At 35.3% G+C, this 72089-nt stretch overlaps 3 protein-coding genes across 8 annotated transcripts in view; all 3 read left to right on the forward strand.

The window, feature by feature from the left end:
• LOC144440216 (out at first protein-like) overlaps positions 1-636 on the forward strand; it is a 14204-nt gene extending 13568 nt beyond the window's left edge. For both annotated transcript variants that reach the window (XM_078129523.1, XM_078129524.1), the window contains one exon: positions 1-636. This exon is cut by the window's left edge and continues 2818 nt beyond it. The gene's annotated coding sequence lies outside the window, so the exon portion shown is untranslated.
• Positions 637-3924: 3288 nt separating this feature from the next.
• LOC144440070 (uncharacterized) lies at positions 3925-52791 on the forward strand. Of its 4 annotated transcripts, none has more exons than XM_078129312.1 (13): positions 3925-4047; positions 8335-8522; positions 16861-19087; positions 19540-19977; positions 20473-20565; positions 20988-21236; positions 21675-22217; positions 22884-23093; positions 23319-23507; positions 30065-30262; positions 31844-32056; positions 32173-32502; positions 49857-52791. In XM_078129312.1, exons 3-13 carry the CDS (start codon positions 17521-17523, stop codon positions 50645-50647), a joined length of 4821 nt encoding a protein of 1606 aa, XP_077985438.1. In that variant the 5' UTR covers positions 3925-4047; positions 8335-8522; positions 16861-17520; the 3' UTR covers positions 50648-52791. The 4 variants fall into 4 exon arrangements, with proteins under 4 accessions (XP_077985438.1, XP_077985440.1, XP_077985441.1 ...); XM_078129314.1 differs by having other exon boundaries at positions 8335-8518; XM_078129315.1 differs by having other exon boundaries at positions 3931-4043.
• Positions 52792-55330: 2539 nt separating this feature from the next.
• LOC144440249 (hypoxia up-regulated protein 1-like) overlaps positions 55331-72089 on the forward strand; it is a 16902-nt gene continuing 143 nt past the window's right edge. The window contains exons 1-5 of one of the 2 annotated variants that reach the window (XM_078129577.1): positions 55331-55416; positions 61553-61706; positions 62319-62350; positions 62962-63041; positions 69217-72089. The exon at positions 69217-72089 is cut by the window's right edge and continues 143 nt beyond it. In XM_078129577.1, the coding sequence (XP_077985703.1) occupies positions 61584-61706; positions 62319-62350; positions 62962-62974 (168 nt within the window). In that variant the 5' untranslated portion in view covers positions 55331-55416; positions 61553-61583 and the 3' untranslated portion in view covers positions 62975-63041; positions 69217-72089. Of the gene's footprint in view, positions 55417-61552; positions 61707-62318; positions 62351-62961; positions 63042-68178; positions 68371-69216 lie in introns of those variants that run through there. The other variant, XM_078129578.1, reaches the window with a different exon arrangement.

The raw sequence follows: 72089 nt of genomic DNA on the forward strand, positions 1-72089 counted from the left end.
TTTGTGACGTCGTCACTGTACATTATTACTGATAATGTACGCCGTTATTGGGCATCTGGAACGAGCATAACAATACAAGTTTATGTCTGTAAGGCAATAAAGGTGTGGGTATTTTAAAACAGGGAAATTATGGGGTAAACACCATAAGAATTTTTTTTAAAAGATTGAAATTAAAATGAAACAAATTTGTGTTCACAGCAGTTCATTGAAGTGTATATGTGTGTGTGTACATGTACGTATGTGTGTCGCTATGATTAGTATTCAGCTTCCGGGCCGAACATGGCAGACGATGTTCAGCACTGTGTATATTATTCACTGTGTACAAATTCACTGGAATTGGCAAAACTATAAAATAATAACAATAATGTACGCCCTCCCAGTCCATAATGGACTTGGAAAGCGTACATTATTGTTTAATTAATAGTAGTATACCTTTATCACAATGCATATTTTATGACATGATTATTATTTCATATTATACACTCAGCTTCACATATGTATAACTTTGCTTTAATTATAAATTTATTACCAATTTTGTGATTGTGTGCAAATTATGGTGTGGTGAGGGTGTTTTGATTTCTTGTGGTTATATTTACAGTTACATAGCACTGTACTTTATAATTACTGACAGCTACAAAGTGCTGTGATGACTTTTTAAAACTTATATTTATATACATGTCTATTGTAATAAAGTTTCTAAGAAAAACAACAGCATGTAGTCATCTGACAATATTTATTTTAAACCAAATGTATAAATTTTTTAAAATTTAAGTAAAAAAATAAATAAAAGAAATTAAACAATTGAAAAAATTAAAGTTAAAAAAAGTGTATAAAGCCAATATTTTTCACGAATACAGTCCCAAAACACAACTATTTTCATAAATACAGTGACAGATTTCTTCCTGTATATTCATAATACCATTGTCCAACATTAGGAGATTAAAAAATCTGTAATACTCTAAGATAACAATTTGATAGATGCTCTATGAGCTCTGTGATGTGAAGCGTGCTGTATGGTCAGAGTACGGCAACTGAAAAGGCTCGTGATATCACAAATCAATTTTGATTTTTAAAAAATTGAAAAATAAGAAAAAAGTTTATTTCAAAAACTTATCTCACAAAGTACTTGGGCAATGAGACTGAAACTTGGTGAGATATTTCTAGAAGTGTTATTTTGCAGATTTTCTTCACAATATTTTTACACAATTGGCCCTAGCAATTAATGTAGGAAGAGTTGTTTTGTGTTTCCCTTGGATCTGCAGTTTACATTGGCTGGACAAACACAAGAAAAAAGAAGATCAAAGAGGGGTATTTAAGTGATGCACACTGACCAAAAACAATTCTTTGTCTTAAAAACTCCTACCCTGAGATCTATGCTACAACGTTCTATAAAAGCTTCACATTATTACATGTTGTGTTTGCCCGTAAGATTGCATCTGTAGGCAATCATGCCAGAGAATTCACCCTCATGACTTCATACGATCTCTTCACTATTTCAAAATTGAAAATCTTGTTTTTACTTCGTTCAATAAGGCGTAAAAAAAATTGTGTGGTTCTGATTACATTCAGTTATAGAATAGGTGGGGTACTTAGATTTAAAAAAAAAAAAATTAAGGTTTCACTGTATTAAAGTTATTGAACTGTTACGATGCTTACCATAAAGTATGTAAACTTTCACTGCAACTTGAAAATTCACAGATATAAAAAAAAAAGTTTGCAAAACCTGTAGATAATAAAGTCTCTAAATATTTTGTCTAGAATCTCCCACGTTTTGTATATAGTTCTCTAACAACAACTACAGTAAGATATTAGTGAATAATCAATAGTTTCTTGCAATAGTTTAGCCTTTATGTAGGTACTATCCATAGATATGTTGGGGATGGGGGTGGGAATGCTGTAACCCCCTCCCTTAATAGTTTAGTCTATATGTATGTATTGTCCATAGATATGTTGTGGATGGAGCTGGGAATGATGTAACCCCCTCCCTTAATAGTTTAGTCTATATGTAGGTACTATCCATAGATGTGTTGGGGATGGGGTGGGAATGCTGTACCCCCCTCCCTTAATAGTTTAGTCTATATGTATGTATTGTCCATAGATATGTTGTGGATGGAGCTGGAAATGATGTAACCCCCTCCCTTAATAGTTTAGCCTATATGTAGGTACTATCCATAGATGTGTTGGGGATGGGGTGGGAATGCTGTAACCCCCTCCCTTAATAGTTTAGTCTATATGTATGTATTGTCCATAGATATGTTGTGGATGGAGCTGGGAATGATGTAACCCCCTCCCTTAATAGTTTAGTCTATATGTATGTACTGTCCATAGATATGTTGGGGATAGAGCTGGGAATGATGTAACCCCCTCCCTTAATAGTTTAGCGTATATGTAGTTTATATACATAGATATGTTGGGAATGGGGTGGGAATGGTATAACCCCCTCCATCAATAGTTTAGCCTATATGTAGGGACTATCTTAGATATGTTGGGGATAGAGCAACCTGACTAAAATCTGATATAGGGAAAGCGGCTAGATGCTTTTATTGACCTCTATTTCCAAGTTTTGCATCGGTTGTTTTGTTCCAGTTTATCGCGCATGGGAAGGTGGCGATCACTTCGAACAAAACAAACGACATGAAACATGGAAATGGAGGTAAATACCATCTAGCCGCTTTCATTAAATCAGATTTTAATCAGATTGGGGATGGGGTGAGAATTGTGTAACCACCTCTCTTATTAGTACATGGCACTATTTTTTAAATAGAATTTACAACAAAATAACACTACTTCAGGTGATGTTTGTTCAAGACAGTCTTCAACAGCACCCCAACATGAATATATACACGCAAACAAAAAAATTCAATTCTATTTATTATTTATAAAAATACAGTTAATTCTGAAACTTGTTTAGATTTTATTTGGTTTCTGAAAATATTGACAATGACTTTGTATTAAAGAGTAAAGCGGCAACAACTAGATTAAAAATCACCAATGTGATCGACCTCCGTAGTGTCTGCATACGTACGTACGATCCCGATCGAAGTAAAGTAAACATACCACTTTTACCTGGCATATCGCCAATTACATTGTTGTATACCTCACCTTAATTTACACTCCATACTGTTGTCAACGATCAGATATTTGTGGTTGTTGTCATTTAAAATAATTAAAACTAATCGTCTTTCGTTCAACGTTGCCAGTTTGAGAAAATTATAACTATCCAATATTTTAGATAAATGTGACAACAATCGTCACAAAATCAAAAGACAGACTGTCAAACCATTACGTTACACAATGACGGTTGGACCTAAGTTAAACAATATAAAGTCAGTATAAGTTTATATTTGTTAATATGAAATCAGTCTATCTATTAGTATTACTCGATTTGATAGCTGTAAACCTTTGTATATTGTGAAATCAGTTTATCACTTTGAAAGCTGAGACCCACCCCATGCCAAGCCGCTCTGCTAGGAATAGCGAGTTCTGAAACACACTGTCCCACCCATCTCTGCTAAGAAATGTGTGAGTTCCGATACACTCAGTTCCACCCCTCTCTGCTAGGAATTGTCTGAGTTCTGAAACACACAGTAACAGGGTGATTTACTTGATTGCACACACCACAGGCGATCAAACTCATAGAATGCATATACTGATGACCTGATTTGACCTTAGCCTACCTGTAGACTTCAAGAACTGCCCCTACTTACACTATTTCGCTATCCTATTAACTGATATTTTTATTCTTTTAATTCATCTTTCGGATCTTAATTTTAAAAAAAATGACAATTTCATTAAGGATAGCGTAACAGTGTAAGTAGTGATAGTTCTTGAAGTCTACATGCAGGCTAGTTTGACCTTTGACACAGCAATACAACAAACTTAAGATCCCACGTATGTGTATATCTGTATAAAGCGTTGTTTCCGCATACTTCGATGCATCGCCGCCATATTTATCAGCGTTCTTCAAGACATGGACGAACTTTTCGTTACTTTCTGACTGACCTAGTACAGCTGACAGAGAAAAGAATGATTGAACTTTAAGTGTAGGTAAGTAAATTCTTGTTTATGTCTCATTCATTAAAAGTTAACTCTAAATTTGAATTCACGTCGTCAACACTGTAACCACAGTATTACTCGCTGTGCCGATTAACAAGTGTGTGTGTACACACCCTACTCAACAAAGAATGAAATATCACGGTTTTTAAAATGTACAGCTGTTAAATAAAACTTGTGTTGCTATGTGATATAATTTATATCATAACAAAGGTTTATAGCTATCAAAGTAAATGACGTAGTTAGACTGATTTCACGTCAAGAAATACAAACTTGTACCGACTTTATTGTTTATATATATTAGTTCCAACCGTCATTGTGTTATGGGATTGTGACAGACCGCGTTTTGATTTTGTGACGATTGTTGTCACATATATTCATCTAAAATATTGGATAGTTATAATTTTCTCTAACTGGCAACGTTGAAATTTAACGACGAAAGACGATTAGCTTTCATTATTTTAAATGACAACAACCACAAATGTCTGATCGTTGACAACAGTATGGAGTGTAAATTAAGGTGAGGTATACAACAATAGAATTGGCGATATGCCAGGTAAAAGTGGTATGTTGATTTCACTTCGATCGGGAACGTACGTACGTATGCAGACACTACCGAGGTCGATGACGGTGTCCTAACTAATATTGTTAATTTTTTGAAATTAAGATCCGAAAGATAAATTAAAAGAATAAAAATATCAGTTAATAGGACAGCGAAATAGTGTAAGTAGGGGCAGTTCTTGAAGTCTACAGGTAGGCTAAGGTCAAATCAGGTCATCAGTATATGCATTCTATGAGTTTGATCACCTGTGGTGTGTGCTTTTAAGTCATCCTGCTAATGTGTGTATCAGAACTCACAGAATTCCTAGCAGAGAGGCGTGGGACAGTGTGTATCTAAACTCACACACTTCTTAGTAGAGAGGGTTGGAACTGTATGTATCAGAACTCGCAATTCCTAGCAGAGCGGCTTGGCATGGGGTGGTTTTTAGCTATTAAAGTGAGTAACAGATAGACTGATTTCACGTTAACAAAGGAATACAGCTACCAAAGTGAGTAACAGATAGACTGATTTCACATTAACAAAGGTTTACAGCTATCAAAGTGAGTAACAGATAGACTGATTTCACATTAACAAAGGTTTACAGCTACCAAAGTGAGTAACAGATAGACTGATTTCACGTTAAGGGGGAGTTGTCAAATTCGAATTACGTCAACGACGCAACTTTCGGCGCAGACTGAAACGTGCGCTCTTGCAAGCTTGTCAACATTCGAACGCGAAACAAACCCGTGTTTGGAAGTGAAGTGAAGTGTTATATGTTTTTTTTCGATCGCTGTACGTTATCATGAATTGAAGATTTAGGGTGAACGGAAGGTAATTTCGTATGAGTTTCAGAAGTCCTTGCGTTGAAAATTAGCTTTACTACCATGCCTTAAAGAGGAACTGTCTTATAAATTTTAGACTTGATGAAATGTATCAACAACCACACTCCCTATATTGCCGGTCAAGGAAAAACATTGACGTGAGAAACAGAAAAGTTGGAGTCGGCCATATCAAAAAGATAACACCACGCCTAGTGTCTGACGCTAGAATTTCATTTCTCAATCTACTAAATGTCATTGTTTAAGGGGGGTTGATGTAGCATGGTGGCATGCTAAGGAGTTACCAGACTAGAACACCAACAAGGGAAAAAACATTTAAAACATTGATTCGACATTCTAAACTACAACGAGGCCATACAAAAGGCTGCTTACACGAGTTTGCGAACTATTGCACAATTAACCGTAACGTCTAAATACATCCGAGATTTTCTACCTGAGATACCCCCAGGTCATGAATGTCTGCTTCTAGTAGCGGAAGACAAGTCATCCAAGTTGAGTACCCCACAAGCAAAAACATTTTCTTTCAATTTTCTCCTTAATAGTTGCTTTGATTTCGACTGCTCGAAATGAAACTGACATGACACTTGGAAACTTTAATTGCACTATTTCAAACAATGGCTTGTATGGTATGGTACGTGAAATTTACATACTGACCATAATTCCATATAGCCATTAAATGAAGTACGTTGTTTGGGTTTTTGCTTTGTTACTATGGTAACCAGATTTTCTATACAGATTGATTTTATGTCATTTTGGAAGCATATCGCTCGATAGGTCAGCAGTGTCACCAGAGCTAGAGGGTGATTGATGGGGTCAAATCACTAGGTCAATCATTTGATTGTTTGTGCACGTTTTCTCAAACCATTGATGTCTCATCGATGCTAAAACCATGTTTGTCATTACAATAAAAACAACAATGATAATTATTGGAAACCGTACGACCGATCGTGGAGAAAAAAAAGTGAAAAAGCTACTTCTCGTATTTAAAAATGGGGTTTCGATTGTATGGCCAGTTGTGGAGAATCGACAGTGAAAAAAAAATACTTCTTCTTCACTGGGCCATGACCATGCGACTGGTCGTAGACAATAGACAGTGAAAAAAAATTGGTCGTGGACAATAGACAGTGAAACAATACTACTTCTTCAATGGGCTACGACCGTATGTTGTATAAAGCTATCCGTGACTGTCTCCCCATGAAAGAAGTATCCATGGTGACATTAATAAGATTTCAATGAGGGGTTCTAATATTGAACCCAAAGTCAATAAATACATCTAGTTGAGCATAGCTTTTGGGCCTCACATTGTGTGCAATGCCACTTTATCATGTGGCTAGGTACGTATACTGCATGTCGTGTTCAGTGTATCAACAGGTACTGATATGAGTTTCACAGTGACCACACTCAGCAATACAACACTAGCAATTTCCTTACATGAAATCAATATTTAACTGTTTCAACAATGCGAGAATGAGATATAAGGTGCGAGACCAATATATATTTCAAATCAATGTAGGATGAAAAATTAAATTCTTTTACTTATGGGGTGAATTTATTTGTCTAGTTCTCATCCTAGAGAAACGATTTTACTTTTTAATGGATCTGTTTGTACCCCTAAACATGCAATTATAATTTTCTTTTTAAAATTGAGAAATGGAAGAATTTTCACAATAGCACAGCACTAAAATAAAGTGTCAACAAAAGAACTATTTTTCCTCACTACATACTAGCTTTGTATTCATAGTAAATACTACATACTGATTTGAAATTGGATGGACATTTAAATTTTGACCATTAAGTTAGGGGGGGGGAACTAAATGTTTTAGCTTTTTATCCTACATTGAACTATTGACCTCTTCCCTAATGTGTTGATTTATCATACATAATTATGTACTGACAGAACTATCCCTTGGTGCCCATGTGTTCCAATATTAGGAAATTTCATGTGAATTTTGTCCAAAAATGTTGAAATTTGAAAGGGGGGTGTCATAATTATGAATATTATGACCACTTTGGCTTTGGGAGAAATACATAAACTCTACACATGATCATGAATAGTGCGGTTGATTTCTCATACATGTGAACTGACAGAAATATACCTTGGTGCCTGTGTGTTCCAATATTATACAATGTCAAGTGATTTTTGTTCAAAATGTTGAAATTTTGATGGGATGGGGGTCACATTTTTATTGGCATTTTAAAGTAAGCATACACAGAATGATCTTTGTTGTATGATTATGAAGAGGCATTGGCACATTATACATATGTGCAAAGTTAAACAAGCTCATCTTAATTTTTGTCATTCAACAAAATTTCGTAATAAATGTCTGTTAAAAATGTCAAAATTTAGATAGGGTGTGTGGTGACAATATCAATTCTAGAATTTTAACGGACGTAGTGATCCACTATTATTTTGTCATTGATAAATAGCTGGAATAATACATTGTACACATACAGCATATAAAAATAATCTATCACAGACCTTTATCCCTTTTTTTTATTTTTTTATTTTTAAATTTTCTTACATTTTTCTTTAAAAATCATAAAGCAGCTGGGTATAAAATAACATAGCATTTTATGAAATAATGAAAAGAAATTACAAACAAATATATCTGGACATAATATACAATGCACTAAAATATGTAAGTTCATTAAGTGCTCCAGGGATAATCTTTAACAGTCAAAAATTGTGATGTAGTTAATTAATGTAATCTGCTTATTTTGATCGAAAAAAATATGTGTAGACACAAGTAATGGTCATTATCTTGAAAACAAAGGTGGTGACATAGTATTTACTTTGCATTGTTTACATATTCAGATATCACTGCTTAGGTATGCAAAGTATAAGTATAAAATCTATCGACTTTTTTTTAATTTGACACCTTTGTTTGACCTTTGACACAGCAACACAACAAGCTTAAGATCCCACGTATGTGTATATCTGTATAAAGTGTTGTTTCCGCATACTTCAATATGCAATGCATCGCCGCCATATTTATCAGCGTTCTTCAAGACGTGAACGAACTTTTCGTTACTTTCTGTTTGACCTAGTACAGCTGACAGAGAAAAGAATGATTGAACTTTAAGTGTAGGTAAGTAAATTCTTGTTTATGTCTCATTCATTAAAAGTTAACTCTAAATTTTAATTCACGTAGTCAACACCGTAACCACAGTATTACTGTGCCGATTAACAAGTGTGTGTGTACACACCCTACTCAACAAAGAATGAAATATCACAGTTTTTAAACTGTACAGCTCTTAAATAAAACTTGTGTTGCTATTTGATATAATTTATATCATAACAAAGGTTTATAGCTATCAAAGTAAATGACGCAGTTAGACTGATTTCACGTCAACAAATACAAACTTATTTTGACTTTATTGTTTAACTCAGGTCCAACTGTCAACGTGTAACATAATGGTATTTTGACAGACTGTGTTTTGATTTTGTGACGATTGGTTTTCATTATTTTAAATGACAACAACCACAAATGTCTGATCGTTGACAACAGTATGGAGTGTAAATTAAGGTGAGGTATACAACAATGTAATTGGCGATATGCCAGGTAAAAGTGGTATGTTGATTTCACTTCGATCGGGAACGTACGTACGTATGCAGACACTGCGGAGGTCGATGACGGTGTCCTAACTAATATTGTTACTTTTTGAAATTAAGATCCGAAAGATAACATAAAAGAATAAAAAATATCAGTTAATAGGACAGCGAAATAATGTAAGTAGGGGCAGTTCTTGAAGTCTACAGGTAGGCTAAGGTCAAATCAGGTCATTCGCCTATGCATTCTATGAGTATCATCGCCTGTGGTGTGTGCGATTAAGTTAAGTCATCCTGCTATTGTGTGTACCAGAACTCACAGAATTCCTAGCAGAGAAGGGTGGGACAGTGTGTATCTAAACTCACACACTTCTTAGCAGAGAGGGTTGGAACTGTATGTATCAGAACTCGCAATTCCTAGCAGAGCTACTTGGCATGTGGTGGTTTTTAGCTATCAAAGTGAGTAACAGATAGACTGATTTCACATTAACAAAGGTGTACAGCTATCAAAGTGAGTAACAGATAGACTGATTTCGCATTAACAAAGGTTTACAGCTATCAAAGTGAGTAACAGATAGACTGATTTCACATTAACAAAGGTTTACAGCTATCAAAGTGAGTAGCAGATAGACTGATTTCACGTTAACAAAGGTTTACAGCTATCAAAGTGAGTAACAGATAGACTGATTTGACATTAACAAAGGTTTACAGCTACCAAAGTGAGTAACAGATAGACTGATTTCACATTAGCAAAGGTTAACATCTATCAAAGTGAGTAACAGATAGACTGATTTCACGTTAACAAAGGTTTACAGCTATCAAAGTGAGTAACAGATAGACTGATTTCACATTAACAAAGGTTTACAGCTATCAAAGTGAGTAGCAGATAGACTGATTTCACATTAACAGAGGTTTACAGCTATCAAAGTGAGTAACAGATAGACTGATTTCACATTAACAAAGATTTACAGCTACCAAAGTGAGTAACAGAGAGACTGATTTCACATTAACAAAGGTTTACAGCTATCAAAGTGAGTACCAGATAGACTGATTTCACATTAACAGAGGTTTACAGCTATCAAAGTGAGTAATAGATAGACTGATTTGACATTAACAAAGGTTTACAGCTATCAAAGTGAGTAACAGATAGACTGATTTCACATTAACAAAGATTTACAGCTACCAAAGTGAGTAACAGATAGACTGATTTCACATTAACAAAGATTTACAGCTACCAAAGTGAGTAACAGATAGACTGATTTCACATTAACAAAGGTTTACAGCTATCAAAGTGAGTAACAGATAGACTGATTTCACGTTAACAAAGGTTTACAGCTATCAAAGTGAGTAACAGATAGACTGATTTCACATTAACAAAGGTTTACAGCCATCAAAGTGAGTAACAGATAGACTAATTTCATATTAACAAAGGTGTACAGCTATCAAAGTGAGTAACAGATAGACTGATTTCACATTAACAAAGGTTTACAGCTATCAAAGTGAGTAACAGATAGACTGATTTCACATTAACAAAGGTTTACAGCTATCAAAGTGAGTAACAGATAGACTGATTTCACATTAACAAAGGTTTACAGCTATCAAAGTGAGTAACAGATAGACTGATTTCACGTTAACAAAGGTTTACAGCTATCAAAGTGAGTAACAGATAGACTGATTTCACATTAACAAAGGTTTACAGCTATCAAAGTGAGTAACAGATAGACTGATTTCACATTAACAAAGGTTTACATCTATCAAAGTGAGTAACAGATCAACTGATTTCACATTAACAAAGGTTTACATCTATCAAAGTGAGTAACAGATAGACTGATTTCACATTAACAAAGGTTTACATCTATCAAAGTGAGTAACATAGACTGATTTCACATTAACAAAGGTTTACAGCTATCAAAGTGAGTAACAGATAGACTGATTTCACATTAACAAAGGTTTACAGCTATCAAAGTGAGTAACATATAGACTGATTTCACATTAACAAAGGTTTACAGCTATCAAAGTGAGTAACAGATAGACTGATTTCACATTAACAAAGGTTTACAGCTACCAAAGTGAGTAACAGATAGACTGATTTCACATTAACAAAGGTGTACAGCTATCAAAGTGAGTAACAGATAGACTGATTTCACGTCAACAAATACAAATTTATACTGACTTTATTGTTTATATTAGGTCCAACCGTCAAAGTTTAATGAGATTTTGACAGATTGTGTTTTTATTTTGTGACGATTGTTGTCTTATTCATGTAACCAATTTCCTATTGCCCAGCTATGAACAAGTACCAGTTGCATATAATAATTTATATTGGGGCCTGAGGTGTCGCCGTCGTCTTTGTTTGTGATGCAAGTGTTAAGTGTACAGTTATGAAGAAACAACAACCACACACAGTCTGAATTTTCAATGTTCACATCTATATTTACAATCGGCACAAGAGATACGAATACATACAAAAAATACCCAATACATACATACATTTACATACGCATACATCAAACATCTAAATAATCCAATATGTGTCATCAATTAATTATAATCCAACTGGACAGTATGCTGTGATGGATTAATGACTTATGCCAAGTATATAAATAGTTCAATATTCAAATACTTCAGTCAAACACAATAAATTCTAACATATACTTCAATCAACTTCCAATGAATTCTGAGTCTCGTCGAGATAGGATACTGGCTTCTCCAAATTTCAATTTAGAATGCAATGCTTTAATGAAATACTTAGTAGTTGTAGGAAACTCGGGATATTCCCACGTAACACACTATAAATTCAATCTATTCTATTATTGTTCTAATGTCTTCATTCACCAATCAAGGTACTCAAATCAGAGGTTAAGTATCAATGTATCCCAATAATTTAAAGTCAGTAACTTGTACGATTCAATCTGGAATTACAAAAACAATAAAGTTACTCAATTATTCAATGGGATTAATGTATTCAGTGGCAGTATAATTAATCCATAGTTCAGATCAACTGTATCAAGAATCAAATACAAACTAATTAATTATACAATGGAATTAATGTATTCAATGACAATATAATTAATCCATAGTTCCGTTCCACTGTATCATGAATCAAATACAAACTAATTAATTATACAATGGAATTAATGTATTCAATGACAGTATAATTAATCCTTCGTTCAGATCAACTGTGTCAGGATTCAAAGACAAACTAATTAATTATACAATGGAATTAATGTATTCAATGACAATATAATTAATTCATCGTTCAAATCAACTGTGTCAGGAATCAAAGACAAACTAATTAATTATACAATGGAATTAATGTATTCATTGACAGTATAATTAATTCATCGTTCAGATCAACTGTGTCAGGAATCAAATATAAACTAAATAATTATACAATGAAATTAATGTATTCAATGACAGTATAATTAATTCATCGTTCAGATCAACTGTGTCAGGAATCAAATACAAACTAATTAATTATACAATGAAATTAATGTATTCAATGACAGTATAATTAATTCATCGTTCAGATCAACTGTGTCAGGAATCAAATACAAACTAAATAATTATACAATGGAATTAATGTATTCAGTGACAGTATAATTAATTCATAGTTAAGATCAACTGTAGGAAGAATCAAATACAGACGAATAAATCATTCAATGAACAATAACAACATCATTAGATTTACAGGCAAAATAAGTAATTTACTGAACACTGTGCACTCCACACGCGTAGAAATACGTGTACTTGCAGACGAGTAGCTCTCTGTACCATTCAACTTCATAATTCAGCTCAGTAGTTTCAGCAACGCGTCTTTTCTTCTCAGCTCCAATTCTCTCTCTCCTGACATTTTTATCTTCGTCCTCGGCTCTCAAGCACACTTCTTCTACAGACCAGGGTCTACAAACGCTGCGTTCGTAGTGCTGAGGTATAAATAGAAACGTCCAAAACACAGGCAAATAAGTGAGTTACTGAACACTGTATGCTCCACATACGTAGAAACACGTGTTAATTGCCGACGACGAGTGGTCCTCAGCTAGCTTCTACTTCATACATTTTGCTGTTTGTATTCTTCCAGTATATGGGAGTAAGACCACAGGGGGCAGCGAGCATGTAACTGATTGATTGATCGATCGATTGGTTGATTTATTGATTGATTGATTTATTATTTGGTTGAATGATTGATCGATTGAATGATCAATTTTTGTGGTGCAATATAACTTATTTTGTGTGTGATATTGATCAATTCACTCATTGAGTTTTAAAACTATCTATTTTTCCTTCCCTGGTTACTTTGCTCTCAGTTATATCTCAGACCACTAATGATTAGTTTTCATTATTTTAAATGACAACAACCACGAATGTCTGATCGTTGACAAGAGTAAGCGTATGGAGTGTAAATTAAGATGAGGTATACAACAATGTAATTGGCGATATGCCAGGTAAAAGTGGTATGTTTAATTCACTTCGATCGGGATCACACGTACGTATGCAGACACTAAGGAGGTCGATGAGGGCGTTCACATTTGTGATTTTTAATCTAGTTGTTGCCGCTTTACTCTTTAATACAAAGTCATTGTCAATGTTTTCATAAACCAAGTAAAATGTAAACAAGTTTATGAATTAACTGTAAATAACTAAATAATAAGTAGAATTTATTTTTTTGTTTGCATATATATATATATATATATATTCATTCATGTTGGGGTGCTGATGAAGTCTGTCTTGAACAAATATCACCTGAAGTATTGTCATTTTGCTGTAAATTCTATTAAAAAAAAGGTGCCATGTACTAATAAGAGAGGTGGTTACACAATTCTCATCCCCATCCCAAATCTCATTAAAATCTGATGTAGTGAAAACGGATAGATGGTATTTACTTCTATTTCCATGTTTTATGTCGCTTGTTTTGTTCCGAGGATCGCCGCTTTCCGACGCATGATAACTTGGAACAAAACAACCGACGTAAAACATGGAAATTAAGGTAAATAAAAGCATCTAGCGCTTTCAATACATCAGATTTTTATCAGATTACTTCATCATATCCCCAGCATATCTATGGATGGAACCTACATATAGGCTAACGTATTAACGGGGGGGGGGGGGAGTTCACACCATTCCCACCCCCATCCCCAACATATCCATGGATAGTACCTACATACATATGTATAGGCTAAGGGACTGGTCAGTTTCTTCTTCTTGGGGGAGGACAATAAATACATACTTATACGTTTACAGCCCTTGTACTCATTTATTGTCGATGTTAGTACAACCTGTATCATTTGTATCTGGCGTTAAGTCACCTTTACATATTCATAAATTCATGGCTGTTTATTTTATATTTGTAAGCTCTATTTGTTTCGTTTGGATGTCTCATCTGACCTTTGGCTTTTGATAGGTTTAGGAACTCTAGCTCGTAAATGTCCATGACTGACAGTAAATAATATTGAATTAATTGACTAAAGAGGGGGATACACTATCCAAAAAATCCTAATTAAACTGTTTAAATCATATCAGTTCACATTGCGTGGTTCGTCCTTTGTAACTGTTGGAACAGCATCATGCCACATGGGCTCGAAATTGGCCATATTTGTCTACAAATAGTTGTTTTTGTTTATTGTTTACTTTCTCTCTTTACAGAAAAATAGTTATTATTTATTGTTTGTTTACTTTTTTTTGCTCTTTAACAATATCCTTTCCGTACATGGTGACATATAAAATCTAGTGTGTGCTTTTCTAAATATATTTTAACTTGTTCTTTTGTTGGTTTAATAAACCAGCTTTACGACTACCTTATCAATTATTTATATTAGGTTAGTTCTACTGAGTGCCCTCAACCGTTGACCTTTCCTCGTCTCACTCACCATGTTTCTCTGTGTGGAACAAAACAAGTAAGCAAAAAAAACAACAATTTTTTTGTAAAGAAAGAAAGTAAACAAAAAACAAAAAACTACCATTTGTAAACATTTGAAATATAGTCAATTTAGAATCCCCTGTGATTGTGCAAGATGATAGGGTTAGGTGTTTGATCAAAGTAAGACAGTTTAAAGACGTAAATGTAAACTGTGACAGAGACTGTGAACACTCAAGTATACAAACACAGACGTCAAGGCAAAGAGGTGATCATCTACATATCTTTTCATGGTTAGCTGTTCACTGCAATAGTTGGTTTATTCCTTACAGGTTGTGGTTGGAGTTATAGGATAGGTGGTTGCAGCAAGCTGGATGGCATCGTCTTGTTCATTTATCCAGACTCTTAAGTCATCATTTTCCGAAGCCTATTTGGCGATGGCTAATTGATAATTTATTTACTTCTACACTTCTAAAAGGATACAAATAAAACAAAAATCAATACACAGTATCAATCAGAGTAAAATAGACAGAATCGATTAAACGCGTGCTGTATACAACTATATAGTACAGTGGTATTGAAATGTGCTGTATACAACTATAGTACAGTGGTATTGAAACGTGCTGTATACAACTATAGTACAGTGGTATTGAAACGTGCTGTATACAACTATAGTACAGTGGTATTGAAACGTGCTGTATACAACTATAGTACAGTGGTATTGAAACGTGCTGTTCACAACTATAGTACAGTTGTATGGAAACGTGCTGTATACAACTATAGTACAGTAACATTGAAACGTGCTGTATACAACTATAGTACAGTGGTAAGGAAACATGCTGTATACCATTATAGTACAGTTGTATTGAAACGTGCTGTACACAACTATAGTAGAGTGGTATTGAAACGCGCTGTATACCATTATAGTACAGTGGTATTGAAACGTGCTGTATACTATTATAGTACAGTGGTATTGAAACGTGCTGTACACAACTATAGTAGAGTGGTATTGAAACGCGCTGTATACCATTATAGTACAGTGGTATTGAAACGTGCTGTATACCATTATAGTACAGTGGTATTGAAACGTGCTGTATACTATTATAGTACAGTGGTATTGAAACGTGCTGTATACTATTATAGTACAGTTGTATTGAAACGTGCTGTACACAACTATAGTAGAGTGGTATTGAAACGCGCTGTATACCATTATAGTACAGTGGTATTGAAACGTGCTGTATACTATTATAGTACAGTGGTATTGAAACGTGCTGTATACAACTATAGTACAGTGGTATTGAAACGTGCTGTATACTGTTATAGTACAGTGGTATTGAAACGTGCTGTATACTATTATAGTACAGTGGTATTGAAACGTGCTGTACACAACTATAGTACAGTGGTATTGAAACGTGCTGTATACAACTATAGTACAGTGGTATTGAAACGTGCTGTATACAACTATAGTACAGTGACATTGAAACGTGCTGTATACAACTATAGTACAGTTGTAATGAAACATGCTGTATACCATTATAGTACAGTTGTATTGAAACGTGCTGTATACTATTATAGTACAGTGGTATTGAAACGTGCTGTATACAACTATAGTACAGTGGTATTGAAACGTGCTGTATACTATTATAGTACAGTGGTATTGAAACGTGCTGTATACAACTATAGTAGAGTGGTATTGAAACGTGCTGTATACAACTATAGTACAGTGGTATTGAAACGTGCTGTATACTATTATAGTACAGTGGTATTGAAACGTGCTGTATACAACTATAGTAGAGTGGTATTGAAACGTGCTGTATACAACTATAGTACAGTGGTATTGAAACGTGCTGTATACAACTATAGTACAGTGGTATTGAAACGTGCTGTATACTATTATAGTACAGTGGTATTACAAAGTCAGTTCAGTAGTAGAGTGACATCCTACCAATCGAATAATACGATTTAATACACATTAACGCACACTATTTCTTAACACAATTCTTGCTTATACAACACGTCTCAGGTCTAGTGATAACCATGCGCACGAAGCCATTAACAACCTGATATGTTGACGTCCATACAAGATGATCGCATGGGGTCTAAACTCATTGATAGTTGTACATCTTTACCAAAGCAGTTACATTGTATTGCATGTGGTTATCTGTCGCTATATAAAACATAACCATCGTCATCAAAGTGAAGTTGATTGGTTGACTATATGTACCATTATCACTACTGACATCAACCAACCAACATGAAGAGAAATGACATGATAACGTCTACACTAGCTAAATATAACATTAATTGACACGTCTTAAGAACCTGAAACTGACATCTATTAGATGAAGAGATCGTTGCAGGCTATAATTGACCTGTCGAATCCTACATATACCAAATAAACTCAACCACATGTGACACAATTCTACTTATTTGATATCCACTGCCGCTACTCCAATCAGCTTGAATTTCATTGCAACCAATTAATGTATACATGTATATTGAAGACACCAAGCCCGAATCTGATTAAATCAACCAATACTTATCAAAGCTTGAAGGATTTTCCCTTTTTATCAAATTTCATTCATTATCCTGGAACACAATCATACCTCACTGAAGCTATTCTCAGCTGGGGTTCCAGTGACATTATCAATTGACGTTAAAAAGTATAATACATGGTCATCAGATGGCGACGAAGGCAAAGAAAGAGGAAGAATTCCTTGAGTGGATTGGGAAGTACGATTTGATTACAGCTGAGACAAAACAATGTCTGATTGATAATGAATGTAATTATCTAGAAATTCTGTCAGATTTTACCAGTGAAGATCTCATACCATTTGACATAAGCTATGGTCAACGGAAAGTATTGGAGAAAGCCATTACTGAGCTACAAGGTCGGAGGTCAGTGTCAACACCAGATCGAGCTGAACCACACCAACTCCATCAAAGAAAGAAAGGGAAAAATGGCACCACGATACCAAAACTGGATACCAGTGATGCACATGTCTCACCTGGGGCTATCTTTCTCTTTGAGTCGTGGAATAAAGAACAGTGTCGTCTACCAGGATTTCACAGACGTCTGATACAACATTTCTGTGAACGTCACCCTGAAGTTGTTAATGTCTACTCCACGGTGATTGGTGTTCATGTCAGTGAAGAACAGATGAAAGATGCAAAAGATACTGGCGTCACCTTGCTTCTTGCTAAGAAAAGTGAGTTTTATGAGTATCCAGAAGACTCTCCTAAGTTACAATGGCTGAAATATCATCAAACTTACTATCCCCATCTGTCAGATCTGCACAACATCAAGCATGTTGTTGGATATAATCCCAAAACCGCGGCTGCTGCGGCTGATTTACGCAAGAATATCTATCCAGAAGCTGAGTTAACTTTAATCAACCATGAACATCCAGCACAGGAATGTCTTTCAGCACCAACAGATATTGCAGAGCTTGACAAATTTGAAGACGCCATGCTTAAAATGTCAAGCGTAGCTCATAAACTGTTTTCTATTGGTCCGAGTATATACCACTATTTTGACAATGCGTATAGAGCAGAGTATGATGGCAAGAAACTGTCGTCAATACCTCATAAGCTGATATTACCAGAGCCAGGAAAGGGATTTTGCACAGAGAATGTGGCAACAAATAAAAACACACACAAAAAGGTGATATTTACGTATGGCAACTTCGATAATCAGAGAGCTGTCGAAAGTTTAGATGAAATAGCAGCAGCAATTGGTAGAGTTGGTGACATGATGAAAGACATCTACAAGCCAGTCCCTGATTGGGTGATTGCTGGAGTACCTAAACGTAACCGTCTGCGTGTACTGAAGTACTTGAGAACAAATCTTAAATGTTCCCATATTGAAGTAAAGTTGAACCCACCATGCAATGCTGGGAAATTATTACGCTATCTTCGCCAGAGTCATCTCTGCATAGTTGCCCCATGCTATAAAGATTACAGTTTTGATGGTTTGGAAGCTGTAGCACTTGGAGTACCTATTGCAACTAAACAGGAGTCTCATGTCGGTGAACTTATCACTCAATATTTCAAGAAATTCAAACAAGACTGTATTCTCGGATATCTTGGATCAAAGTGGTCCGCTACAATATATGAGAAATTGGATGACACAGAGTTATCCTTTACACAAGCCAAAGAGCTGAGAGAAGAATTCCTGAAATGTAAAGACATAGCAGATACCTATGACAAATTTGCTGCTGACTTAACAACAAAGATAACGTCATCCCCAGGTAGGGAGCTGAGATTTTTATAAAAAAATTAATGGCATCATTCTAGTCCAACAGAATATAAAGTAATCATTACAAATGTAGTAAAATCCTCTTGTAAAAACAAGATTATTACTCTACAAACTAATTTTGTTCATAATCATTATGTCACTAGGGGGAACATAAGTACAATCAGTTCTTATAATTTGTCACTTAGAAATTGCAAAGACTAAAATGTATTATCCGACAGAATTCGATAGTTTTCATTTTATTCGTGATCAGCCATAATGAGCCCTTTATTTAGGTTAGATTGCAACCAGGCCAGTTACAGATATGCACTTTTTAACACCGCCATAATATTCTTGAGAGATGGTTGACAAAATATCTCTCAAGTACTCATACAAGACAGTTTTGATATTTTTTATATTCAAATATCAAATGCTAACCTCACTTATGTTTCTCTCTTATAAAAACAGCTCCTAATGGATTACCAGTCGATGTCCATTTGGAAAGTATAAAGAAATCAAGTGGAAATAAAGCTGAGCAAGATGATGAACTTCAAGGAACATTTGACAAGTGTGAAGGTCTTCTAAACAGAAAGTCATCAGATGTGGCTAATGATCAAGACAGCTGTGATAGGGTGAAAAGAAGTTGTCAAGACAACAGTGGAGAGGGTACTAGTGTATCTGATATTGGAGAGGGATCACTAGGACTAACACTTCACTTTCCATATATCTCCAATCTCTATAGATTTGAGGCAAACTGTAACTCTGGCATCTTTGCTAAATCATTAGAATCACTGCTGATTACTGATGAAATGAGACAAGAGGCTGCCAAAGTGAAAATGCCACTGAAACTAGAGGCTAGCTATGACATGGAAAAATTTAAAGAGATTGAAGATTTCTTTACTCAACGTAAGTAAACAATATGTACCCACAATACCATTCCTTGACTGTCACAAAGCTATATCAAAAAGGTTGGCTTTACCAAAAAAATACATGTAATAATTTTAATATGCATACATGATTTGTATAAATGTCACTGTTGACTACGTGACAAAGATCTGGTTATTATCATTAGTTATCTCATCAATGTATTAGTATTATTAACCTACATGCATACAATTGAACAGTGTAGCGAATGTTTATACCAGGGTACAATGACATTTATTCAACTTTATGATAACCATTTATTCATTTGAAAACATATTATAGTATTTAGAAAAAAGGATACCCCAAACAATAGTGTACTGGGAGCTTGTTTTCTCCAGAAACAAATATATCAAGTTGATGTTTGATGTTTAGTAAATCTTGGTTTTGTAACAGCAATACAATACAATTACAACAAACGTAAACTTATTTTGTGATCTGTAATGTCTAATACTAACTTTATGTTATTTATTTATCTAGGTGATGGCAGACCCAAGAAAGATATGACAGAATGTATTGATGACACCATAGAGGAAGAGAGTGATGAAGAATTATTGCCTATTGAAGAATATGGTGAGATAATCTCTGTCTATATTGCACACATTTTGGTGAGATAGTCTCAGACTATATCTTTGTCTATATTGTAGACATTTTGGTGAGATAATTTGTCTATATCTCTGTCTATATTGTAGACATTTTGGAGAGATGGGTTATTCGGAGAATATATGGATGTAATTTATGTGGATACTTATGTTAATATGCTTCAGGTTATTTAGTATGTACTTAGTATTTTTTAAAGAAAACAACCACACGTGGGTGCTACAGGAAGGTGTTGGAGATATGCAATAAATTGTAATACATTCACAGTATTTATTCGTATCATTGCAAAATCTTTCCTTCTGTTCTTAGCAAATGTTTTATCATCTAGAAATTGTTGACTGACGTTACATGTAATTTCCCTTTTCTGTCATCTCATTTTATATATTTCAATACAGAGGTCATATTCCTTGAGATGGAGCAACAATTTGACAAGAGTACATTTCCTAAGAAGTACTTACCCATGATATTTGACTCAAAAGAGTGTAGAAGACACAAAGGAATACAGTCTGACATCTTACGAGTAGTGGTACAGATGACAGAGAGGAATCGACATATTCTTCACTCTAAACAGGAAATCTTAGCATTACTTGGTGTAAGGAAATACCTAGTAACAGATGTAAAAAAGATGGACTTGACTGGAACAGGTAGAATACAATACTCTACAGTTAATAATTGTTATTTTCATTTCTGTGAAATACCACATACATATAAAGTGCTTGATCACACTCACTGTCCTTATACTATAGTGTTCATGTTAAATAATTACATGATGTGAACACCTCCTATATTCTAACTTTCTATTTTTACACATGTAAATAGTTATTAGCCTCTAAGACCTTTAGTGAATGTTTAAATTTAGGGAATAAACAACTAGCTTTATGAAATAATTAATTGGTGTCACTTGTCTAAATTAACTGTTCCAGAAAGGTGATATTTCACGTATGAACAAAGTCCATTCAAATAATAATAATTAATTTAATCTTTTCATCACATGGAGGTGTTTGTAGCGTAGAATATAATATTTCGAAGAAATACTGTAGCAAGAAGTTTTATGATGACATTTTTCGTTTCTTCTGTTTTAGAACTAGAAGACCTCATTGCAAGAGAAGCTGAAGAGGTTGTGCCTGTAGCTGTAAAGAAAACACCAAGTCAGCATTTACACAGTTTGCTACCAGAGCACCCTTCAGACTTATCACATTCTATTGGGCATATCATTAATATGTCACAGGATGAAAGACAGTCCTTGGAATCCAAAAATAAGAAACTTCTCCTTGACAAACTTATCATACAAGGTCAGCTCAGTGCAGCAAAACAGGAAGTGTCACTGTTAAGTATTAAACAACAACAGTTACTGGCTGAGAAAGAAATAGCTGAACAAGCCGCAGTCAAACTGAAGTTACAAGCAGATAAAGTGAAGAGTGCAGATGCTACACCAAAGTTAGTGGATCTTGAAAACCAACTGAAACAAAAACAGCAGGTTGTAGGTGACCTTCAGGCAAAACTGTCAGAAGTAGAACATTTCATCTTTATTGAACATCCTAAGGGGTTGTCATATGAAGCAATTCAAGACCTTGAGGAAAGAATGCAACCAAGCATTCCATCCATGCATATGACCAGTGAGAAAGGTAAACACACAATAAATTAATTGTTTATTACACAGTTCTTTACTTCATTGGTAAGACACACAATAGCAAAATTTCATCGCTACAATATCAACACTTTCGTATTGTACTGTGTGATGCCATAAACCAAACATCTGTGCATTTTACATCATTTGCATTAAATATCTACATGACTCTGATCAGTACATGGGGTTTGTCCAAAGACTTTTTCCCATATATTTCCATATTTCCTAACATTATGTAACTAATTTTTGTCTGACTAGAAAGTATTTTGCATATACCTTGTTGCATTACGAATTATCTTGTAAGTGAAGACTCAGGTTGTGTGGGAAGTGTCACCAAATATACAAGATCAGGGGTGCAGGAATCCATGGTGTTAGGAGACGATATAAAGAAAGGGTCTGCAAACATTGCCAGCAACGCAAAAGGTCTATATCATTAGCAATCATTATGAAAAGTAACTTTGTGTATAACGACAGCTTCTGTACTCTCGGTCTTATATTTCACAGTCACTATTAATCTCCAGGAATTCATTAAATTCAATTATTTTTTGATAATTGACTATAGACTTTAACAAACTAATCAGTAAACACAAATACCCAAGTTAAGACATTATCAATACTGTTGTTTGTTTTCTTTTTTAATTTAATGTCACCTATATTACTATAGAACTCCATACTGACCAATCACAACAAACACCAATAGACAGTCAAAGTATGGATCCAAAGGATGTCTTAAAGCAATCTCTACAAACACCAACAGACAGTGAAAGTATGGATCCAAAGGATGTCTTAAAGCAATCTCGACACTTACCTATAGACAGTCAAAGTATGGGTCCAAAGGAAGTCTTAAAGCAAAGAAGTGGAAAATCATCTCAAGGTCAGTATACATAAAGTTTCCACAACTGTGAATTCTTCACGATAGCCACCATTTCTGTATATCTTCTTTTGAACAGTTAAAGTGAAGAACACCATACCTATCCAGGTAGCCATTATATATGGTGATTGGTAAGGCCAAGAAAAAAAGTTGTTTGATTCCGGCACCCAACCCCACATAGTTTTTTTACTGCCAACCCTAAACTTGCAAATCAATTGATATTTACAGGAGAAGAAACAGTTCCTAGGAAACGAATCAAACGTGAAATTGTGAAGGATGAGCATTTAGAAAGAACCATAGAAATGGTACCTCAAGATGAAACACAAGTTCAAGAGGAACGTTATAAAATAAACAGACAAAAACTCATATCTGATATTAAACCAGATGGTGATTCCACTATGGTGAAAATAGAACAAGGTAAAGTTGAATTATAATACATGCCAGTGAAGTTAATGTGACAATTTAATACCACCCTAGGTTTGGCACTCTTTACCAAAATTTTGCGAAAGGTAAAGGCATCATCAACATTTTGGTAAAGAGTGCCAGCCTGAGGGCAGGCATTAAACTTAGATATTGACTGAAGGCATGCATGTCTTCCTAATATTCTGGCTATGCATCATCTCAGACTGATTCGATTTCATCTCACATCAACAAGACAATAGCAGCTACATATACATCAACAAATACTTCCAAACACAACAATAGACACCATAAGTCCTAATGACATAACAGAACAACCATCATTGTTCTTGTTGACTACAAAGTCCACGAGCTGAAGCAGATAGAGGTTGTTAATTTACAAACCATTTTTTAAATATACAGCTTTTATCACCTTACCTATATCAGGCTCATTAATTTTATTTTTGTTAACTAATAAACAAGGTCCATGGAGTATACCAGATCTAGGTAAGTGTTTTGTTAACTGAACAAAGTGCATGGAGTATACCAGATCTAGGTAAGTGTTTTTTAACTAAACAAAGTGCATAGAGTGTACCAGATCTAGGTAAGTGTTTTGTTCACTAAACAAAGTGCATAGAGTATACCAGATCTAGGTAAGTGTTTTGTCAACTAAACAAAGTGCATAGAGTATACCAGATCTAGGTAAGTGTTTTGTTAACTAAACAAAGTGCATAGAGTATACCAGATCTAGGTAAGTGTTTTGTTAACTAAACAAAGTGCATAGAGTATACCAGATCTAGGTAAGTGTTTTGTTAACTAAACAAAGTGCATGGAGTACATCAGATCTAGGTAAGTGTTTTGTTAACTAAACAAAGTGCATAGAGTATACCAGATCTAGGTAAGTGTTTTGTTAACTAAACAAAGTGCATAGAGTATACCAGATCTAGGTAAGTGTTTTGTTAACTAAACAAAGTCCATAGAGTATACCAGATCTAGGTAAGTGTTTTGTTAACTAAACAAAGTGCATGGAGTACATCAGATCTAGGTAAGTGTAATTCTGTTCACAGTTAACAACCGTCATTACAGTGATCTGTGATGAGGTCTCCAATCACTGTACAGCAACAACCACCATTACAGTCATCTGTGATGAGTTTACCAATTACTGTATAGTAACAAACATCATTACAGTCATCTGTGATGAGTCCTCCAATTACTGTACAGTAACAACCATCATTACAGTCATCTGTGATGAGTCCTCCAATTACTGTACAGTAACAACCATCATTACAGTCATCTGTGATGAGTTCTCCAATCACTGTACAGTAACAACCATTATTACAGTCACCTGTGATGAGTTTACCAATTACTGTACAGTAACAAACATCATTACAGTCATCTGTGATGAGTCCTCCAATTACTGTACAGTAACAACCATCATTACAGTCATCTGTGATGAGTTCTCCAATTACTGTACAGTAATAACCATCATTGCAGTCACCTGTGATGAGTTCTCCAATTACTGTACAGTAACAACCATCATTGCAGTCACCTGTGATGAGTTCTCCAATCACTGTACAGTAACAACCATCATTACAGTCATCTGTGATGAGTTCTCCAATCACTGTATAGTAACAACCATCATTACAGTCATCTGTGATGAGTTCTCCAATTACTGTACAGTAACAACCATCATTACAGTCACCTGTGATGAGTTCTCCAATCACTGTACAGTAACAACCATCATTACAGTCATCTGTGATGAGTCCCCCAATTACTGTACAGTAACAACCATCATTACAGTCATCTGTAATGAGTCCTCCAATTACTGTACAGTAACAACCATCATTGCAGTCACCTGTGATGAGTTCTCCAATCACTGTACAGTAACAACCATCATTGCAGTCACCTGTGATGAGTTCTCCAATCACTGTACAGTAACAACCATCATTACAGTCATCTGTGATGAGTCCTCCAATTACTGTACATTAACAACCATCATTACAGTCATCTGTGATGAGTCCTCCAATTACTGTACAGTAACAACCATCATTACAGTCATCTGTGATGAGTTCTCCAATTACTGTATAGTAACAACCATCATTGCAGTCACCTGTGATGAGTTCTCCAATCACTGTATAGTAACAACCATCATTACAGTCATCTGTGATGAGTTCTCCAATTACTGTACAGTAACAACCATCATTACAGTCACCTGTGATGAGTTCTCCAATTACTGTACAGTAACAACCATCATTGCAGTCACCTGTAATGAGTCCTCCAATTACTGTACAGTAACAACCATCATTACAGTCATCTGTGATGAGTCCTCCAATTACTGTACAGTAACAACCATCATTACAGTCACCTGTAATGAGTCCTCCAATTACTGTACAGTAACAACCATCATTACAGTCATCTGTGATGAGTTCTCCAATTACTGTACAGTAACAACCATCATTACAGTCATCTGTGATAAGTTCTCCAATCACTGTACAGTAACAACCATCATTACAGTCATCTGTGATAAGTTCTCCAATCACTGTACAGTAACAACCACCATTACAGTCATCTGTGATGAGTTTACCAATTACTGTATAGTAACAACCATCATTACAGTCATCTGTGATAAGTTCTCCAATCACTGTACAGTAACAACCATCATTACCGTCACATGTGATGAGGCCTCCATTCATTGTACAGCAACAAACATCATTAGTGATGTGACAATGAATATTCATGTCTAGGTTCACAGTTATGCAAATTTCCTCTCAGATAGTGAAAGAAATTTGGAATTCATTTCCAAGAAATTGTTTGACTCCCTGAGTAGAAATTTTTATTACTATTATCCTTAGTCATCTGTGATGAATTGTCCAATCACTGTACAGCAAAAAACCCACAGCATTAATTAGTCATCTATGATGAGTTCTCCAATCATTACAAAGTCATCAGATCCTTCGTCACACATGATGAGTTGTCCAATCACTGTAAAGCAACAACCATCATTACAGTCATCTGTGATGAGTCCTCCAATCACTGCACAGTAACAACCATCATTACAATCACCTGTGATGAGTCCTCTAATTACTGTAGAGTAACAACCATCATTACAGTCATCTGTGATGAGTTCTCCAATCACTTTACAGCAACAACCATCATTACAGTCATCTGTGATGAGTTCTCCAATTACCGTACAGTAAAAACCATCATTGCAATCACCTGTGATGAGTTCTCCAATTACTGTACAGTAACAACCATCATAACAGTCATCTGTGATGAGTTCTCCAATTACTGTACAGTAACAACCATCATTACAGTCATCTAGCTGTGATGAGTTCTCCAATTACTGTACAGTAACAACCATCATTACAGTCATCTGTGATGAGTTCTCCAATTACTGTACAGTAACAACCATCATTACAGTCACCTTTGATGAGTTCTCCAATCACTGTACAGTAACAACCATCATTACAGTCACCTGTGATGAGTTCTCCAATTACTATACAGTAACAACCATCATTACAGTCATCTGTGATGAGTTCTCCAATTACTGTACAGTAACAACCATCATAACAGTCATCTGTGATGAGTTCTCCAATTACTGTACAGTAACAACCATCATTACAGTCATCTGTGATGAGTTCTCCAATTACTGTACAGTAACAACCATCATTACAGTCATCTGTGATGAGTTCTCCAATTACTGTACAGTAACAACCATCATTACAGTCATCTGTGATGAGTCCTCCAATTACTGTACAGTAACAACCATCATTACAGTCATCTGTGATGAGTTCTCCAATTACTGTATAGTAACAACCATCATTACAGTCATCTGTGATGTGTTCTCCAATTACTGTACAGTAAGAACCATCATTTCAGTCACCTGTGATGAGTTCTCCAATTACTGTACAGTAACAACCATCATTACAGTCATCTGTGATGAGTTCTCCAATTACTGTACAGTAACAACCATCATTACAGTCATCTGTGATGAGTCCTCCAATTACTGTACAGTAACAAACATCATTGCAGTCACATATGATGAGTCCTCCAATTACTGTACAGTAAAACAACCATCATTGCAGTCACCTGTGATGAGTTCTCCAATTACTGTACAGTAACAACCATCATTACAGTCATCTGTGATGAGTTCTCCAATTACTGTACAGTAACAACCATCATTACAATCACCTGTGATGAGTTCTCCAATCACTGTACAGCAACAACCATCATTACAGTCATCTGTGATGATCGAGTCCCCCAATTACTGTACAGTAACAACCATCATTGCAGTCATCTGTAATGAGTCCTCCAATTACTGTACAGTAACAAACATCATTGCAGTCACATGTGATGAGTCCTCCAATTACTGTACAGTAACAACCATCATTGCAGTCACCTGTGATGAGTTCTCCAATTACTGTACAGTAACAGCCATCATTACAATCACCTGTGATGAGTTCTCCAATTACTGTACAGTAACAACCATCATTACAGTCATCTGTGATGAGTTCTCCAATCACTGTACAGTAACAACCATTATTGCAGTCATCTGTAATGAGTTCTCCAATCACTGTACAGCAACAACCATCATTACAGTCATCTGTAATGAGTTCTCCAATTACTGTACAGCAACAACCATCATTACAATCACCTGTGATGAGTTCTCCAATTACTGTACAGTAACAACCATCATTACAGTCATCTGTAATGAGTCCTCCAATTACTGTACAGTAACGACCATCATTACAGTCATCTGTGATGAGTTCTCCAATTACTGTACAGTAACAGCCATCATTACAGTCATCTGTAATGAGTCCTCCAATTACTGTACAGTAACAATCATCATTGCAGTCACCTGTAATGAGTCCTCCAATTACTGTACAGTAACAACCATCATTACAGTCATCTGTGATGAGTTCTCCAATTACTGTACAGTAACACCCATCATTACAGTCACCTGTGATGAGTTCTCCAATTACTGTACAGTAACAACCATCATTACAGTCATCTGTGATGAGTTCTCCAATCACTGTACAGTAACAACCATCATTACAGTAATCTGTGATGAGTTCTCCAATTACTGTACAGTAACAACCATCATTACAGTCATCTGTGATGAGTTCTCCAATTACTGTACAGTAACAACCATTATTGCAGTCATCTGTGATGAGTTCTCCAATCACTATACAGTAACACCCATCATTACAGTCACCTGTGATGAGTTCTCCAATTACTGTACAGTAACAATCATCATTACAGTCATCTGTAATGAGTCCTCCAATTACTGTACAGTAACAACCATCATTACAGTCACCTGTGATGAGTTCTCCAATTACTGTACAGTAACACCCATCATTACAGTCACCTGTGATGAGTTCTCCAATTACTGTACAGTAACAACCATCATTACAGTCACCTGTGATGAGTTCTCCAATCACTGTACAGTACCAACCATCATTACAGTAATCTGTGATGAGTTCTCCAATTACTGTACAGTAACAACCATCATTACAGTCATCTGTGATGAGTTCTCCAATTACTGTACAGTAACAACCATCATTACAGTCACCTGTGATGAGTTCTCCAATCACTGTACAGTACCAACCATCATTACAGTAATCTGTGATGAGTTCTCCAATTACTGTACAGTAACAACCATCATTACAGTCATCTGTGATGAGTTCTCCAATTACTGTACAGTAACAACCATCATTACAGTCACCTGTGTTGAGTTCTCCAATCACTGTACAGTAACAACCATCATTACAGTCATCTGTGATGAGTTCTCCAATTACTGTACAGTAACAACCATCATTACAGTCATCTGTGATGAGTTCTCCAATCACTGTACAGTAACAACCATCATTACAGTCATCTGTGATGAGTTCTCCAATTACTGTTCAGTAACAACTATCATTACAGTCATCTGTGATGAGTTCTCCAATTACTGTACAGTAACAACCATCATTACAGTCATCTGTGATGAGTTCTCCAATTACTGTACAGTAACAACCATCATTACAGTCATCTGTGATGAGTTCTCCAATCACTGCACAGCAACAGCCATCATTACCGTCACATGTGATGAGGCCTCCATTCATTGTACAGCAACAAACATCATTAGTGATGTGACAATGAATATTCATGTCTAGGTTCACAGTTATGCAAATTTCCTCTCAGATAGTGAAAGAAATTTGGAATTCATTGCCAAGAAATTGTTTGACTCCCTGAGTAGAAATTTTTATTACTATTATCCTTAGTGTTCTGTGATGAATTGTCCAATCACTGTACAGCAAAAAACCCCACAGCATTAATTAGTCATCTATGATGAGTTCTCCAATCATTACAAAGTCATCTAATCCTTCTTTCCTTCTGTTCTTAGCAAATGTTTTATTATCTAGAAATTGTTGACTGACGTTACATGTTAAAGTAATACTTATGATGAGGTGTCATCTTTGTAATGATGTCACAATGCACTTATGTAATAATAAGCCAACGAATACAACACAAGTTATTAATATGTCACTGTCTAGAGTAAATCTTTGTGTTAATCAACTCCCCCGGCACTACAGGAATCCATAGTAACCAATCACTACAACCTCCAATAGACAGTCAAACTATAGATCCAATGGATGTCTTTAGACACACAAGTCAAATATCAACTATGAGTCAGTATACACAAGGTTTATCCACAGCTGTGACCTCTACACCACAACCATCATTCCTATCATCTGATGAGGACAAGTTTGAAAGGACAACACCATATCCAGGTAAACTATAAAATATTATTACCAAGGTTACATTGAGACAAGCTGAGTTTATTTATAGCTATTTGACTCAGAGTGAAAATACTTACATGTACAGTGCTGTAACATAAAACCATAACTAAACCATAACACTGGTAAAGTATCAATGTATGCCTTCAATGTCACTGATATCATATTCTAGTATTATTTGTATTAAAGCGTGTTAACATTTATTTTTGAATTATTCATGTATCCTAAATATGAGATGTTACTTAATAAACTCCTATTATTTGAGAATTCGGTTACTGTTTTGAAAAAAAAGGATGTACTCAGCTTGTACACATCATGTAATATTTTTTTTAAAAGTATATTTTACCTCCTTTCGCTAGAGTATGACAACACGTACAACATAACATAGTTAACTCATAATGACATTAGTACAACACAGATGACATAACATGGTTAACTCATAATGACATTAGTATAACACATATGACATAACATGGTTAACTCATAGTGACATTAGTATAACACATATGACATAACATGGTTAACTCATAGTGACATTAGTATAACACAGATGACATAACATGGTTAACTCATAGTGACATTAGTATAACACATATGACATAACATGGTTAACTCATAGTGACATTAGTATAACACAGATGACATAACATGGTTAACTCATAGTGACATTAGTATAACACATATGACATAACATGGTTAACTCATAGTGACATTAGTATAATACAGATGACATAACATGGTTAACTCATAGTGACATTAGTATAACACATATGACATAACATGGTTAACTCATAATGACATTAGTATAACACATATGACATAACATGGTTAACTCATAATGACATTAGTATAACACATATGACATAACATGGTAAACTCAGAGTGACATTAGTACAACACAGATGACATAACATAGTTAACTCATAATGGCATTAGTACAACACAGATGACATAACATAGTTAACTCATAATGACATGTAGTATAATACAGATGACATAACATGATTAACTCATAGTGGCATTAGTATAACACATATGACATAACATAGTTAACTCATAATGACATTAGTACAACACAGATGATATAACATAGTTAACTCACAATGACATTAGTATAACATACATGACAATATGGTTAGCTGATAGTGACGGAGCAATCAAAGGTCTTGGGCAGAAGAGATAGATATATGCACTGACCTAGAAAAATATAATCATCCATTGTAATTAGAGAACACCATGGTAGTCATCCCTTAACTGTGACTGTGGATGCCATCTCCCATCTATGTTCTAGTCTACTGTCAGGTGATTCCACCAGGTCACCTGACCAAATGACATAACATAATTACACTGATGACATCTGAGTGAATTGATGACATCTGATACATTGATTACATTTACTTACCAAGAGGACACCATTAAAACTAAAAGTACCTCTGCAACTAAACGTAAATCACAGAGTAAATCATGCATGTCAGCAATTTATCAACTATCAATGATCATTGGTCTGTAAATGTCTTACAATCCTCTTTGTTAAATAGATTTTCTTGTCATTGATATTTATTTTAATACCATTAGGTGGTTTCAAAGGACAACAACCATCAGGTGGTATCCAAGGACAACAACCATTAGGTGGTATCCAAGGGCAACAACCATCAGGTGGTATCCAAGGACATCAACCATCAGGTGGTTTCCAAGGGCAACAACCATCAGGTGGTTTCCAAGGACAACAACCATCAGGTGGTTTCCAAGGACAACTATCAGGTGGTTTCCAAGGACAACAACCACCAGGTGAGAACTCATCACCTATCAATGATCTTTGGTCTGTATCTTTCTTATAATCCTGTTCGTTAAATAGATGTTCTTGTATTCGTTACTGATATTGATTTTTAAATTACTACAATCAGGTGGTTTCCAAGAACAAGCATCAGGTGGTTTCCAAGGGCAACAACTCACAAGCACGTCATCGGGTGGTTTCCATGGACAACAACCCCTAAGCAGACCATTAGTGACACTTGAACAGCTAGCAATGTCCCCTAACCAACCCATCTTGACATTTCCAAGTGTTGGAGGGTATCCAAGACAACCACAATTATCAGCAGATTTTACATATCCAACAGAACGACACACATCACCACCTGACATGTATCAAGAGGGACCAAACATACCAACATTTGGACCAATACCAAAAGGAGTTGGGCAATATAAATTTAATAAGTCTGGACAAACAAAACCAGGTAAGATATTGTGACTTCTAGTGTATGTTATTATCTCTGTGACTGTTTATGTTAGAAAGAATGTACTAACACACAAAACCTGGTAAGATAGTGTGACTTCTGGTGTAAATTATGGTCTCTGTGACTGTTTATATTAGAAAGAATGTACTAACACACAAAACCAGGTAAGATATTGTAACTTCTGGTATAAATTATGGTCGCTGTGACTGTTTATGTTAGAAAGAATGTACTAACACACAAAACCAGGTAAGATATTGTGACTTCTGGTGTAAATTATGGTCTCTGTGACTGTTTATATTAGAAAGAATGTACTAACACACAAAACCAGGTAAGATATTGTGACTTCTGGTGTAAATTATGGTCTGTGTGACTGTTTATATTAGAAAGAATGTACTAACACACAAAACCAGGTAAGATATTGTAACTTCTGGTATAAATTATGGTCGCTGTGACTGTTTTTGTTAGAAAAAATGTACTAACACACAAAACCAGGTAAGATATCATGACTTCTGGTATAAATTATGATCTCTGTGACTGTTTATGTTAGAAAGAATGTACTAACACACAAAACCAGGTAAGATATCATGACTTCTGGTATAAATTATGATCTCTGTGACTGTTTATGTTAGAAAGAATGTACTAACACACAAAACGAGGTAATATATTGTGACTTCTGGTGTAAATTATGTACTAAGGGACCAGTCAGTTTCTCCAGCCTGGGGGGATTCTTAAATTGGACTGACAAAATGTCACTGAGCCCCCCCCCCCCCCTATCTGTAAAACCAAAAACAGGCTGACCCCCTATCACTTAATTCTAAAACATGATGATAATAGCATCTTGACAATATAAAATATTCCAATGACAGGTATTTTTTGATCGTGACTCAGTGTGGACTGCTTGACTGTCTTGCATCTACTTTATAGATCCCAGGTTTATAGCACTATCATAATTATAATTATTGACTACACAGGGTAAATATATTCCAAAAGGAGTTTAGTAGCATCTCGACAGTGAAAAGTAGGGGAAAGCTTGAGAAGGGAATATGTACATCTCTTTAATATGGGGGGTCCAAGGGGGTGACCCCCTAAAAGCCCTGGAGGTTTTTTACTCTGAAAAGTCCTTTCAGACAATAATTTCCTAGCTTTACAAGACAGCTCCAACATGTTAAAATCAACTACATAGGATTGAAATACTTTTGAAATATACTTTGATAGCATCTTGACAGTAAGAGGGAAAGAGCTTGAGACTGGGATATGTCCACCTCATGTGGGGGTCCAGGGGTCTCCCTCTAGAAGCCTTGGAGGATTTTTACTCTTAAAGCCAATATTTAGGCTATTCAAACCCTTTCAAGCAATAATTCAATCCGTGCTTTACAAGACAGAACCATCAAGTATCAGAAACTAGTCTTTACAACTTACATAGGGTTGAAATTTGTTCTTAAAAAGTTAAATGACATAATTAAATACATGTAGTAACGGTCAGCACATTCAATGGTAGTATCATTGGTAGGGGAAATTTGGAGTTTAAGGCAATTTTAGACTACCTTGGCAAACATTTCACATCTTTAAAAGACTATATCATCTCAAATTAGAATTGGGTGAAAATATTTAAGAAAGGTTTAATACCATTATGACAGTAAAAAGATTGTTGGTGCATCTGATTGTTGGTTGAATGCATGGGTGACCTCTGGGGGTGAGGGAGTCCTTGGGGTTTTCCCCCTGGCAGGTCTGCAGTGTTTTGCTTCTATTAAGGCAATGTTTAGGTTATTCGTAGCCTTTGAGGTAATATTTCAAAGCTTCGAATAGCTAATGTAAACGTAAGTTGTAAATGAGTTTTCCATGTCACATAATAATGGCCCCGTAACATTGGTATAGTGGCATTAATATTGCCTGTATAGTAAAGTCACCAGTATGTTAGAGAACTTTAGGTGGTCATACCTAGTGTATAATAGAAACTGGAATCTAATGAGATGTGGTGATTTGTAGTATCAATAACATGTAGTGTCCAAAATAGAAAGTGTATTAATCCCTTCTGACAAGTTCATAGTGTTGAGTAGAACATTTTAAATTAACTTTTTTTATATAAACTATCTATGAAGATTACTATTATGAAACCTTCAAGTTCATTTTTGCCCCAAAGTGCAATATATGTGAAGCACTGATTGTGAAACAGCCAAACATTTACACGACATTTTCTGTAACTAGTGTAGTAGCTAGGTAATACATGTATATGTACATGTATAGTTATGTTTGAACTGATAAGTAATATTAAAGAATTCATATAAGAAACAGGGATAAGAACAAATATTTACATGTACCACATTTCAGACAAGGCTATATGCCATTGTAGAAAAAGGATTTTTTTCTCCCATCACAATCCAAAACACAATGACCCCCCCCCCCCCATCCACAATTTTGAAAACAGCATACTAGTCCCCTTACTGCCAATTTCAAAAACAGGGTGACCCCCTACAAATCCCCCCCCTCCCCCACCAGGCTGAAGAAACTGACTGGTCCCTAAGTTACTAACAAACAACTCGGCTTGTATTGAAGGGACCTGTTAATTTTCAACATATTTCACCAATTAAGAGTACTCACCTTCATCCAACTATGTACAAATACATTGATACAAAAACTAAACCAAGAACTTATTCTTTACCAGTACAATTAGTCAGTTGAACACAAACCCATCCCATTCCCTCCAAATCACTGCACAATCTTTCACATCTTTCAAGATGGGACTAAAAGAATTCTTATCCTTTGACCCCATTGGTGTGATACTCCTAAGGAGGCAGTGTTAATTACTTATCCAGATCCAGAGAAGGTCCTAAAGTTTGTTTACATATCAAGGATACTGTAAACATTTACAATTAAAAATAAATATGCACATTTTAAATTAAATTTAAAAAAAAACCATAATCCCACATATTGCAATAGTTTGGGGGTACCAGTGGAATTGAACCACCAACATGTATCTAACAATAACATGTTATCCAATATACCGTTATCAAACTTACTTCATGTAACCATCAACATAAAATATTGAATATTACCAAAACTGTAATTCTTATAACAATAATTCATAATTAGAAGAAAATAGTCAATACTTCAGTCTCAGCACTGAGTATATTTGTAGGGGCAATTAGTAAAGTAAAATAATAAAAGTTAAATTAATTCGTTTTAGTCTCTATACTGTCTGTATTGATGAAATATGAAAATGTCTAAATTTATACATTTCCTACAAACTATGAAAAGACAATGTTAATAAAAATATTAATTCTCATCAATTTTTGAATTTTATTGCAGTAAATACTAATTGCAAATAAAAGCAAATAGCGTTGAGTAGATTGTAATTAAAAGATATTTAGATCAATTAAAATATTGCACTGTGATATAGTCAAGATTCTAAAATATTATCAAACCATTGAAGAATGAGTTTACACATCATTACATTAATGTATGGTATAGATACTGTATAAACATACCTGTATACACATCATTACATTGATGTATGGTATAGATACTGTAGACATACCTATATACACATCATTACATTGATGCATGGTATAGATACTGTAGACATACCTGTATACACATCATTACATTGATATATGGTATAAAGACTGTAGACATATCTATATATACATCATTACATTGATGTTTGGTATAGATACTATAGACATACCTGTATATACATCATTACATTGATGTATGGTATAGACACTGTAGACATACCTGTATACACATCATTACATTGGTGTATGCTATAGATACTGTAGACATACATGTATACACATCATTACATTGATGTATTGTATATATATATATAATATACTATAGACATACCTGTATACACATCATTACATTGGTGTATGCTATAGATACTGTAGACATACATGTATACACATCATTACATTGATGTATTGTATATATATATATATAATATACTATAGACATACCTGTACACACATCATTACATTAATGTATGCTATAGATAGTATAGACATACCTGCATACACATCATTACATTGATGTATAGTGTAGATACAATAGACATATCTGTACACACATCATTACATTAATGTATGCTATAGATAGTATAGACATACCTGCATACACATCATTACATTGATGTATAGTGTAGATACAATAGACATATCTGTATACACAATATTACATTAATGTATGGTATAGATACTGCAGACATACCTGCATACACATCATTACATTGATGTATGGTATAGATACTATAAACATACCTATATACACATCATTACATTGATGTATGGTATAGATACTGTAGACATACCTGTATACACACCATTACATTGATGTATGTGTTACCCTTGCTTTATTTCGATGTGGTTCACGGGCTAGCTGTATAGGAGCAAACTCCACAAGGGCAATCAACAATTTCGTTCGTGTGAGTTGGGTCGTGAATTTGTGGTAAAATGCGGTTGCGTTGAGGGTAGGGGTATACCAAGACGAGTGTATTGACTGGACAAATGACACTGTCACATGCAGTAAAGTGAAAGGATGAAATCTAATTAACAACAACCCTATCAACATTCAAATGTACCGGTACAGTAATAGTTTCAACTTGTAATCTTGTTATCAAAAAGTTACAATCTCGTTATCAAAAACTTACAATTTCGTTATCAAATGTGCTCACTTATGTACTAGTATACAATGTCTTAATATCATAGAAATAAAAGGTATCGATTCAAAAACCTGTTACACAAATCAGATCAGTGGGTCCAAGGTGTTCATTCATACAGTTGTGTCCGTTGCAGTAATCCCTCGTAAATCCTCTATAGCAATGTTAATAACAGTTAACACAGTAACGCGAGGAAAACTGGCGTAGCTTCACCTGCATAAAGTCACTCCTGGGGTCATTCGAAAGGTCATAAACAAAAGTGACAAACAACGTCGACTTCTACCGATGAGGGCGTTGGTCAGACTAACAACATTAATGATATCAGCGACGTCGATTTGCTTGCAAAAATCCAACGGAAGAGTTCCGAATATCAATGAGAATAATTATCACAGAGTCCGCAATTATTCTGTATTGATTTATAAAGCATCGATCGTCTCAGTTAGTGTTTCATAGAAATAAAATAGGAATAAACGATAACACAGATCAGTCGTGATTCGCTATGTATGAGTTCAACCTGGCAAATCCACTCGTCGATAGTAATCAAAAGTTCAATACAGAGTTATGAATGGCCGTAACTTTATCAAATCCAGTCCGATTTCCATGCGACTTGCAATAATCGAATCGTACTTACATCAGCTTTCCAAACGTGAAGCATCAGCGTTCAGAAATCAGTGCGAGTGTCCTTAATCGTCGATCTCGGCAATCGTCGTATCAGAAATGCAGTCGACTTCTGCTATCATGCACGCTTCGTTCAGGTACAGCAAACCTGACATTCGAAATTGTCCAGGAAAAACTTCCTCGCTCGTCAGGGTTTCGCAAATACCAGCTCAAATAATGTCAGTAGATATCCAGCTCCCTTCGTGTCCCTGTTAAATACGATTTCATTACACGATTCTGCAGATAGTTTGGATTTCGTGGAGAGTTCAACTCCCATCAATTCTACCGGACAACGGCCATCTTAGAAGTTTTTTATTCTTGGGTCCTCATCACCGTGTTACATCCGCCGGACCTTTGGCAAGATATACACACGACTACCTCGACTGAAACGATTTAAACTTGTGAGCAATAAAAAAACAATAAGTAACAATAAAAGACCTTTCGTATAAAAACCTGAGGTTCAATGTCACATAAAAATACGATCAAAACTTGGGGATTACTTTAATTGCGTAATCAGAATAAAACAAAAGTTAGTACATAGAACCGCAATCAAATATACGTTGGGTTATTCCACTATGTCTTAAGGGGGTACAAATCCCATAGTATCATATGGTATAGATACTATAAACATACCTGTATATACATAATTGCTGTTTTTAAATAAATACACTAACAGACGTGTTTGGCAAATAAATGGAGGTGCTTTAATGAAATACAAACTGTTCAACAAAGAAAGCACCCCTACCCCTTACAAAAATGGGGTAAAAGCAGGGTGGAACATGTACAGTTTAAAAACATGTTACTTTACAATGAAAAAAAAAAGGGTGGGAAATGGGTGGGTGAAATTGCAAATCCAAAATGTCTGACGAATTCAAAACTAAACCACAATGCATTGTGGGAATAACACTGTTATGGACTGATGAGGGCGCCACACATTTCCACAAGACAAGAGAGCATCTTCCACAATGAAATGTTCTGAAACCCTGAGGCTGTCTTATACTTACAGTGACTACTCTAACCAACAATTAAGCAAATTTCTCCAAAATGTATAAATTTAGTACAATTGCTGTTTTTAAATAAATACACTAACAGACGTGTTTGGCAAATAAATGGAGGTGCTTTAATGAAATACAAACTGTTCAACAAAGAAAGCACCCCTACCAAGGCAAGGCCACCAAACACATAATATGCAGTATAAGTAATGGATGTAAAGTGAATCATCTAAAATAACAACAAAAAGTCAGCCAAGCGTAACAGCTTATGCAACGTGTCAGTACTAGGAACAAGTAACTACAATTTTTTTTTTTTTTTTTTATATCCAACTGTAAGTTGGGTTCTATTATGGTAACTCTACTACTCAATATTGCTGAGTGCTAGGCAAACTCTCTATAAATTGAATCATCGTTGGTTGGTTGAAAATTTACTATTAATCATGAGAGGAGGCTGTCTCACTATTCATGCAAAAAGCGCCCAATAGCATCAGAAATAGAAAAGCGTTCTGTTGGAGGAATAGCAATGTAATCTCTATAAACAGATGAACGCCAATCTCCTTGAAGACGAATGAGCGAGTCTGACACTCCTGCCATGGCTGCTGTGGTAGCACCACCTCTCCGAAGACTATGAAATGAGTAGTCCTTTGGATCTAGGCCAATGTCAATAAGCAGTAAACGGAGTCTGCGAGCTAGGACTGACTGTGTCAATGGGATCAAACGCCCATGATGATAGTAAACAAATGCTGGTAAATTACTGGGTGCTGGTATACGTGTAATCATATTACAGTAGGCTTTGACTGGGCAAAGCTGTGAGTGGGACTGAAAGCCAATGGGTATGACATGTTTATAGTCATGACACTGGCGAGCCTTGGACCATGTGGTTGTGATAAGCATCCCCTTCTTGGTGAAAGTTACACTATGCCTACTTAAGTGCTCTAGGGCTGTGAATTTCATTATTGATGGTGGAACTAGATTAGACTTACGCAGAAAGGAGAAAAAGGCTATGATAATACAGGTCCAAATTACAATGTCTTGTAAACAGTCCTTGTCGAGTCTCTCAAATAATTGCAATAAGTGACAAGGCATTATGGGTAAACGAGGGTGTGGAAGAGTGTTCATGGATTTGTTTAGTCCCTGCAAAGTTAAGCGGAGCTCGATATCGTAAACGCTATCACAACTAAATCCTAGTAATTTTGACCATGTACAAACACCCGAAACATAATTACGGACAGAGTTAGTACTTTTAAAAGTCCGGGAAAGGAAACATGCAAAATGGCTAAGTATTGAACTTGAAGTTGGGAATGGTTGCACATCCATCCAGTGGCAAAAACGAAGGTAAGTATCCAGCTGAGTTTTCAGGTTTTTGTATGTACCTGGTCGGAAGGCAGCTTTCTGTACCACTTTCATTTCTCTTTCCAGTTGTTCCCATTTGGAGCTTTGACCTGTAAAACATATTATATTTGATTGTTTAATTCAAAGTAGTCTGCATGAACACTGCATTCACTGACTTTTAAGTGTTCAGTTAGCTGCCCAAATCTGGTGCTGTGTAGGATGCCTAGATGCCAACGAGAAAGGTGGTCAGCAATTTCATTGTTCTTGCCAGACAAATGAACAGCCTTAATCTGTATGTTGTGTAATGCACATCTGAACCAAATATTTCTTGCTATAGAAAGCAAGGTAGGGTCTTTCCCACGACCAGTGTTCAAGACGGCTACTGACGCTGTGTTGTCACAGTGGACCATAAGTCTTGACCCATTAAGCTTCTCTCCCCATATGTGTAAGGCGACTACAATTGTGAACATCTCCAGGGCTGCAATGTTACGGTTCTCCCAGTCAGCTGGAAAGGTACTGTGAAAATACTCTGCCTCTGACGAACCAATTTGTAACCATCCACCGCATCCTGTTAAACAAGCATCTGTGGTGAGAGTTCCTGTATTTTGCCAGCTGCTATCAGGGATCATGGTAACGCCGTTGTAGGTCTTCATGAACTGCAACCACCACGTTATATCTTTACGGAATTCCTGGTTAAGATAAATCCTATGGTACCTTCTCCTTACAGTTCGTAGTAATGTCAACATACGTGCAATAAAGAGTCTAGCTGATCGGACACATTCTGCTATGAATGCCAATTTGCCAATCAGCGATTGTAACTGTGTTCGTGTACATTTCTTACGTGTACTGAAGTCCTTTAGGAGAAATGTTACTTCCACTAATTTGTCTTCTGGGACAGAGATTGTCATGGTAACTGTATCAAACTGCCTTCCGAGGAAAACCAAAGATGTCGTTGGCGGGACTGATTTATGTCCTGCGAGAGGGAAACCATGTGATTCAATAACATTAGTCAATGTCTCAAAGGCATGAGTAGCTCTATCAGGTGATTCAGCTCCTGCAAAGTCATCAATGTAGTTTACAACATCATAACCAGTTTTCCTGTATATAAAGGCAAGGGCATTTGTGCAGCGTTGACAAGCCATCGCTGACGATCTTAGACCAAAGGGGAGTTTGGTGTCAATGTACAACTTGTTATCCCACTGTAGGCAGAGCAGATGATAATCATGAGGGTCTACTGGAATCCAGCGATAACAACGTTTGATGTCACACTTGTATAATAGACATCCTTTGCCATGCACATTAATCATAGCGATAAGATCATCAATTGACGGGTAGCGTAGCTTGTATGGTGCTCCGAGGTAAGTGTCCTTTGGAATGCCATCATTGACCGACGTGCCAAATGGAAAGGATAAATCCATTACTGTTCTCCGGTCTGAAGAGTCCTTTTTTGGAACTGACGACAATGGAGAGGTTGACAGTGGTAACGACAATGGGTTTGATGTGAAAGGTCCCAGTAGTGCACCATGTTCAATCTCTGTTTTGATATATGCCTCAATATGTGTGGCAAATGTCAGTGCGGATTTGTGATTCTTTTGTGTGGTGATTGGGAGGGTTGTCGCTGTATAGTTAATAGGCCAGCCATACATCAAAAATTCTACAACAATGTTATCGTCGTAATCTCGTAAATCAGTCCTCCATGTAGGAATATCAAATGTAGAATGCACAGGAAACCTTACACCACTAAAGTTTGCTTGTCCTGAGTTGATGATGTCTGCATGTATATTAAGGAGTACATTCAAATTGTCTGGGATCCCCTGATGAACACTGCTTTCATAATTGCTGTTAGGGGTGATCTGGATAGTACTGTCATTGCAAGCTGTATGATGGTAGGAAGGGTATGTGTATTTGAAGTATTCGCTGGCTGTTCTGGTAAAAGTTGTGTGGTCTTCATCCAAATTATGATCTGTAAACCATGCCTCTGGGCATTCTTGTATCATACTGTTTGTCAGTGCACTATCCATATGAACTGGTTTGTCTGTACAAGTGGAATAAAACGTGCTATGTTTATGTATGTCAGCAGTTGACTTGGTCTGTTCGAGCATACTTGGGCTAATATCACTATCAAAGGGCGTGTTGTCAATAGATGGGTCATCACTGCAACTAACGGCACTGGTGATGCATTGATCAGTGTTCACATATTCTGCAATATAATCAATGTCCATGTTAACCTCGGCAACGGTAACTACAACCCCATTCTCATTATTTTGTTGTCCATTGATAGGAGCAATGTCAGTGCTTGTGACAGTTTTGACTGTGGTGATTAATGTGTTATCATCATTCTCTGTGTTATGTTCTGCAACGGTGGCAACTATCCTGCTAGCATCATTGTTTGTGTTATGTCCGGCAACAGTGGCAATAATCCTGCTAGCCTCATTGTTTGTGTTATGTTCGTCAACAGTGGCAATAATCTTGTTAGCATCATTGGTTATGTTATTATCAGCATTGTTTATGTTATGTTTGGCAATAGTGGCAATTATTGTGTTATCAGCATTGTCTGTGTTGTGTTCTGCAACAGTGGCGTTTATCTTGTTATCAGCATTGTCTGTGTTATGTTCTGCAACAGTGGCATTTATCTTGTTATCAGCATTGTCTGTGTTATGTTCTGCAACAGTGGCGTTTATCTTGTTATCAGCATTGTCTGTGTTATGTTCTGCAACGGTGGCATTTATCTTGTTATCAGCATTGTCTGTGTTATGTTCTGCAACAGTGGCATTTATCTTGTTATCAGCATTGTCTGTGTTATGTTCTGCAACAGTGGCATTTATCTTGTTATCAGCATTGTCTGTGTTATGTTCTGCAACAGTGGCGTTTATCTTGTTATCAGCATTGTCTGTGTTATGTTCTGCAACAGTGGCGTTTATCTTGTTATCAGCATTGTCTGTGTTATGTTCTGCAACAGTGGCGTTTATCTTGTTATCAGCATTGTCTGTGTTATGTTCTGCAACAGTGGCATTTATCTTGTTATCAGCATTGTCTGTGTTATTTTCTGCAACAGTGGCGATTATCTTGTTATCAACATTGCCTGTGTTATTTTCTGCAACAGTGGCGATTATCTTTTTATCAGCATTGTCTGTGTTATTTTCTGCAACAGTGGCGATTATCTTGTTATCAGCATTGTCTGTGTTATGTTCTGCAACAGTGGCGATTGTTTTGTCATTGGCATTGTCTGTGTTATGTTCTGCAACAGTGGTAATTATGTTGTTATTGGCATTGCATGTGTTAGTGTTTATACTGAGTCAGTCTTTGTTCACCCTTTTTGGCTTATAAGGGCAGCTGCTTGGTGCGTGTGGTTGCTGGGTTTGTCTAATTTTCAGACAGAAGCGACAGACATGCAACTCTTTCTCTCCATGTTGGTTGTCGTGGTCTGTTGTATGCTTGCATTTGCCTCTTTGAAAGTCTGCACAATATCTTGTACCACCTCCTGCCGTCCTCTATACATGTATACGTGAGTATAAACAGCGTGTCCGCTCCATGTTAAAGTCATCTGACCATGTCCGCTTACCCATCTCTATAGCTCTGAGGACTTCTGCGTGGTATTGGCGGACATTCTCCCATGTGTAAACCTCAGCCAAATGTAGCAACCCTATTAAATGCTCAGCTCTGGCAAGTCTGGATGTATCTGGCTCCACATGATGAGTGGTGTAGATCTCTCCTCTCACAAGGGATGGCATGGAAAGGGTAGAATATTGTTGGTTTTCAGAAGTAGCAGTGTCTGCCTTCATTGAGTATTCATGTGGCCATGGAACATGATAAATCACCTGTTCACTTGATTTCCTAACAGCTCCAGACTTGGGCTTTCTCTTCTTATGTAACTTTTTGAAGGTTTCATAAACTGGCTTACCTTCACTGTGAGTTGTCAGTGGTCCATCCGTGTCACATTCATCAGCTGATGAGTCTGATTGCAAGGAAGCTGAATCAGATGTTGATACCTCGAGAGCCTGTTTTGATTTGTGTACCTTCCTTGTCAACTTTTTGTCCCGTCTTAGCTCTTTAACTGTGGCGGGTTTTGGGTTTTTGGCCATTGATTTCAGCCTTTCATTTTTGGCCATCTCTTCTTGCAATGTCATGTCCAGTTCTAGTTGTTCATTCTCTATCTTAATTGCCTCTAACATTCTTCTGCAAGTATCAACATCAGGAAGAACTTGCTTACCCCAATCCTTGCGTATGGTATCTTTGGTGTTTCGCAGGCATTCCCTTCCTTGGCGGTGATCAGTGGATGGAGTACGGGTGGCAGTGTCCCCCATCACATGGCCCTTGTGCTCCGTCTGGTCATTTGGTAACATTGGGCTGCCAACTGAGAATGTGTCAAAGATGTATGAAGAGTCCTTATTTCCTCTACATAACTTTCCTGATGGCCCTTTGTGGGCGGCTAACGGTACTTTGCATACAGAGCAATGTCTTGAAGGCCTTGTAGACATCGCTGAATGTGGTTTAAAACTTCCGTTGTTGAAATTGCAAATCCAAAATGTCTGACGAATTCAAAACTAAACCACAATGCATTGTGGGAATAACACTGTTATGGACTGATGAGGGCGCCACACATTTCCACAAGACAAGAGAGCATCTTCCACAATGAAATGTTCTGAAACCCTGAGGCTGTCTTATACTTACAGTGACTACTCTAACCAACAATTAAGCAAATTTCTCCAAAATGTATAAATTTAGTACCATTACATTGATGTATGGTATAGATACTATAGACATAACTGTATACACACCATTACATTGATGTATGGTATAGATACTGTAGACATACCTGTATACACATCATTACATTGATGTATGGTATAGATACTGTAGACATACCTGCATACACATCATTACATTGATGTATGGTATAAATACTGTAGACATACCTATATACACATCATTACATTGATGTATGGTATAGATACTGTAGACATACCTGTATACACATCATTACATTGATGTATGGTATAGATACTATAAACATACCTGTATACACATCATTACATTGATGTATGGTATAGATACTATAAACTGCAGACCACAGGCACCTGTTTCCAGAAATATGTATCAGAATTTTTTTTTTGTCAGAATACAATGAAATTTTGAGTATATCAATAATATTGATGAGTCTAACGAATTGTATATGAAAGAGTAAAACTACTCTTGTTTACTCTTGATCACGCATGTTCTCTCACTGCAAGATTCTTGTGGTGAGTGGGCTTGAGCAATCACAGAAACAAGGGTAATTTTACCCCTTCCATATACAATTGGCTAAACAGGTTAATAATATCGATATTATCGACATGTTATTGTATTCTGATAGGAAATATACCAATACATATCTTGAGAAACAAGTGCCTATGCTGCAGACAAACCTGTACACATCATTACATTGATGTATGGTATAGATACTATAGACATACCTATATACACATCATTACATTGATGTATGGTATAGATACCTTAGACATACCTGTATACACATCATTACATTGATGTATGGTATAGATACTGTAGACATACCTGTATACACATCATTACATTGATGTATGGTGTAGATACTATAGACATACCTGTATACACATCATTACATTGATGTATGATATAGATACCGTAGACATACCTGTATACACATCATTACATTGATGTATGATATAGATACCGTAGACATACCTGTATACACATCATTACATTGATGTATGATATAGATACTGTAGACATACCTGCATACACATCATTACATTGATGTATGGTATAGATACTATAGACATACCTGTATACACATCATTACATTGATGTATGGTATAGATACCGTAGACATACATGTATACACATCATTACATTGATGTATGGTATAGATACTATAGACATACCTGTATATACATCATTACATTGATGTATGGTATAGATACCGTAGACATACCTGTATACACATCATTACATTGATGTATGGTATAGACACTATAGACATACCTGTATACCCATCATTACATTGATGTATGGTATAGATACTGTAGACATACCTGTATACACATCATTACATTGATGTATGGTGTAGATACTATAGACATACCTGTATATCCATCATTACATTGATGTATGGTATAGACACTATAGACATACATGTATACACATCATTACATTGATGTATGGTATAGACACTATAGACATACCTGTATACCCATCATTACATTGATGTATGGTGTAGATACTATAGACATACCTGTATATCCATCATTACATCGATATATGGTGTACATACTGTAGACATACCTGTATATACCCTTCCCTATCATTGCAAAATGTTTGACATCATATTTAAGGACTTTCTTTTCAAAAACTTGCATACTGGATATTCGATGAAACAAACTCAGTATAGAAGTTGTAACAGGAGTATCATTTGTTGATGACACAACCACAACACCACTGAAAATAGTTAAAATATTAATAAATTAGATATTGCACATGTTAATCAGTGGTCAATATTATCCCTCAGCAGTACTCAAACAGGATGAAATCATGAATGCCGTTGAGGGCGCTGTTTTGGTTGCGAACACAAAAATCAATTTGATTTGATTTATCATGAGTACAGCTACAATTATATTTATCCACAGGTGATGCAATACTCTTCTTGGTGTAGGATATTACAAGGAAGTTATTGTACATAACAAAATATTTTAAAAACATGTTCTCGTTGCACCTAGTGCAGCTTTTAACAATTACGATAACTTCAAGGAGAATTTCTTCTCCATTGTCTATGACCATCATGCTATGACTGAACTGAACTAGTATAGAACATATAATATTTGTAAACAAAAACAATGGGACTATGTCACTGCATGGAAGTACATGGATGGTACTTCCATGATCACTGTGACTAACACATACACTGTAAGAACAACTACTTTTTGTGACGAGAGTTCAATCGTAATGAAAGGCCCACATGATGAAATGCTTTCACCAAGTAACCACTAATCTAATTAAAAGTTATAATTTAAAGTAAGAAAGCAGCTTGCCTAATAATAACATATAGTCACCTTTAACATGGTGTCCATGCCTTTATGAATACTGTTTCACTTGTCAATATGAGTAGGGAAATTACCAACAACCAGACAGTCTTCAACACAATCAACTTATTGCTGTTAAAAAATTAGTGGTCCATGACAACAATAATTTCAGGGTACAAAGTGGATACTCTGGCAAAAATAGAAAGAAAGCATGCAAATCCACGCATATCAAGTGAAAAGAAATTAGAATCACATATATTAGTTTCAAACTGTTAATATAAGATTTACATCATTTCCTGAACAAGCATTCATACCCATTCGCAAGACTTTGAATCTGTTGATGAATCTGTGAAGCAATCAACATATTCACATGAAACGTTGAAAGCAACTTTTGAAAGTGAATATGATTGAATAATCCAAATATGAATATGTTGGTAGCTTCACACTCTGAATTGACTAATGTACAGTAGTATTCCCAACTTAACCTTTGACCCAATCGGTGTTGACACTGGTAAGAATGCAGTGTCAATTATTTATCAAGATCCAGATGAGAGATGGTCCTAACTTTGTTTACATTTCAAGGATACTGTAAATATTTACAATAAAAAATAAATACACAAATTTTCAGTTAAAGTTAAAACATCATGATCCAATATTGCAATAGTTTGGGGGTACCAGTGGAATTGAACCACCAACATGTATCTAACATGTTATCCAATATACCCTTATCAAACTTGCTTCATGTAACCATCAACATAAAATATTAAATATCAAAATAACTGTGATTCTTACAACAATATCATAATTAGAAGAAAATATTTACTATCATAAACACTAGTCAATGCTTCAGCCTCTTAAACTTCCATGTTCTAAAACTAGTTAATTTTTTTCTGTAAATTGAGTACACAGTAAATACTTAATTAATCTAGAATACAAATAATGAAAGAATTAAAATATATCTCTTACATACAGCATTGTTTTATGATATGACAAAGTTTGGGGTTAACATCAAAGGCTGTAGAAATAAATTGACAGGATATAAAACAACTTTGTTAGGGTACAGCACTGAACTACATTTCAAAATTTCTTATTTTTTTTACAACTACTTATTCAAACGTGTGAAATATAAATGAATACCAAGAACATTGGTTTGTTGAGAAAGTGAAAATAGTATGCATATAGTTCTTTGCACCATTTGAGTTGAGGTCAAACACTACAAATAAAAACATTGTATATATAAATATGGTATTATTCCAGCCTTTAATGTAAGAGATCTCTCAAGGGTACTTGGGCATACTGTATCAAAATTCTGAAAACTGAATACAACTCAATAAATGAAGTTTTTAATAATAACAAAATTATATATAGATTTTATGATTTACATATATTTTATGTCAGTATTGAGTATATTTATAAGGGGCAATTAGTAAACTAAAATAATAAAAGTTAAATTAATTCTTTTTAGTCTCTATACTGTCTGTTTTTATTTGGGAAAAATATGTGAAATAGAGTTGAAATACTTACAACCGAGACATTGATAGCCCCAAGTTCAGTCACTGTATGTTCGTTGGTTGATACGTTTTGCCAATAATGTACATGGTGTCAGTAAAAGCTAAGTTTACGTATACTAATATGTTGTCAATTTTAAAAATTTGAATTTAAAATGTAAAAATTGTGCAAGCAGAGACATTCCATCTTCCATCAAAAGGTTGTGAAGCAGAATCTTTCCCTGTAGTCTCAACGGTATTATTTCAGGTTTGATTGAGTCCGTCGGGTGTCTTCGGATCTGAGGCTATCCGACGCTGAATCTGACACTCAATATGACGCTAGCTGAATCTGAATCTGAATCTGACGCCAACTTTATACTCGTATATGAAAATTAAGTTTGTCTAAAAAATAAATGATGCATTTACATTCATTTCTTATTTAAAATATGAAATTGCTAGCATTAGAGTAAATAGTCAACATACTAACAAACATTCTAGTTTGTCATCAATATGAAAATTAAATTTGTCTAAAAAATAAATGATGCATTTACATTCATTTCTTTTTAAAATATGAAATTGCTAGCATTAGAGTAAATATTCAACAAACCAACAAACATTCTAGTTTGTCGTCAATATTGAAAATTTAGTTTGTCTAAAAAAATGATGCATTGTTTACGTTCATTTATTATTTGAAATATCAAATGTATGGCTAGCATTAGAGTAAATAGTCAACAAACCAACAAATATTCTAGTTTGTCATCAATATTGAACATTTAGTTTGTCTAAAAAATAAACAATGTTGTTTTCATTCATTTCTTATTTAAAAAAATCAAATATATGGCTAGAATAATTAGAGAAAATATTCAACAAACCAACAAACATTCCAGTTTGTCGTTAATGTGAAAATTTAGTTTGTCTAAAAAAAAAATAAACAATGTGTTGTTTGCATTGTTGTCAAATAAACATTTATGAAAATACTTGTTATATTGTAATATGATAATTATTTCAAATGTTGACACTAGTTGCCATGGTAACACATTCCCCTACGATATGCACATATCATTTAGTTATAATTTAGAATATCATAATTTTCCATGGTAACAGTTCTTTGAATTGAAAGAAACCTTTATTAAAAAAATTGAATGATTGAGTAGTCTGCTCATTGACCTTTGACCTTTGTTTTTGTTTACAGGTATTCCTGTGAAGGTGACTATCACAACAATGGGTGAATACGGTTCCCAACCAGCAAACTATAAATACCCCTGTGGAATTATTGTCAATGCTGATAATGACCTTGTAATTTGTGACAGTGACAACCATAGATTACAAATAGTCAGCTGGGATAATCAGTGTAAATATATCATTACATTGGATTTTATACCAAGGGATGTTGCAGTGTCCAGTGACTCAAATCTGTACTATATCACAGGTTTGGATATCAATGAAGTCAGGGTTTATAACAAGAAGAGTCAACTGATAAATAGTTTTGGTAAACAACAACACATCGATGCCTATGGTATATTCCTGACTAGTGAAGGATTTGTGTACATAACAGACACCAATAGACGCTGTGTTAGGAAATATGGAGTGAATGGTAATCATATCAAGTCATCAACATCATTGGCACAAAACAGTTGGCTGTGGTCTCTGGTTGTTAATACAAAGAATGAAGTATTTGTCACAGACCGCTACAATAAATGTGTGTATGTATTAAATAAACAACTCACAATCATATACACATTTGGTAAGCAACAACTACAGGGTCCATATGGGATCTGTTTACACCCACACTGTGATGTTATATATGTCAGTGATTGGTGTGGTAATAGGGTAGCTGAGTTCAAATGTAATGGTGAATTCATACGTTATATTGCAATGAACCAACTGAGTAAACCCTACTACATTGCAGTTAGTCAGGATAAGCCATACACAATAGCTGTAACACAGCCAAGGACAAACTGTATAAAGCTATTGCACATGTAAGAAACTTAACACTACACTCCATCTACATCTACAGGAGTGTTTTATTTATAATGTATAATATCTCTGAATATTTTTATACAATGCAATGCCATGGTACCACATATCAACACAATTTTTGGTTGTTTTTTGTGCAAATTTACAGAATATTATTAAAATTGCCATCCAAACATTAAGTATTTTTGCATAAACTAACAATCCGGACCAAAAATACATTGTTTTTAGACAAAATTAAGATATTATTTCATTTTTAAATTTACAGCAGACTATAAATCTGCCATGTTGTCATTTGTACTTCATTGCATTGCATTATATAAAACTTGTCAGAGAAATCTGTGATTTTCACAGAATTATACATTTGTGTGTGCAAAGAAAACTATACCTGGAGATAAAACTGTTAATATCGGATCAGATCTGTTAGATATTGTCTTCAGATGTACTTGGAAAGACTTCCGATTTCTCCGATTTCACACCAGGTCAACAGCGTGTAAGAGACATGGTAAACGGCCATTGTAAGAATGAATTGGAGTTTTACATAGTGGCCAAGAGAGGGCGCCGTGACTGTTTCCCTCATGATCACGAGAAACGAAATGAGAGACGTAGAAACGAAACGCGCGTGGTTTGTTTGTACAGTCCACATACTAGCGTTTGTAAAATAGTGTAAATAAATGACTTGAATACAAAATTATGTATTTTTAATGATAATTAGTAGATGATATAAATTATGACTATCATAAAATATAGTAGGATATATGAAAATAACTACTCAGTATGTACTTTGAATTCATATGAACTTTTGTGACCTGTTATCAACTTTTCAAACTGACTGACAACTGAAAGTCAAACAGGTCTTAGGCGTTATATTGTCAATCATAAACATTGTAAGACCCCTTTTGTTTCCTGAAATGCATACAGTATATATTTGAATGCGAGGAGTGGAAATTCTCTCTTACTTGTACAATGATATGTAATTTGTAGTGTTCATGTTGTTTAGTTATAATGTAGTTTTATTCTCGTAAGCCAAAGCACACATTTCTGCTGAAGCAATGAAACGGCCTATTGCATTGTGGGTATGTTGTGGACGTTTTGGTAAATAGCATTGTATATGGATATGTTTATTATCGACTTCAAAGCCTCTACAGTAGCACCTGATATTTGTATTGACAAAGTTAAAGTAGGACTTGTGACTGAATATAGACATTTAGCAACAATCTTGGATGATACGTTGAATTTAAAGGCGAGCACAGACTCCATTCACAATAAATGTACGTCTAGAGTTTACTGTTTGTAAAAACCTAGGTCCCTAAATGTAAATGTCAAGTGTTGCCGACATTTTATCACAGTTTTACTGAATCGGTCTTATCATTCTCATTGTTATGTTTGTTTGGTGGCCTATACGGACTAGCTACAAGAACGTCCTGTAAATGTATGTAGTAAAATTGCAGGCAATGAATAAACAGATTTAGAATAATTTGAGTGAATTGTTATCTTACTTAGGAATGAAAGCTGAGAGACAATGTCACAAACTTAATAAACGAACCCCGTCCGTTTAGGACACCCCCACCCCACCCCACCTAAATTAACGAACGTTCCCAAGTGCGGCGACATTCACACGGTTTATGATGTAAACCATCATGATGAAAATTGTAGTGTTCACACTACTACGATCTATGCAATGTAAACATTATGGTAATTTTATTAAAATACTACCAGAAATCCAACACTGTATATCAGTATTAGAAGGAAAATTAATTTTAATCAATTTATCAATATCTCAGTAGTAAATACAGAACTGTCATCATTGAATGTGTGAAAGTTTTCGAAATTTGGTTAGAAGTGCGAAAGTGAAGTTGAGCAACCACTTCATTCTTTTGTTGAGTTCGTGATATTGTGCGATCGTCCTTAAGGGAATACTAGATGATAAATGACATCGTGTCTCAGTACTTTGAACGTATGCCATCGGGGAGATGATTTCGTATCCCAAAATTTAGAACAGTATGAACCAAAGCAAATTTTGCACCTAATTACATCAACATTGTAAACAGAAGTAGCTGAAGTATATACATTGTTTGGTTTTTTAAATACTTTTTTCGTTTCTTTCCGGTCTGTAGTTTCCGCAATTTTAATTTATAATCAGATTTCATTTAACTTTGTCACCATTTTAATAATTTCTACTCTGTATGTTTCTGGTTAGTGTGGATTGTTAGATGTTTTTTTAGAATCTATGTCAAAAGTATGACATTTTAATTGTTCATTTCTGTAAGGGAACCATTAAGTCGTCTTGATTTCTCTTGTGAAAGATGATTATAGGTTTTTATTGTAAGACGTCTATCGTGTATCTGTGTATGTATGTATGTATGTATGTATGTATGTATGTATGTATGTATGTATGTATGTATGTATGTATGTATGTGTGTGTGTATGTATGTATGTATGTATGTATGTATGTATGTATGTATGTCTGTCTGTCTGTCTGTCTGTCTGTCTGTCTGTCTGTCTGTCTGTCTGTATGTATGTATGTATGTATGTATGTGTGTGTGTGCGTGTGCGCGTGCGTGCGTGCGTACGTGCGTATGTATGTACTTATGTACGTACGTGGATTGATGGATGGATGGATGGATGGATGGATATAGTCATATACAGACAGACAGACGTACAGACAGACATTCACACCCAGTACCTCTTCTTATTAGCTAATATCAACAAGAAAACATTAATATGGTAAACAATACGCGTAAATCTCAACATATCTACAATTTAAAATCAACGGCAATAGTTTTGATATGCAAAACAAATTGTACGTCAAAAATTAATAATAAATAATTCGTTAGCAACAAAAAAATAGGCAATAAAATTTATTTAAAAGATTATGCAAATGCATACAGATTTTTTGTTCATATGTGACATTTTGTGACGCTTAGTAACGAGGTCCCTTCGGTCAAAAGGTCAAACGCATCCGCACTTACACTCGCTGGGCAACCCTGTGTGTCGCCCTCTAGTGATGAACTTAGGAACAGTGCCAGCTCCTGCGATCCGTTCCAATGTATGTCCGTCCAGCTTACTATGTTCTACATATGTATGCATCTCGAATGAGACGAGTGTCACTTGGCAGTGAAAATATTTCCCTAGAAGTCTAACTACCCTCGTATTCCCGTATTCCCCGTTATTTACAAGCCTGAACAAGTGAAATGGATGAAATGACGTCATACCAGTGGAATGGAAAAGATAGATATATAGAATTATAATGATATAATTAGATTTAAGATAATTTGAAACTAGTTGTATTGCTCTACGTCATCACCGATTCTGTGGTTTTTGAAATATGTGTCAAAACGTTCCAAATCACCATTATTTCCCCCCTTTTTTCATTAAAGTTACCCTTGAGGAGGTATAGTTATATCATTCTCCAATATTTTACTTCATTCAGTCTGACAATATTCTTGACAAAATAAGGGTTTTTCACGTGACTACTCGTTTATCGAATCGTAGTCGCGTCATCACTTCTATTAATTTTCCTTCTTTGCCTGGACGATTATGCACTAAAGTCTTCTATTTTGCTATAAACAACAACAACAACAACAACAACAACAACAACCAAACAAACAAATACTCATAAATCAAATTTCATTTCGCGTATTCCTAAGAGGGACACTACATAGTGGGGGTTATATAGTGGGGGTTATATAGTGGGGGTTATATAGTGGGGTTATATAGTGGGGGTTATATAGTGGGGGTTATATAGTGGGGGTTATATAGTGGGGGTTATATAGTGGGGGTTATATAGTGGGGGTTATATAGTGGGGGTTATATAGTGGGGGTTATATAGTGGGGGTTATATAGTGGGGGTTATATAGTGGGGGTTATATAGTGTTGGTTATATAGTGGGGGTTATGTAGTGGGGGTTATATAGTGGGGGTTATATAGTGGGGGTTATAGCTGTAATAATTGTGGCGTTCTCATACTTTCTTATATTACATTAATTTATGATAATATTTATTTATTCGTCATCATGATAAAAAGATAAAGATCACAATAGATGCATTACATTTAATATAATATAATTTGATTGCCATTTGTATGAAATGCATTGGAAATTGGCTGGAAAGAAAACAACAATTGAGTACAATATTGAAAAGAAAATGCAAGTGAAATGTAAAAGCAAGATATAAAATTAATGTAACACATCAAACGATTTAAAATACACATGACTCTAAAGATACAACTGCAGAGACAAATAACATGAAACTAAAACGAATGTTAAAAGATCATAGGACTGGTTTTAAAATACGAACCACAGATGGATAAAAGCTTTTTATTTCACGTTCTGATTTCGTTTTAATACTCATGTACCGCCTAGCTACCCGAGAGTAACAGTTCGAACAATGCATATATTATGTATATACGGAACGACAATATATTTGTAGCTATGTGGACTAAAAATTATTCTACGAATTTTCGATTGTTCTGTCCATGACCTCATCTCATAATATGTAAGCTTATAACTTACATTCCGCTTTCGAAATATTGCTTATCATTCGCGAAGAGATAGCACAGAGTACGATAGGAGGTCATTACCGGTAAATCAACAGTCACCTGGGTGGTCTTAGTACATGTGCGCAATCTCCGTTTATTGCAGCCAATCAAATTTCGCCACATTCGCCGGCGTCTATCACTTCCGTGTTTCACATGAAACCCACGTTGCCTTACTGTGTGAGAAAGGGAGACGTCATCATTAAGACCAGATACCGGTTGATCTTTGTCTGTTAACACAGGTAAGTAAATTCTACAAGTTTTAAATGCTATGCTGTACATCTTAACTGCATTTCCAGACATATTGTACTTTTTGCGGTCAACCATTCATTGAACTATCGCACAATATTATCTCGATCCGATTTTCGATCAGCTGGCCGGTAAGTGTACACACAATGTGGTAACCGATCGAACTCAATGACACGTAATGCTATAGCGGTAGGTCTCAGAAAACGTGAAGGTGCCATGTCATACTACGATCTACAAAGTTATGTGAATTGTATTTGTATAGCAAACCGTATGGACTGTTTAGATAATAACATTTGGTGTGAATAATTACCAATATAATATACACCAACCGTTAAACTTACATATCTTTTGTTTTGTTATTGTTTCTTCCGTTTTGAACAAAAGATGTGACATTAGTTCCTCACATTACATACCCAGGCACTTCAACGAATCTGTATGAATTACAAAAAATGTATAGTAAAGAGCTTTTTTTGCTATACTGTATATAATTAAGATAACAATTAATACATTGATTCAAGTGCCTGTCGTTACATACTTCCACCATTACTACAAAAATAACCCTGCTTGCAGACGGAATATATCAGGACACATATTCTGCATGATGGAGAAGAAAATGTAGCTATAGGGACCAGGGGTCTCCACTTATTCCATCTGTATAAAAACAGGACTAGAAAGTTGCCTAGCTACATGTAATTGCAAGTGACATCGTTCCAATAATATTTATCTAATTTAGTAATCTATCGACAAATACAATCAAAACTATGAATATCATCACAGCTACACAAGATGTAACCATTAGCACCCCCCCCCCCCCCCGCTATCATTTCTACAAGCCTGTAAGTTTTATATGTGAGTATTGCCATACATTCTCCAATGTCATACACAGAATCAGCATGGTGATGTCACCATATTATTTTAATTTTGACGCTGACCAAAGTTTTTAGGATCTAGAGTGTAATTATCAAATATATTTAAGATAGCAGAATTATAGTATTATAGTTTATTGACATCCACATTTATGTAAAGTAACATGGTGGATGTATTACTAGGTTCACTAATAGTACATCAATAAATAATTAATAAATATTAATATTATACAGTTATTACAGTAGAATTTTTATGATTATTATTCATATTAATCTGAGCTATTTCCACTTTTACTTGACTCAACATGGATGCATCAACACCTGTATCTGTTGTTCTGCTACAATTTAACTGCTTACACACTGGGTTGTGGACTCAATTCAAACTGCTTACACACTAGGTTGTGGACTCAATTCTAACTACATGTACATACACACTGGGTTGTGGACTCAATTCTAACTGCTTACACACTGGGTCATGGACTCAATTCTAACTGCTTACACACTGGGTTGTGGACTCAATTCTAACTGCATACACACTGGGTCATGGACTCAATTCTAACTGCTTACACACTGGGTTGTGGACTCAATTCTAACTGCTTACACACCGGGTTGTGGACTCAATTCTAACTGCTTACACACTGGGTTGTGGACTTAATTCTAACTATACAAAAGGACCACAGCTAGAATTGATTACTTTTATTAATATGGCTATAGGTAGCTAGTTTCCATGCCAACACGATCTCTAAACCATGGTTAACCAAGTGGTCTCTACAAAAATGTATCTGAAATATTGATGAGGGATATAATGTAGCACTAGACTAGTAAGTAGCAGGACACTTACAGTGTATCCCATGTGACTATCACGTGACTGTCATGTGACTCAAAGTTAGTGTACACATAGTACATCCGTTGCCCAAGTTTTCTCTCTGAAATATTTGATGAGGGATCCTATAGAACTAGACAAGTATTAGCAGCAGGACACTTACAGTATTCTCACATGACTTACTTTAAGATCCGAGGTTGAATTTGCAGTAAATTGAATGAAGTAACCCATAACAACCACCTGTCAGTTTGTGATGGATTACTACTGACATGCACTGTTCATCCTTTCAGATTTAGAGTCACAGAAAAAAATGAGCCCACATGTTATATATAGTAAGACAAATTATGTTGCTCCAATTTCTGCTTACTCCCATGATGCAATAGCCCTTAGCAAAGATACCCTATAAAGGCACAAGATCAACTTAATGTTTTCCTGATGTAAAATCATGAAATGACTCTCCAGAACAAATAGTTTCTGGGAGTGACTTAATTTCCTGTAGTGGTGTTCCCCTTTAATCAAAATCTCAACCCAATTATACATTAATAGTTTACTAGTATTTAAGTCTAGTAACATGTCACTAATGTATCATATGAACTTAAAATAAAAATTACACTTTTGTGTACAAATTTAGACAAAGTTTGTACAAATTTAGGTTGATAACCCATCCTGGATTGCATCAGAAATACAATGTAGATCAGTATGATGTAATCACATGACAAATTTGCATATCACTTGTAATCACATGACAAATTTGCATACCACATGTACAAATGTCACATGGGGAGAAAATTTCAATTATCTACTCTCTGCTAAGAACATGTGTACTCATATATAATAACATAATTTTGAGATGAATAATTTGTGCAGAATTATTGAATTATGAGATGGGAATATAACTCCCATGTGTGTTTGTATAATTTAGTAATATAAAAAATATATATTTGTACACACAAAGAAAGTTTATAATTGTCTGCTATGAACAGGTGTTCACTTCTACTCAATAGTTCATTAGAATATGGAAATCATTTAAATTTGCATAACTGAATAAATTATGGGATGGAAGGGTACAATTTCTAAATTACTGGGAAATATCACACATTTACTCAAAATATTTTATGATTTGTTAGACATGAAATTAGCAGATTATATTGTCAAAGTACTCTCGTATATTGAAGCATTATTTTGATGTAATCTTATCAGATAATGATTTTGACAAAAAAAAAAAGTGTGACATGTTCTGAATGTTTCAAGTAGATGTTTGTTAAAAGGTGATATAGACAGTAGAAGACGTACATTGTACATATTTCTCTTTCAGGTCAAAAAATTATAATATATTTATTTTCTAATTAAGCTGGAACCAAAATAAAAATCCTGTATATAGCTATAATATAATTTATGAATTATTATATTCTTTTATTTATATTAGTATCGTTATTGAAATGTAAAATCTTAAAGACATCTGAACAATGAAAGTTCCTTATTTTAAAACTGAGAATTTTAGATATTCTAATTTTAACAGAATTTATTCTCTTTGGAACTCCTTGTCATTACATATTTCACTTGTCTTTATATAAACAAGCATTTGAAGAATTTTAAAACTCTGGTTGCAAACCATTACCATGAACTAGTTGTGAACAAGTGTGGTCATGAAAATCCCTGTACTTGGGTGTCAGTTTGTCATTGTACAAAATCCCTGTACCTGGGTGTCAGTTTGTCATTGTACAAAATCCCCTGTACCTGGGTGTCAGTTTGTCATTGTACAAAATCCCTGTACCTGGGTGTCAGTCTGTCATTGTACAAAATCCCTGTACTTGGGTGTCAGTTTGTCATTGTATAAAATCCCTGTACCTGGGTGTCAGTTTGTCATTGTACAAAATCCCTGTACCTGAGTGTCAGTCTGTCATTGTACAAAATCCCTGTACCAGGGTGTCAGTTTGTCATTGTACAAAATCCCTGTACCTGGGTGTCAGTTTGTCATTGTACAAAATCCCTGTACCTGGGTGTCAGTTTGTCATTGTACAAAATCCCTGTACCTGGGTGTCAGTTTGTCATTGTATAAAATCCCTGTACCTGGGTGTCAGTTTGTCATTGTACAAAATCCCTGTACCTGGGTGTCAATCTGTCATTGTATAAAATCCCTGTACCTGGGAGTCAATCTGTCATTGTATAAAATCCCTGTACCTGGGTGTCAGTCTGTCATTGTACAAAATCCCTGTACCTGGGTGTCAGTTTGTCATTGTACAAAATCCCTGTACCTGGGTGTCAGTTTGTCATTGTACAAAATCCCTGTACCTGGGTGTCAATCTGTCATTGTATAAAATCCCTGTACCTGGGTGTCAGTTTGTCATTTTACAAAATCCCTGTACCTGGGTGTCAGTTTGTCATGGTACAAAATCCCTGTACCTGGGTGTCAGTTTGTCATTGTACAAAACCCCTGTACCTGGGTGTCAGTCTGTCATTGTACAAAATCCCTGTACCTGGGTGTCAGTTTGTCATTGTACAAAATCCCTGTACCTGGGTGTCAGTTTGTCATTGTACAAAATCCCTGTACCTGGGTGTCAGTTTGTCATTGTATAAAATCCCTGTACCTGGGTGTCAGTTTGTCATTGTACAAAATCCCTGTACCTGGGTGTCAGTTTGTCATTGTACAAAATCACTGTACCTGGGTGTCAGTTTGTCATTGTATAAAATCCCTGTACCTGGGTGTCAATCTGTCATTGTACAAAATCCCTGTACCTGGGTGTCAGTTTGTCATTGTATAAAATCCCTGTACCTGGGTGTCAGTTTGTCATTGTACAAAATCCCTGTACCTGGGTGTCAATCTGTCATTGTATAAAATCCCTGTACCTGGGTGTCAGTTTGTCATTGTACAAAATCCCTGTACCTGGGTGTCAGTTTGTCATTGTACAAAATCCCTGTACCTGGGTGTCAGATTGTCATTGTACAATATCCCTGTATCTGGGTGTCAGTTTGTCATTGTACAAAATCCCAGTACCTGGGTGTCAGTTTGTCATTGTACAAAATCCCTGTACCTGGGTGTCAATTTGTCATTGTACAAAATCCCTGTACCTGGGTGTCAGTTTGTCATTGTATAAAATCACTGTACCTGGGTGTCAGTCTGTCATTGTATAAAATCCCTGTACCTGGGTGTCAGTCTGTCATTGTATAAAATCCCTGTACCTGGGTGTCAGTCTGTCATTGTACAAAATCCCTGTACCACGGTGTCAGTTTGTCATTGTACAAAATCCCAGTACCTGGGTGTCAGTTTGTCATTGTACAAAATCCCTGTACCTGGGTGTCAGTTTGTCATTGTACAAAATCCCTGTACCTGGGTGTCAGTTTGTCATTGTATAAAATCACTGTACCTGGGTGTCAGTCTGTCATTGTATAAAATCCCTGTACCTGGGTGTCAGTCTGTCATTGTATAAAATCCCTGTACCTGGGTGTCAGTCTGTCATTGTACAAAATCCCTGTACCACGGTGTCAGTCTGTCATTGTATAAAATCCCTGTACCTGGGTGTCAGTTTGTCATTGTACAAAATCCCTGTACCTGGGTGTCAGTTTGTCATTGTACAAAATCCCTGTACCTGGGTGTCAGTTTGTCATTGTATAAAATCACTGTACCTGGGTGTCAGTCTGTCATTGTATAAAATCCCTATACCTGGGTGTCAGTCTGTCATTGTATAAAATCCCTATACCTGGGTGTCAGTCTGTCATTGTATAAAATCCCTATACCTGGGTGTCAGTCTGTCATTGTATAAAATCCCTGTACCTGGGTGTCAGTCTGTCATTGTACAAAATCCCTGTAAGAGATAAGAGGACATCAGTTATGTTGTATCGTTTTGGCTTGTTTTATCTTTGTAACATTAGAAATAACATTTTCATCAGGAAATGATGGAAAGACATGTTGACTTCTTTGATGATGAGTGATTTTACTGAACACCAGGGATTTTATGGGTGAACCCAGGGTACATGTGTATGTTCAGGTGAACACCCCACCCCCACCCCGGATAGCACATGCAAACCCCCTGTACGTAACGGAATACACATGGTATGGGGAAAAATGCAATGCATCTCGGAATGGGCAACAGGTTTATTGATGAATTTGTGATTAATATGATCATTAGCTACACATAATACTACATTTAAGTACTTGTATGCCTTCTTGTGAAATCATATATTTTTTAGTTGTCAAATTTATAGTTTCACACTTTACAAACTAAGACTCAGAGATGGAGAATACAATGTATATAAACCAGGTATTCACCAATAGATTGCCTATATGACCTACAGACATGTATTTATATATGTATTGACTATTGTAAATCAGAAATTGACTTACTTTTCAAAATATCATTAAAAAACCTAATTAAAATCAATCTATTGATTTGTTACGATTTTTGAATTCTGTGAATTGAATTCTGTGATTTTTCTTTTCAGATAATAAGGGTGTGCAACACAGGAGAGCAACATGTCTAAATTAAGTCTGTGTTTCCTAGTGGTGAGTTTAGTGGTGCTATTTGATGGCAGTGAAGGCTTAGGTGTTATGTCTATTGACTTGGGTAGTGAATGGCTCAAAATGGCACTTGTCAAGGTAAGCAAATATAGTGATTGTATTTTTCATGATGTCGATGATATTGATGCCAACTCATGTACACTTAGTCTAGTTTCTATACATGTAGTTGTTCTCTATGATCTCTTTCTAATGTCTAGTCAAATGGACAAATTCTACTGAAAATCTACCTAAATCTCCTGCTGAAAGGATGAACAATACAAATGTACATGTTAGTAGTAATCCATCACAGGCATAATTGTAATTTGTTCCTTCATTCAGTTTATAAACTCATCCTTCAGTTTGAATGTACATGTAAGTGAGTAGTCTGTAAGGTAAGCTGTGACAGGGCGCCCTCACACATTGGTCAACCCGTCGGCCGGTGACGGCAGAATGACACCACACATCTTACAGTCTAGTAAGTGATGTGAGGATGGGAAAACATCACCATGTTTATATCAACATTTCAAAAGCATAAACTAACGCTGTAAGAGGTAAAAACCTAATTCTATGCTAGAGAAATTTATTTGTCTATGAGGTGGAGATGATCGTAACATGTATAGGATAATAGACTAATACACACTATTCTACTTACATATACATGCATGCAGTGTTTCAGAGTTTTACAATAAATGTTTATATTGTTTCTTACAGCCTGGCGTTCCCATGGAAATAGTTTATAACAAGTAAGTAATATACAGAATTTCATAATTCAATTTCATTGGACATTGCTGAAGATGTGTGTAACATCTATATTTCTCATTATCAATACTACAATTTATATGTAGTTAGAAAATAACAACACTTTGACAACAGCGCCCTCAAGCCACAACACATTTAGTTTGTGAAGGATGCTCATTTGCATATTCATTTGCTCATTTGCATATATTTATATCGGATAGTCTTGTACCACATTCTCTAAGAGAACTTTATGATGTACAAGTGTTAGTGTGGTGTTCTTAGGATATGTGCATAAGTATTTGTGGTATTCTCTGTGGTCATACTTTCAGGAGTGTATGTGATTGAGTGACATTGTAGAAGAAAATGCCAGATGTACTCGTTCAAAAACCTTTACAGCTCTGTTTACACAATGCTGTTTGAAAATGCAACTATACTGTTGTGTTTGCACCTACCGTTTCCATGGAAACAACAAACACACTTTAAAATGCAGCCAAAAGTGAATCAGTTTGAAAGATGAAGTCCACATAAACAGGCAAAGATTTTTAAAAAACGTCACTGAAAGCATACATAATCAGTTTAACGTATGTTAACCAAAAAAACTACTTTTTTTTGACAGGGAATCAAAATGAAAAAACACCAGTTGTGGTGTCCGTGAGGAATGGAGAAAGAATATTTGGTGATGATGCATTAGGAATGGTGAGAATTAACTTGCAAATGTGTGTCATTTATTTTCTCTTTGTCTCTTTCTGTGTTGAACAGATTGTTATCACTTTTAACAAGAGAATACTACAGTGGTAATCAAAGTTTTTGGCTTACTAAGATAGTCACAAACTAAACTATATGTATTGTTATGACATGTGGATATAAGCAGGACATTGGTTTATTTATACTCTAAGCAGGGTGGCATTACTGATAGCTAGTTTTTCTCCAATGACCGCACACTATTTTGATAACAGGATGACTACAACAGATGCATTGCTATCAACTGCTTGTGTTATCTACCACATAGAATAATAGTTTTAGTTTGTGTCTATCTTTAAGCCGAAAGCTTGGTTGCCATGGTAGTATCTTATGATAACAATTTTTATTATGAGATTTATTTCTATCCCATCTTGGCATGAATCTTTTAAAACTGCACTAACTACAACGGAGATATTTTATGGAACTTTTTTTTAAAGATATAATGACTTGCTCGTAATGTTGTACACCCTGCACAGTATTGAACGTAATTTGTATAGCTGTACATGTACTTATAAGGGGTGGACCATTTTATATCCTGGAGGGGGCTTGGAAGATTGGTGGAGAGTCATTTTTTTCCACCTGCTTGCCTGTGAATTATTTTTTTTCTCCTTCGACTATACTGGCAACTTTTTTTTTCTTTCCTTCTTTGAGATATCAAAAAAAAAATTTACTCCTATATTGAACACCTACTTTTGTTGCCACAATTTTCTGTTTGGTTTTCGCACAGGGTAATAAAGAGAGTAAAAAGATGCTGTTCTATCACACAGAGATTATATATAGAAAACTACATATTTCAATACATGTTTGATTTTCAATTAAATAAACATCATTGACAGTTTTTATACCATGGTATGATGACACACTGAAAATGCAAATCGGAAACTTGATTGGTGAGCTCAAACATTCAGACAGACGGTCAGTTTCTTCAGCCTGGGGGGACGGGGTGGTCAGTGGTTTTTTCCATTGGGATTTTTACTCTTAAAATTCAATCAGAAGAATCAGATACTATATTGGGACTGACTTAGGATATGGTACATCGATACTACAAAGACCGTCTTCATATATAAACAGACTAATTGGGTAGTTGAATAACTCACTACTACTACTATTACTTTGACTACTGGGTAGTCTAAAGTACTCGTTTCTTTTGGTTAGTTATTACTGGGTAGTTCACTTACTGTTGTTACTGCTCGCAATATAATATAATTGTTGCATACGATATCATCTTGGCAGCCAGCCAGACAATCTCTCCTAAAACAGATACATTGTATTACAATGTATACATACCAGATGATTTGGTGTCAGGTCAAATTATGTAAATTTTGTATGATGTCATCAATGAGAATAGAGAATGTCAAATGCTGTCAGCTGATATATTCGTATGTCAATCACTTCATGGTAACCTGGGTAACCAGTGGTGTATGGATACTTGAGGTATTAATTAACATTGTCCATACTTCCAAGTTTACTCTTTACAAATTACATACTGTGAAATAACGTATTCTAGTCAAGTCCTATACACGATACGATTATCTCGGATTCTCCACAGAATTCCTTTTTTACCACCAACAGTGATAGTATACAAAATGCATGTGATTGGTCCATTAGAGCATTGATATAAACATGGTGATGTTATCGTGTCCTCACGTCACTTACAAGTACAAGAAAACTAAACCAAGTAACCAATTACCATCACCTGTCAGTCAGTCAGTCAGTGATGGATTACTACAGACATTTGCTGTTCATCCCTTCCCCAGTAGGAGATTTAGCTTGAGATTTTTGATAGAGTTTGTCCGTTTGACTCTTAAGTTAGAAAGAGATCACAGAGAATGACTACCTGTACAAATGTATATAGTAACTACATGTATAGACTACAGGCCTTCTTACATGTATATAAGCTGTCATAAAGATTATAACTCTTAATCAAAAGCAGCTAGCGTGATAATAGTCTAAACTCTGTTATTGAGCTTTTAGTTTTTACAACGTTAAACAATAAAACTCTATCACATTGAATCCATGTAGGAAGTGCTCAAGATATTGTAATCAGATAGTTGAACAAAAATTTAAAATTGACTATCAAATTTTCAGTAATAATCCTTAGCATACTGCTATTTGCTGATGTTATGTATATGTACATGTTTGTACTTACTTTTGTAGATTTTGGGCCCTATTCATTTCTTTTGCTTCTTGACTAAGTGACAATATCATGTGACTGTAATCGTCCAATGATGTGGTACCATCTGGTCAGTAACTTCTGCTGCAGTAATGACTGACATGCATGTACATTGTAAGGATTAGCTGTAGAACCATCTCTTGAAGGGGTTACCTCATGTGAACTTATCCAAACAAAATCCTTAACCCACACTGAATGGGTTACCTCTGTGAAGTTATCCAAACACGGTCCTTAGCCCACACTGAATGGGTTACCTCGTGAACTTATCCAAACAAGATCCTAAACCCACACTGAATGGGTTACCTCATGTGAACTTATCCACAATGATCCTTAACCCACAGTGAATGGGTTACCTCATGTGAACTTATCCAGATCCTTAACCCACAATGACTGACTTTGTGAGTGATCAGAGAGTCTAGGGAGAACACATGTACCTTTATCAGTACAGACCACGAGCCCATTTTTACGGGTGTTGTATTTGTGAAGCCCACATGTACATATAGCATCAATCAAGCTGGTGAATTCTTGACAATATTATAATATTATAAAGTAACTATATTGTAGTGTCCTATTGATTCTTGGAGCTATGAACAATATATTCTCTTTGTTTTGGATTTTGACTCTACACAATTTTTTACTTTATCTTAGAGAAAAAAACTGGAAGTATTGACAGTGTGACTTTAATACCGTTACAAGGTGTACCATGCTTGCAAAGTTTGTATTGTATCATGTATGCTAGTATAATATGCATGGCATAACTTGTAACTTGATTAACAAATAACTGTGTCTATGTCTTCACTTGTGGTGGCAATTCAAGTGTTATAAATTGAATGCATTTCACAGCTGGTGTAAAAAAAGAAAGTTTTGTTAGACTAATAGTGTGCCTGCAATGGTTAATAAAGATTATAAATCTTAATGAAACGTATGTGGTGTAAAGTGGCAAGCGGCTGTCCAGCGATTCAACTCAAGAAATTTGTACTACTGACAAAGTTTCTCCATTCAATCTCAATGGGTAATTTCAAAAAAGCAAAACTTGTAACATTATGTCATCGTGAATGTAACCTGCAATGTATCAGGTTGACCAGCCGACTCAAATACCTGACACCCGATTTCAATATTGTAAGGGAATGATAGAAAATCTACAAAAGTTTGTTTGGATTATTAGATATTATCCTTCGATTTTTTTTTGCTCATTTTAGGAAATTGCGAGTGACTTGAGGGGCCTTGTCACCATGAGTCAAATACGAGTACTATAACATTATGTCATCACAATATAACCTACAATGTTATATTGTAAATGTCTGGTGTTTAATCTCTGTGATTCCATACAATCTTGAAATCTGGTACATCATTAAGAACCCTCACAATCTACTTTCATTTGTTAACCAAGAGATATTATGAATGGAGTTAGTTTGTCACCATTTTTGTTATCTTTGCAATACAATATAAGTTGAATATAAAAGCTGTGATATTTTATGTAAATGTTTGCTATGTAATGATCTGTTCAGTTACTACACATACCTGTATGTCTTTTAGCTTTCTCTCTCCATGCTAACACCTACACAATCACTTTTTGCAAAGTTGTTTATTATAGTTTTATTTATTTATTTACTTTTGATTTCTATATCTCCACAAAAAAAAGTGTAATGTGCAGCACAAAGCTGGGTATGGAAGTGTGCTCAATTGTTATTGTCACTATATAATCATGTTACTGTAATTTGAAAGTCAAGTTCATATCTACTTACTGTGACACAATACGTACCAAGACTTTAAAATGTTTGACAAGAACTGAAAACGTTTGATATATAAAATATGACACTTGTAATTGTTTATATTGAATTCTCGATATCTGAAATAGAATTTTACAACCTATGTACATCTTTATCGACATCATAACTTCATAGACTACACATGTATTACTCTAGGTCTGCATGTAAGAAAGGGAATGCCACTCCAGGTAATATGTATTTTCATAAACTTTATATAGGTTCTGGAGAGTCATTTCATAATTTCACGTCACATACTTTTCAGTTGGTTGCCATGAAACACCAACTTGAATCTACATTTATATTTCTTCAGAATGTTGTTCTTTCAACATTGCATTATGGGTTACTACTGGATATTCATTAGATGCACACTGAATATTCATTAGATGTACACTGAATATTCATTAGATGCACACTGAATATTCATTAGATGCACACTGATTATTAATTAGATGTGCACTGAATATTCATTAGATGAACACTGAATATTCATTAGGTGCACACTGAATATTCATTAGATGCACACAGAATATTCATTAGGTGCACACTGAATATTCATTAGGTACACACAGAATATTCATTAGGTGCACACTGAATATTCATTAGGTGCACACTGAATATTCATTAGGTGCACACTGAATATTCATTAGGTGCACACTGAATATTCATTAGATGCACACTGAATATTCATAACTCCTAAAGCTTAATTCCTTCCTATAAAAATTACAGTCAAAAATTATAAAATGACTGTCCACAACACAAAATTTATGAAAATACTTTTATTTCCTGGAGTTGGACTCCCCTGTAACTATTTTCCCCTATTTTGACCCGCTAGTCTCTAGTGTGAGGTAAAATGTTATTACAGATATTGAGAAATTGTTGAGTTCTGAATAATCTGTGAATAAAAGATGTAGTTTCGGTGCTTACAACAAAGGAAAGACAACACAAAGTGAAGTGATGATGAAAATATAATACTGACTAATTAAATCATTGCATGATCAACGACTGTAGTAGACAGATCGAGACATTACTAATTTACCGATCTAAAGTAACTATATTGTAGTGAAGTGATGATATTCAAAATGCTATGTATTGTAATGTGTCATGGTACATGTAGATGGACTTGACATACATTTTTTTTTTCGAATCATAGGTGATACCAAGTAAGTACGTGAATCACAGTGTCTTATCTCGTCACACATAGGATGATAACCTGTTATGCTGTTCTACTTTCTATACTTGTAAACATCTATATATGCATAATATGACAATGAAAACTTAGATATAGCTACAGAACAAAACATGCATCATAGTTTTTTAAAATAATTTTAATTTTCATTGCATCCATTGATACAAAGTTTATGCAGCTCTCAGATCTCTAACTCAGTTTTCATGATTTGTAATAAATGTCTGACAGCAAACATGTTCATTTATTTTTCACCAAATCATATTTAGTAAATATATATAAATATATAAATGTACATATATACATGCTATAAGTATAGAAGTACTTTTTTTCCCCAAAAAAGTTTATTTTCTGTAATTGTTGATGTGCATATTATTATGTTGTAAGTAGCCTGTAAGTTGCTAGTAAAGCCTATGTAATGCATTGTGTCTCCTTTGTATGTACATTACCAAATCTGTTGGACATTGCTTGGAGCTATACTTACTGGTATCAGCTATCAGGGGAAGTCATTTTCCACAGTGTTAGAAGTCACTGTAAACACTTATCAGGGGGTGTCACTTTGCACTATTACCAGGGCTGTCATGGTACATATTATCAGGGAATGTACATGTAATTTGACAGGGGGTGTCACTTGGTACACTTGACAGAGGAAGTCACTTTATACATTTGATAGGGGGTGTCACCTCATACACTTGCTTGCACAAAATTAGTGCTGGGTGTCTGTATCAGAGGAGTGATTTGTAGTGCAATTAGTTGATAATTACCCACGTATTTGCTTACCAAGGAGACAGGATACATTGACATTCGCGTAGAAATTGTACAAAAGATGCATTTTTTGCTACAGTAAATGGTTATTGCAACTTATGGAGATGTGCCTGCACACTACCAAAACTGCTAGATCATTTTATCTAAGTTTAATTTTAACTGTGTCATTCTCAATAGAAAAATGATCAATAGTACATTGCACAACTTACTGTGAAATTTTGTGTTTTATGTTTCCAACAGGAAGTAACTTTACGTACAACAATTTGATAAGCGCCACCAAACCATTGACGTCAGTACAGAGCCCTAGTTGTCGGGACGTGACCAAAGTTGACAAGCCGTGCAGCTGTCGATTTGAGATCACTATTGGCTGGTATCCATGTGGACTGAAATACTGTAAAGGCAGAGACTCTGTTGGTAAAGTTGTCAGCTATAGATGTGGCATCAAGACGTGTCGTAAACATAGAGTGTTTGAGTACCATGTCAGCCAAAAACAACTCTGTCTGTGGGATGAAATATAAACTGTTGATGAGGGTTACCATGTCAGCCAAAAACAACTCTGTCTTTGGGATGAAATATAAACTGATGATGAGGGTTACCATGTCAACCAAAAACAACTCTGTCTGTGAGATGAAGTATAAACTGATGATGAGGGCATAAATTCAACTTCAACTCTTGGCTATCAGATTTAGCCTTGGAGTGAACTGATGTCTAGTTTCCTATATGCGTTATGATCACTGCAATCATCTCCACCGTATAGTCAAACTGGTTACTCTAGCACAAGATTCTGTGCTTACTTCAGACAGCAATAGTTTAAATGGTATTGGAGCTTTGATATAAATGTCAAAACAGCTTTAATAATTGAATATTAATGAGCAATTGTCTGAATGAAGTAACCAATTACATCCACCTGTCAGTTTGTGATGGCTTGCTACTGACATCCGCTGTTCACCATTTCCCCAGCTGGCAGTTTAGCCTGATTTTTGGTGAAATTTGTCAGTTTGGCTATACATGGAAAGGATAGTGATCGTAGAAAATATTGACAAGTATAGGACTAGACTAAATGAACTACTTCATCTACAGTTTTCTATTGATGACCATTTACTACATGTACTACTATATACACATTGGTAGTCTAGATACATGTACATGATTTAGTAGTCTATTATCTGTGGACTACTGCAAAGTTTGAGCTCTTTGAATTTGTCACAGGTGATATAGGTCAAGCTATAAAGTATTGTGAGACAGTAAAAAACATGAATCTGTCATTACAGCGGATGCAGTCATTGTAAGGACAGACATGTATTGTAAAAGATCATGAGTTAGTGTTCACAACTGTGCCCATTTTTATGTTTCATACATTTTTTCAGAGTGTCTACTGACAAGTGGCTGTCAGCCGCAACTTATTGTATACACAAAATAACAAGTAACAAGTTGATTGAATCAACAGTTGCGCTGAATGTACGAGATTTATATCGGCTTTGGTGATGATGAAAGCATCAGAACATCTTTCCAGTGCAAAGTGACATTCAAAGTTTGTTATGTAGAATATGGACTTTTCAATGCACCAAAGCACTCATATGAAAAAAGTCAAAATCAATGCAGATTTCTTCTGATAACTTGGCTGTGTTATTATTAGTGAACTTGACATACAGGGTTCAAAACTAAACATAACTCATTGTCACATCTGGCTGGTTGAACTGTTTACCTACAGTTTTCTGTTGATTTTGATTGATTTACAAATGTAACAGACTACCACATTATACATTTGGTAGGCTAGATATAATGTTGTTTAGTTGTCTATGTGCCCTGGACTACTGCCAAACTTGAGCCATGTAGAGGGCGCTGTGCATGACCTACATCACCTGATAATGTCAATACACTGCACTGAATATTGAATTTAAGTACAACACTGTGTGTAAGAAATTTGATGAAAATGTAATGCACCTAAAAGGTAAATGACTAGAATTTACAGACACTTGTCACATTTTTGCTTTGTAGAAGTAAGTAATAAAAATGTGATATGAGTTAGGGGGTCAAATACTAATGGCTGCCTAGCTTAGCACTCATCATAACATCCCAACTTGTATAATAGGCCCATCTAACTACAGTTTTACACAGACATGGGAACTCATAAAGAGCTATTTCTTAGGAGTCAAATGATTAACTCGGACAATGTCTTCCAAGATTAGCACTAGTCTAAACTCCCTAGCTTGTATTCAGTTGTATACTAGGCCCACCTAACTACAATTTTATGCGCACAAAAAAATGCAAAAACAGTTTGTACAAAAAGCATGAAAACAATCGAATAGTAAGTAATTTGTGGAATGTTGGAAAGAAAATATTGTCAATCAATCATTTTTTTTTTGAAATGCTGTGTATTAAAGAGACACAAGTTGAGTTTTATACATTTTAGGGCATAATTTTGCTGTATGTTTGAAAATTACTCACAGTATTTTACTTTCTGAAGCACATTTTAGGCACCACTTACAACAAACTGAACTCAAACCCGGTATTAAGATATAACTTATAGCTAATCTAATGACATAATTTATTATACGTATACAAAAATGTCAAGGAAATTCCAACTATGCAATTAACTGTTCTAATTATGTCAGAACCAGTATGCCCTTTAAGCCAATTTGAGATGCCAGTGACGCACACAATTTCTAGTGATGCACCAACATTTAGTATTTCCGTATTTCTTACTATGTGGTGACTCACTAGAAATCCCAGTTTTTCTCATTTTGACTCAACAACAACAACATTTTGCTATCATTGGAGGGCACACTGGCCAGAAGACAATTATAATGTCATCAAAGGCATGCATTGACATTAACGTTAGACTAGAATAGATAAGTTAAGGTTTTATTTCAATATTTTTTGTCAAGTTAAAAGTTTCTAAACTCAACATTTGTCACTTTAACCATACAAGTGAGTACAAAGAGACAAGTTAATCTTTCAAAGCAATAGACATACAGAAAATAAACCCCTAAAGGTTTTCACCATTAATACAATATGCAATATTAATAGTAGTGTACCTTTATCACAATGCATATTTTATGATATGATTATTATTTCATATACACTCAGCTTCACATATGTATAACTTTGCT

This window comes from Glandiceps talaboti, chromosome 9 (assembly GCF_964340395.1).
Source record: "Glandiceps talaboti chromosome 9, keGlaTala1.1, whole genome shotgun sequence".
Lineage (NCBI taxonomy): Eukaryota > Metazoa > Hemichordata > Enteropneusta > Spengelidae > Glandiceps > Glandiceps talaboti.

Coding starts and splice junctions, on each gene's coding strand:
- LOC144440070 (XM_078129312.1), top strand. CDS start 17,521: ATGGCGACGAAGGCAAAGAAAGAGGAAGAATTCCTTGAGTGGATTGGG. Junction 19,978..20,472: donor TGAAGATTTCTTTACTCAAC/GTAAGTAAACAA, acceptor TTATTTATCTAG/GTGATGGCAGACCCAAGAAA. Junction 22,218..22,883: donor GCATATGACCAGTGAGAAAG/GTAAACACACAA, acceptor ATATTACTATAG/AACTCCATACTGACCAATCA.